The sequence below is a fragment of the Lampetra fluviatilis genome, chromosome 3, assembly GCF_964198595.1.
Source record: "Lampetra fluviatilis chromosome 3, kcLamFluv1.1, whole genome shotgun sequence".
NCBI classification, from domain to species: domain Eukaryota; kingdom Metazoa; phylum Chordata; class Hyperoartia; order Petromyzontiformes; family Petromyzontidae; genus Lampetra; species Lampetra fluviatilis.
In genome coordinates, this window is record NC_136277.1 from 27,560,536 (window position 1) to 27,632,624 (window position 72,089).

Here is a 72,089-nt window from a genome sequence, read left to right on the forward strand (position 1 = left end):
TCTCTGGAACCTTCTGGAGGGACCTGAACTATTGCGTAATCCCCCAGCTCCCACTGGGAGCCTGGGGTGTGTACCTCCGGTTCCCAACCGCCACCTGGAGAAGATTCCAGGCATGTTACTGTCTTTTTTTTGCTGTCTTTTCTTGGATTTTCTGTTTGCACATAGTCACTTTAAGATATTTTCTTGTTCATGTTTTTGTTTTTTTGTTTGTTGCGGTTGCACCCGATTCAAGAGCCGAATGGCTCACAGGGCTATACCTAATAAATGAAACTTGAAACTTGATGTGTTGAATATGATGGCGAACAAGTGGAGTTTCTTTGACTTTTTGAAGCTTTTGAGATACATTTGTTATGTTAGTGTATTATCCGTAATTTTTCCATTAAAAACGATAGTCCCATGTAAGTGTTTATTTTGAAGCACCCTGTATTTGTATTTGAATAACCTTTTCCCCACTGTTGGATACATGATAATGTCTTGCAAGGGAACGGTTGCATTGTCTTGGTTAAACAGTAAAATGTCTTTTGACAAAAGCTCACGAACAGTAGTGGCTTTCTTAAATGGTTAGAGTGTGTGTGTGTGTACTCTCCTCTTACTTTAGGATATTGTATAGTTCCAGAGGTATGTTCGTAAGTCGATTTGTTCGTAAGTCCATCTTTAATCCTGTCGATTCCAAACATGTTGTACGGCATGTACACTAAACACGGGGAATGGCTTTAAAAAATGTACAATCTCCTGTAGATGTAGATGCCACAGGTCATTCATGTCCTGCGAATGTAGATGCCATTGGTTATTCATGTCCTGCGAATGTAGATGCTAATTCCTTATGGTGCCCGTGATTCCTCTCTACTCTCTTTAAAAACTCGGTCCGAACAGGCAACTGGACATACGGACAGGTTTGTTCGTATCTCTGAAAGTTCGTAAGTCGAATGTTCGTAAGTAGAGGAGTTAATGTACTGAAAAGTGGTCATACGTGTATTTGCCTGCGCCGGGTGGTCTGTAAAACTGCTTTACAAAACGTCACTATCTTCTTGGTTCTTTCGGTAAAGTCACGTAGAAGGGAAGAACCAAGAAGATGAATCCCTGCAGTCACGAAAGCTTTAAATCGAAAAACGTCACTATATTTTGTAGTGGGTGTAACCACAATGTGCACGAGTAATTGATTGAAACGTGATTGGTTTCGAAATGTAGACGTGCCTTTCAAGAAACGTGCTTTGTTATTCAAATGAAAATGTCACCAGCTGGCTATTTTAAACACAAGAATGTATCACAAATGCGTCGGTTAAGACGCATTGTGGGTTTCATAAAAGCAACAACAAGCACCTTGCAAATGAAAACATTCCTGAGCTCAGTGGCGTCAGCAATACACCTTTAAAGCCTTTTATGATGCCCGATTATAAACTACAGTACTGTAACGCCTGTGTATGCTCGACTATTATTGACCTGACATTTCACAGCTATGTTTGCACACAGTATGTGATAATATTGACACATTTTCTCCGAGTAAGTTTTCAAAGTAACTTTTCTCTGTGTCCATCGAGATATAGTATTAGTGTATGGGGATGTAAAGCAGCGAGGCAATAGTTAGCACACTGCTCTTTGAACGCTGCAACCTGAGTGCTATTATATTACCGGCGAAGGAAAACATGAGCAGAACGTGACATCTGCACCGCTCCTGGCACCCCAACAACAACCGCCATTCGCCACTAAGTGTCGGTGACGTCACCACGGCGCTTGTGCCAGGCTACGTGCACGTCATGGCCAAGTGAAGTGTCGAACGCCCGCTGGCAGGAGGTCACGGGACAGACCCAGGTACCACGGGTTGACTGACCGAGATGACTGGCCGATGCACCACCTGTGCCCCCTACTATGCCAATGTTTGTTTTAAACCACGGGAAACTATCCTGGCCCCCCCCACACACACAACCACCACACAACCACCACACACTTCACTAACCCGCACTGACTAGCCTCCAGCAGCGTGGTGAAGTATGGTGAAATAAACTCCAGGAGTGACACGATACGCGCGAAGCCTTCGTCCAGCGGTGTGTTGCCAAAGGACTGTAATTTACTTTCGTGATAATGATATCAATGTTGTTGTACCCACTGGAATTATTTATAGCAGCAAGTCAAAACGAATTCAACTATCTCGTACTCGGATTAAACAGCCTATGACAAAATAACCTGGAATGTGCCCGATCTCGTCATATCTCAGACACGGGGCAGGGTTGGCATCGAATCCACTCCCTTCTTCATACCTTCCCCCGCACCTCCGATTAGCCCGGTTGGCTACATACGGTGCGAAATAAATTCGACAAACATACATACAGGCGAGGTAGTTAACATTTCGCCACCATGGCGCCCAATAAGTATGTGTATCGGTCCTTCCGATGATCTTACTTTTTGGGCTAGGAGGTTCAGACCAATCACATTAAATGCTGCTTGCTGATCCGCTTTGCTTATTGATGTCAATACATACGTGCGCCTAACCATCAAACATCCCAACTCTATCGGCAACATTGATTATACTGAGATCGGTTTTCCCAAAGGGAATTCGCTATATACTTCTCAAGAGCACTCATACATGCTAAAACTCTCTCGATTAGTCCTCATCAGACCCCTTGAGGCAATTGATGTTAGCAAGGACCTATTGAAGTCACCACCGTACCCGGGGTCTTTGTATCCGCAGTGGCATTCCAGGCCGTGTTCACCCAGGGCCGGTTGAGCTAAATTGCGAGCCACTTGTGTTAGCTGTGGTCGAGAATCGAACGCAGGTCACCAGGTTCAAAACGCCGTGCGCTAACCACGAACGCGATACGCGCAAGGTCAGCATCAACGCACGAATCCATTCAGTATCGTCGGGTTGCGTATGTGCAGGTGCATCCACTGATTTGCCTGAATAACTCACTCCGCTCCCACTCACTGCATCCATGCCCCACCCACCCACCCGTTCTTTAATCCACGTTCATTGCTTAGCTCATCCCTCCCCACTGCCCACCAACCATTTTCTTACGACCGTTGGCCACTTTAACGAAGCCCGTGATAAAAAAAAGAACCTCCTACCGTGCAAAAGCAAATAACGCCACTCGCACGCTCTGGCCGTCCCGCCTCTCCGGCAGATAGGGCAGTGCGAGTGATAACGCCGCTGCTGCTGCTGCTGTTGTTGTTGAGACTCTGCCAGTATTGGCGGCCAGTGCCAGGCATTGGGATGCGCTCACCTCCCGGGAATCTTGCCTGGCTGGCTGCACGATTCAGATAGCTGCGGCTCATTTAATTGAGCCGAACGCTTTGACAACCGCGTGATTTGTACGTGGAGAATTTGCGGAGCCCGTTGCTTTGTTCCGTTGCAATCTTCGAGAGTGCGTTGGCAATCAATATTTTAATGGGGTTGTATTTACATAATCGCGTGAGTTAAGACTATCGTAAGGTTTGAGTAGGCTATTATTAGCCTAATATACGCATAAGTTAACATAGCATCATTAACTCGATATATTCTGCGCACCGACACGCAGTGCATGCACCCTGAGCTAGAACGATATAAAAACACACGCCCATTAAACCCACGATTATTTAGTAACTGACTCAATGCTCTCACATATGTGCCACTATCACTGTGCAGTCAAAAACAAGGGCAGATGAGCATTCGGGTGGTAACCATCATCATTAACATCCGTGGGAGATCGGTAGGAATTCCACATTCCGATTGGGCAGGTAATCCTACCAGAAGAATTAAGCTCTTGACACAAAACAGAGTCGCGTTCACTGTGTGGACTCTGGAGGTATCAATTTTGACAACCCAGACCGGGATTTTAATTCCTCATCTGGCAATTGCGAGTTGAGGCCCTCTGCCATCACAATGGCACCCCCTGAAAATACGATTATATGCATTAAGTTGTCTGGAGGGAGCGGTGGCGCCGTGGTTAGAGCACTGCACTCTGATCCCGGCCAGTCATCGTGGCTTGGCTTCGCGAACGAAGATCTAGGAAGGACATCCACGTCTTCTGCAAGCACGCTGGTGGCTGACAAGCAGGTCCTGCCACAACGGCAGCAAGTATAGGTACCCGGCCAGTACAACTTTTTAAAACGCAATAGTGTATGATAATTCGTTTACAACATAGCAATACCCCACCACCATGTAATCAACGCATCCTGTGGTATGATTGCTGGATTATGAAGAGGCGGCCGCGTCTAATCCAGCACGTTGGATGAGCGTTTAGTGTTTTATTTGCAGAGATGGAGCTATCGTGCGCATAGTGGTCGCACGAGGGGAGTTTAAGTTCCACATTAATCAGTACAGCAAGTAGTTTTTAGAGAGCTATATGAAGTGATGTCTGTGAATTATCTCCCTTCACCTGCAAGCTACTACAGTTTCCCGTACCTCCAATTAGCACGGTTGGCTATGTGCGGTGCAAAAGAAGTCCAACATACAGTACATACCCCCGTTAAAAACACAAAACAACAGACCCAGTAATGAGGAAATTGGCCAATGGTCCCAAGTAGGACCCCTCTTGGAAAGGTCTTGAGACTCACTGAGGTTTATTTTTTCGGTGTGAATAAAATCTAAAAATTATTACATTCGTTTGCGTATTGAAAGTGAATTCTCGTATTTTTTAAATGCTTCAGAGCGAATTCACTGATTCTTCTCAAGTCTCTTTTTCGAGGATGATACAAGCGATAACACAGGTCATCAGCTTTATAGTACCTTTGTACCACCGCTCCACCCTCTGACTTATGCACGTTTATCTTATGCACGTTGATTTTAGCAGCACTTGTCGGTTTAAGCCTTGTCATATAAGCGTTGTAATTGCTGCGTATGTGCATGAACACATCCCCCTTTATGTGTCAACCCATTGCTGGCTTGGTGACCCAGGTCGCTGTTGGAAAACGAGACTCTCCTGGTGGCTCGAGTTGTCACCCGGTGAAACAGAGCAAACATTGAACTTCAACTTGGACGAGAGCCTCCCACCCCACGCCGTATGTCAGATGTTAACTACCTCGCCTGGTATACAGGAGGTCGTGGCTTCAATCCCGATACTGACGCCTGCTGTGTATTTGGAGTTTGCGTGTTCTCCCCGTGGTGGTGTGGATTTTTATCCGGGTCCTCCGGTGTCTCCTTCCTCATTTAGAAACATGCGTTTGGAGTATTTGGCTGCTATACATTTCCACGTGATAAGCCACTTCGTTGAGCTATCATTTGTGGCCAGGTCGTTAACCTGAAAAAGAGCTCTATAGCTCAGTGGGCCTTACCTGGTCAAATAAAAGATAGTTTTAGTTTCTTATGGTCACACTTCACCACATCGGTCATTGCTGGGCGGTTGAAGGTGAAGGAGAGCATAGACGTGGCAGAATACAAGTAGAGTACAATAAATAATGTCTCTGCACTGCCTTCTGCTATCCACAACATATTCCACACATACTCTTTTTGGTTCTTTCGATAAAGTCACGTAGGTATAAAAAAAAAATCACGACGTTTCGGGCACAACACAAGCGTCCGTCATCAGGTGGGAAAGCCATATTCTCCGAATGATACGGCTATGAACTTTAAATGGTACGGTCAATAATTTTCCAAATTCTTAAATCCTCACATGGAAGTCCCGATAATACTGCAATGGCACCATCACCTCCAGGGGGTGGCGGTACCTACCCTCGTACTAGACCCGTCGTCGCTCCCACACACACAGATTTGCAACGAATTGACATACACATTTACGTAGCCTGCTTCACACCCGTAGTGGTAGTTTGGCTTCTGAGATTGTCAATATGTGGCCAATATATATAGAGAGACAGAGAGCCTATCAACAAATAACATTGAATGCGTCCGATCTTTTCAGGTTCCAGAAGCCAAGCAGCCCTGGATGCTGGATAGTATTTGTATGGGCGACCACCACGCATGACCGGTGTTCTAGGCTGTAGACTACTGGGCTGCATGCTGGATAGCTGTGCAGAAAAATCTACTGCTGCACTGCACTTTCTATGCGTCCACGTATGTGCTCCCTGCCCTCTTAACAGGCTGCAATGACCAGCGTCCCACGACCGACAGACCCGGCGCAGAGATGCCCTCATCCAGCAGTGGATTGACACAATTACCGTGCATGTGCATCAACATACAACTGGCAACGCGGTCGTTGGTCAACTTAACCAGCTTCATGGCTCGAGTTGTGAGCAAAGCGGTGCGATAAAATCTGTGGAAGACGACAAAAATACATCACAACGGAATACTAGTGCAGGCCCGGACACCAAAGCCTTAAGTTTCAAACAAGGCACACACCAAAAAAACACGTGTTTAACAGCATGCACGCGGCCGATGTGGATTTTGCAAAAAAACCATCAGCATTCCCTAGAAGACGTTCAGTGTGTTTCTCTTATCTTAGGTCACCGTCAAAATATGTTTTGAGGAACTTTGACCGACGGAGAGCATTTCTACTGGAATGCACTCCTTCAGGAAACGTTCACTGGTTTTTGATCATGCAAAGAGGCTCAGTGGAGTGGGTTGTTTCCACACAATGTTTTTGGCGTGTTGCTTGAAGCTTACGATGTTCCGGCCTGCACGATTATTCTGTTGCGATGATGATGGTGGGTTTTTCATCGTCAATGACAGATTTTATAATCGTTGGCAAATAGTCAAGATAATCGGCCTCTTAAAGTGGAAGTGGGGTCTCCAAGTAAATGTTCTCTGCAGCAGTGGCTATATTGTGCTGATGCGTCGTAATAAGTATGACACCGGTTCACAGTTTCCTATCACTATATCACTGCTACTGTCAGTCGATCACGTTTGCTCAAATGTATTTGACCTCGGACAAGAGGATAACAATGCACTTCCAGAGAAAATGCTGTTGGATTTTGCTCATGCGCAGAGGCTGTGCTTTAAAAAAAAAGTTGAGTGTTGTTTGAAATGCAGTGTGACTTGCATCTTTAAACTCTCATTACCATCAATAATAGGATTAGATTATGTTGCTTGTGCACACATTTAATAATCACGCAACAACTAATACGGGGCGATCCATTTGTAGATACCCTACCGATGTCTATGACCCTCTTCGCTTCTCAACAGGTGAGTGAATATTGTGAAAGTTGATGGCTCAATGTCTTACCGGCTGTTAAAATATCTAATGATTGCATTGCTATCGCTGGGAGACATGTAGAGGCATTGAAATAAAACTCGCTTTTTTCTATTTAATTTCTCCCCTTCCGTTTTAATGGGGCATCCATAAATTGATCACATTTTAAATTGAATTTTGTGAGCGCTTGAGGTCCATGTGAACGCCAGCTCACGTCATAATAACAAGAATTTAGACGGGCAAGGGCCTCCTACGCTTGTTTACACACCAGTGTGACCGGGTCTTTGAACTTGTACAGAAAACAGTGAACAAATAATGTCCGTTCACAATTTGCAGGCCTTTGTTAATCCACTGCTTAATGAAGGTTCGTTCACAGAGGTTGCTTGACCATGCCTCATTTATCATCACGCTGCTCAGTGCAGGCTGGTGAAGTGGCGGGCGGGGTTGGGAGGGGAGGGGGGGAGGGGCACACACAAATGTCGCGTTCAGATATCGCTCGCCACTGATGTTAGCTGTACCCAGGAATCGAACTTAGGTCGCTTGGTCCGTAGCCACGTGTTTGTTTTTTTAACTGCTGCACCACCGCTCAACCCGTATAGTGCAGAGGGGTGTATTACGTGCATGCTTTAACAAGTAAAAATAAGCAATAGTAAAAAAACAACTTTTAAAAACACGCTTTTATGAAATGTACTAGTAATGGAAGAACTCCACGACTCCAGGAAGTGGCCCCGAAGCTTGCCATAACAAAATGGACCGTGGCCAATTACAGCCAACGGCAGTTGACCGTGGACAATTAGACCCAAGCCGAAACATAACATATTAAAAATAATGTTTAAAAAAATATGTTTTTATGATGGAATATAGTATTGTCATAAGTATGACATAAGTATACCAAGTTTGCAGTCGATACCACATTGGGAAGTGGGTTAAAATTGAGTGACAAGATTTGAGGATACAACGACAACAACAACAGACAGAGTGAGTTAAATAAAAGCGTGTAATAATAAAAAGGCAAATACCACAAGTGGATAAACTCCGATATCACTCGCCACTGATTATCGTTGGCCGTGACCGAGAATCGGAATCAATTCGCCCCATTCGAAGCACAGTGGGCTAACCATCGCGCCACCGCTCATCGCCTATACCGTATTCCGCATAATTATACATATAATCAGTGGAAACGTATTTACACAGTCAGCGTAATGAATTAAGCGGACAATATTGTGTTATTATATATTCGTAACTTTTATTCGTCACGACGACGCTGATGATGGTGTTAAGCCAGCGTAGGTCTTTCGAGGTGAAAGACTCAAGAAACGAACCATGAACTCGCATCTCGCAAACACAGTTCTGTACAGTTGGAGTGTAGCGAAATAATAAAAAAAACATCTATTACTACCCTACGTATGAATACGTATTTGAGCCTGCCTGTAACGTGGATACATAAAAAAAATACTGCACGGACGTCGTGTACCGCGATCGCATTACAGTCATACGCCACGTTATTCAAAAATAGACCCACGGCTGTCAAAGGAATGATGCATGAATGATCGCCAACTCAAAAGGAGCATTAGTGCTACTTAATTTAGCGTCTAACTCGGACGCTTAAGGCATAAGGAGAGAGTCCTTGCCTTTAAGATGTGTCAGTTCGTCAGCATTGAATCGAGCATGCCTGACTGCTGATAAGGGATTCATATTCTTGGTTCTTTCGGTAAAGTCACGTAGAAGGGAAATAATAAAATAAAATAATAAAATAATAAAATTTCTCACGACGTTTCGACTGTAACACAAGCAATCATCATCAGGTGTGAAATCCACAGCACTTTTTTCAATTATTTCTTGCTGTGAATTTCACACCTGATGACGATTGCTTGTGTTGCAGTCGAAACGTCGTGAGAATTTTTAATGTTTTATATTTGTATTATTTTATTATTTCCCTTCTACGTGACTTTACCGAAAGAACCAAGAACATGTGATTATTGTAAAGACCAGAGTGTACTTTTTTCCGGGTGCTGAGAATACACTGAAACTACATTTCAGCTTAATGACCGACCACCAATAGGAAAACTAAAAACTTGTTTAATCAGGCGTGAGTTAATATGTGCTTACTTATAATTATGTGTACAGATAAGCACACACACACGCAGCCCAGGGATATGTAGCTTCGAGAAAATTAATTTGGAGGTTGTGCTAAATCATTTTACGACACATTCGCACGATTTATACGCATATTTAATGCTGATTACTGTAAATCTGGATTTACGCTTATCTCATTTCGTGTACGTCGGCAATTATAATCTCCGTCGGCTTCTGTGAGGCGTAACATGATGCTGCGTTTTACATCCCAATAATTGTGCTTTTCATGCCACGCATTTCAAATACATTCACCGGCGTAATCAAAGCATTATTTCAATTTACACCGTCCCTCGACACACACACACAGAAAAACAAAACTGTATTTCCACAACTGCATCTTTATCGTGTGTCCACAACACACACAAAAGCACAACCCTTTATCCTGTAACTATAATTAATAGGGGGGTAAGGGAGGTGTTGTTAATCCAGAAGTCTTGAGACCGTTTGATTTTTCAGGAGAGACCTTCGTTGGGATGTTTAGCCAATGCCCGGGTACTAGGTATCCGGAGAACCCCCATCACACTTATGAGGCAATGACGCTGAGAGGTCTGCACAGATTGATGCAACCCGTTTGCTGTGCTGCCATCTCGTGGCCACCTCTTGGGCCCAGTGGGGTTAGGAGTTTCACGTATTTTGTGAGAGCCACCAAATGTTGCAACTCGCTGTGTGCCCGTCATCCACCCAGTAACACTAAATTACAACGTGAGGGTTTAAAAAGGAAAAAAATTATTGTGACTGAGAGGATCTCGACATTTGGAACGACAGATATTCTACGGGATATTGTGGGGTTCAACGAGTGAGTTTTAAAGAAGGTTTGGTCGACGGGGGTAGATCGTGGGTTAATGCGACTAACATCAAATACATTTTCGTATTTTGTGTAATTCTGACTGGAGTCATCTCCAGCTAACCAAGACTGCCTTATCATTGACTACAATTCACTTTTTTTCTTTTACATTATTTTTGTTTATACATAATACTGCTAAAGCAGCATTCGCATAGGTTGTCTGTAAGCTAAACACTAAGTCATCAAGATTACAATTGTTGAAATAAAGAAAACAATGTTTGTGTTTAAGTGTTTACGCTAAAATGTAATACTTTGACAAAAACTTTCTTAACCATATACTACGCAACTATAGACCCACGAAATGGTGAAATAACACCGGAACTAAACGGGTTTTGAGAATGTTAAAGATAATAAAATTGTGGAATAGAGAGCGGGTGACAGAATACGAAAATAAAAAAAAATCAAGACGAAGAGGATGAAGCGATGAGAAGATGACAATTGTACCGAAGACAAATATGACATTGTGAAGAAGAACAGCGGGAGATTAGACAACGAAGACGAACGGGGAAGGTGAGAATTGTGTATCTGCAGGCGCGATATTAAAACCATGCAGAGGAGAGAGAAGCGTTGAGAAACAAAAATTATAATGACGACAAACATGACACAGTGGCAGGGTGGCGGAGTGGCGGGGTGGGCGGGTAAGCCGGCAGGAGAGAGGCAGTGAAGATGAACAGGAACGGGAGCAATTGTATCTGCAAGGCAGATTGTCAGTAGAGACGGTGCGATGCCGCTTTAGACCCGGCCTCCGATACGAAACGGTCGGCAAAAGTTGCCACCGCCGCTGTTAGCCGACGTTGGAAAATACCGAGCAGAGCACCTCTGATCCACCGCTGTCCATGGTGCTGACCTGAACGGTCGAGCGCGCCGCGAGAACTCAGCCGATAATAACTCCGCCCGCCCCGCACCCACCCCGCCTACCCTCCCTCCCCCTTCAATCAACGTGCGCTCGCAAACACTTGCAGGGCCATCATTATCATTGCCGTGTAAAGAGCAGCGCCGCGAGCTCCAGCGTAGCAGCTCAACGCACGTGCGGGTTGGGCAGCTTTGCTTCTGCGTACCTCGCGTCGCTGGGATACATTCGCACCCGTATATTTATTTTATGCAAGAAGCCCAAGAAGAAGAGGAGGAGGAAGGGGAGGAAAAAGTGCTGCACTGTAGTTGCCGCAACGTCCCTCCCTATTACATCCCCCGGCGACTGACCAGGGAGTGCGCCATGCACGCTCGCCTCCCAGTGCGCGCCCGTCCAGCCAGCGAGCGGGCTCTAGCGGCCAGAGAACCTTGCGCTATTCCTCTCGCTCCGTGTGTCCGTCTCGGTGGGAGCTCTTAAGAAGCGGCTGGGTGATGTCGCGGTGCGTCGCCACCTCGGCCCCCCGCGCTACTCCGAGATGGGCAACAAGCAAACCATTTTTACAGAAGAGCAGCTGGACGCCTACCAGGTGAGAGGAAGGAGTGAGGCTCGTGGCGGTGGAGGGGTGGGGTGGGGGGGGGGTTCCGCAGATTTTTGGTGATGTCGCTTGAAGTAGCGGTGAGAGAAGCGCTGCGTTAACGTCGCACGGCAACTTAGGAGAGAGTCGCGCCGAGTTTTGTTTTGCGTGGCGACGCCGCGTTGGCGGTGAGGATGTGCACGGCCGTGCAAATGTTAACTTGGTTGCTCTGATTGAACGTTCAAACTTGCAGGTAAATTGTGGCTTATGAGAATGGAGTTGTGAAATGATGAAATGCAGTTTCGGAGAGATGCGTTACGGCGTTTCCAAATGTTTGGTTTAAAACTTGGTTCAAAATGTTACAGTGCCTGTGTGTGTGTATAATGCGGCTGAGGTTGTTATTTATTGATGAGGATGTATTTTGTGAATTAACATTCCGATCATATGAAGTGGTCTCCACTGCTATGCTGGTCGCCACCATAGAGTGTACAAGCATTTTAAGCTGTTGGCTCATGGCTGCAAAACAGAGATGACCACAGTCCAACGCTCGTTTTAATAAGAGGGAACATTTTAGACGATATCCATTTCAGTTTGTTGGGGGGTTTTTTTGGAATACGGGGACGGACATTCGTTGAACTTATGAATTTGAAAGTGACGGTCATGTAGTAGTCGTCAATCGTAACCCGCACGAGCGAGCGTAGTGAAGCATGATCGAATAGCTCCCCACTTGGCATGGTAATTCAGCAGTCGATTGGCAATGGGCATTCATTTAATTGCATATATGATATCGCTTCAAACGGAACTCGCGTTTGTCACCGCATCATCAGGAACAATGTAAGAGGAGGTGCAATTATCCGTTCACGTTGATGGCAAAAAAGCGCATTCATTATTGAACGTTTATCTTTGTGCTCAAACTCAAACCGCGTACATTGTCTATTGGACCGTATACGGCCAGTTCGTACTACGCCGGTCTCTCCGCCTTCAAGCCAGGTAGTACGGACTGTAGCACAGTACTCTTTCTACAATTCCAGACAGCATGACCCCAATTATCAGTTTGTAATTCATAGTTCTGTGTAGATATAATGAGCCTATGACCAAATTGCCTGGAACGCGCCGCTTCCTATAGATGTGGCCAGGTTGCCATAGGCGGCCTTGGGGCTATGCTACGTGGTTATCAGCAGAGGGCAGTGCAGAAAACTAAATGCCTGTACTGTACTTCTATGGTACCCTACCTATTCTCCCCGCCTTCACCAACCCAGACTGACCTGCGTGGTGAAGTATAGTCATATAACCTCCACTATCCGCATGGCATGAGGGTGTTCTCATTTTGCACTGGATTGTAAAAAACATAAAAGCCCGTATTTGTACATCTTGATCAGCCCACGTGCGCACACACAATATTATAAACCCCGTGGCATCTTTCAACGTTTTTTTTTCTACATCCCAGTATAACAATGTATCATTTAAATCAATTTGCCAATCCACTGCTGGATGAAGGCCTTCCCATGTCGCTCCGATTAGCACGGATGGCTACGTGCGGTGCGAAATACATTGAACATGCATACATGGGGAGTTTACGATCATACGTCACGCCGGTCAGCACGTGCTGGTGAAGGGGTCGTGTGCCCTGAACCAGCTCAGAATGTCACTCGCCACTGATGCTAGCCGTGGCCAGGTCTCGAACTCATGTCACTGGATTCACAGCAGCGCATCACGCTTCCAAAACCCATTCCTAAAACCATTCCTCATCGATTTCAACGGTCGAATCATTTTCTTGGTTCTTTCGGTAAAGTCACGTAGAAGGGAAGTAATAAAATAATAAAAATAAAACAATAAAATAATTCTCACACTTGGGGGCCCTTTACCGAAAGAACCAAGAAGATGAATCCCTGCAGTCACGAAAGCTTTAAATCGAAATTTTAGGTCGAATCATTGTTTCACCTCCACCAATTATCACCACGCCCAGAGCAAAATTTGCAACCGTGGGAGATTCGATGTTTAAAATAAATTTCCATTTACACCCGAAAATGTGAGGACCATTAGAGCAGACACGGCACACTTAGGGGACTTTGTGGGTGACCTGAAGTTAGGGGGGGCGGAGCGGGGGGGGCGGATCGGGGGGGCACCGTCACGCCCAGCGCTCTGTCCCCCCGGGAGGGTTGGCGATGGGGGGGGGGCAAGACGAAGGCTCTGGTGGACCGCCCTCACCCTACCCGGCGCTGGTGCTGGCTCAGCAGGGCAGATGGAGTGAGCCATCACACACACTGCCAGCCCAAAGCAGGAGTTATTTGTCCGTGACGTGGCGAGCTCCGTGGGGCGTAACCTTCACTTGGAAATTGGCAGCGTTTTCTTTTCAAAGGCCCCATTTGAAGAGTGGAACGTTCTCCCACTTTGGGCAATTATGTTTCAGGCGGTGGATAGTTTATGTGCAAGTGGGTTCGTCAACCTGTCTGTACGGACCTTTCAGTGTTATCCCCTTGTCTGCACATGTACGGCCCTTTAAACTCGTAGTGGATTTTTGAACTGGTCTGTGGGAACTTTTCACTGTTATTCCCTTGTCTGTGCATCTACAGCCCTTTGATTTCGTAGTGGGTTCGTGAACCGGCGTGGACCTTTCAGCGTTATGCCCTTGTATGTTCATGTACAGTTCTTTTTTAAATCTGGTTGAAGCCTACATCACGCAGGCCATCTGTAATCTGTACACTACCACACTGGTCAATGCGAGTTGGTGAAGGTGAGATGCATAAACGCTGCGGCAGAGTACGACACAACATTGGATTCTGCTGCACTGCTCGCTGCTGGCAACACATATCCCCTGTGTGGGAGGCGTTTTTCAAATTTCCTTCCTCATGCAAAAACACCCTTGAAAAGGAATTACACAATCATTGACAGTGCATGATTCTCCGAAAACAAGAGTATTGAGACTCATGACACGATGCCAGGGTTTTCTGTTTTTATGAGAATCGATCATACGAAAACCGCGTTGCCAGATAATTCACGCGTTTTATTTTATCAGGTAAGGCCCACTTTAGGCAATTATTGTTGTTTAGCAGCTCAGCACCACCACTCAATGTGTGCATAACTCACAATTAGAATAAAAATCTCGTATAGGTTAGTTGTTTTGTTTTTCTTTAATATCAAACCTATTTTGAATAAATAAAAACAATGGAGAAATAACATGATGAATCACCCCCCCCGCCCCCCCATTGCCAATGTCTCTTTGTACACAGTGGTTAGATATTTAAATATTTGCAACATATATTTTCCAACCATTAACACTCATCTTTTTACTGCATTTACACTGAGGCAATTTTCTGATGCACGTAATTCAACACTCATCACTTAACCCATTTCAATTTATTTATAGGAAATTGTATCTTTTTTAAGTGCAGTGGTTATGCATTTTTAAAAAACGTAAACTTCTCTGCCAATAAACTGTCGCGTCATCCGGTGAATAATTTTCCCATGTGACGTTCACACAAAAGACAATTTTTGTTACAAGCAGGACCATGTTGTCACTCACGTTCTCCAACCCAGTGTGTGTAGGTCTTCCTCGCCAAACTACCATGACGTAAATTCTAGATTTGAAGCTTTCGTGACTGCAAGGATTCATATTCTTAGGTTTTTTCGGTAAAGTCACGTAGGCAAAACATTAAAATTAATAAAAGTAAAATAAAATAAAAATCACGACGTTTCGGAGGCAACACAAGCTTCCGTCTTCAGGTGAAACCGTCACAGCCACGACAGCTGTATCAAGTAAATGAGAGTGGTAGCTCTTGCAATCTCTCATTTACTTGATACAGCTGTCGTGGCTGTGACGGTTCCATCTGAAGACGGAAGCTTGTGTTGCCTCCGAAACGTCGTGATTTTTACCATGACGTAGTTTTGGTCCAGTGACACACGAGGCCGGAGACAGTGTCCCAACTGCCACTTTATCGCTAAACCCAAAACGACTTTGCTTGATGTCCTCCCACTCATTTTCGTTCCGCTGGCAAAATATTTCAAGGAGTTTGCTTTATTTCTGATTGTGTTATTTTTAAGGGTCATCACTTCCCTGACGGGTCAACGCTGTGTGCGTGTAGGGAGTGGGGAGCAGCAGTGTAATGGTTAGTGCGCTGCGCTACGAACACGGCGACCCGAGTTCTGTTCTCGCTCGCTAACACCAGTGACGATTATCTGAACCGGTCCTGGGCCTCCCCTAGGTCGACTCAGCATCAAATGAGTACCTGGTGCGGTGTCTAAACATCGCCACTGGGAGACAAAGGCGGCCGGGCGTGATGATGGCCACCCACCCCCTCGTGTGCCGTGCCGGCTTTCATAGGTGCTCGTTAACAGCACTTGCCCCAACAGTCTAATAAGGCTATACGAGGAATCTTTGTCTTTGTAGGGACTATGAAGTGCAATGGTTAGCATGCTGCTTAAAGAATTCGACGACCCGAGTTCGATTCCCGCTAACGACCAATATCAGTGATGAATATCTGAACCACTCCTGGGCCTCCCCTAGGTCGATTCAGCATTGAATTAGCATCCGGTGCGGAGTGTAAACATCAACACTTGAGAGACAGTGGTGGCCGGGCGTGGGGCTGACCACCCAGGCGTGCTGCGCCGGCTTTCATAGGTGCTCGCTAACAGCACTTGCCCCAACGGTCTGTTAAAGCCTAGATGGGGGATCTTTGTATTTGCATGTGTGTCCGTGTGCACGTTTGTTTGTGGTTACACGTGTGTGTGTGCGCGCGCGCGCACGGTTGTGCGTGCGTGCTTGTGCGTGGAACGGGAATAATTTATCATCGATTCATTTATTGGGCGAGGGCCGAGGCTAAAGTTGGCCCGTGATTTGCAGTCACGTGATTCCTTTTTTTATGGCATTACAGGCCATCGGACAGCTCGATTTGAGAAGGCTCTGGTGCCCCCCCCCCCCCCCCGTTGAATGGTTAAAGCTTCGTCCGATTGGTGAATCGCTCGTTCGACACCGTCCCCTCCGCAAAACAGAGCGTGGTGCTGCTACTCGTAGAATTCAAACGTAGAGCCAGAAGAGGCTGGTCACCTCGTTGTCATTGACAACAGTACATTGCTGGATGTGTCCAGGAGGCTGGGTGGTAGATGGCCCACTGACCCTGGACATTGCTCACGTGAAGCAATTTCTCCACCAAGCGTTTTTTTTGTTGTGCAGCGGAAAGAAGTGGACGCACGGGCCAAGTTTGCATGAGCAGTCTCTCCATCAAAATATGGTCTCCTTGTAAATAGTCCATTAGCAAAATAAGAGAGCGCTTCCTCGATTTTAAAATAAATGTGTTCATTTAAAAAAAACAAATAAATAGTTCATCAACATACCTCCTAAAAATTTCACATAAAGCAGTTACTCTGGCATGATTTATTCTCATGTGTCTTTCCAAAGCCAATAAAATCACCCGACGTGGTTTATGGCTCTGTTTACTTCTACATGCATGTTTTATTTTTATTTCATTTTTAAAACAAGTGAAGGGTGCGTATAATTACTGGTGCTGTGAAAATACCTAATCTACTGTCACAGTAAGGACATCGGCAACTCATTTGAGCATTTAAAGGGTCCCTATGATGAAAACCAGCATTCAATCAGGGTAGGCACTTAAAATGTAGGTTTTCGTAGCCAATTCAATGATCCACATTTGCCTTTTGGGTTAGGCGACATGGTGGTTGTATGCCAAATGTCGATAATTTTGGCATAAAACTACCACATGGAGTAAACCCAAATGCAAATGTGGATCAAGGTAGGCACTGGACACTGTGTAGCTTTATGCAGGTGAATTATCGAAAGGACCACTTCATTACAACATATTTATGTTGAAATCTGCTTCCACACAGGTCTCTCTCTCGACACCGTATCACAAAACAAAACCGTCAAGTGACATTCGCACAAATAAACTATGTTTCGAAATAGTGTTGCATGTGTGTATGTATGTGTGTGTGCACCTGCTGGGTCTGCCCCGTGACCTCCTGCCAGCGGGCGTTCGACACTTCACGTGGCCTCAAGGTGCACTTGACCTGGCACAAGCGTCGTGGTGACGTCACCGCCACTTAGTGGCGAATGGCGGTTGTTGTTGTTGTGTGTGTGTTGAAATTCTTTCGCACCGTACGTAGCCAACCGTGCTAATCGGAGTTTCGATGACGCGTCACACGTCGCTCATCCAAAAATATCTCTTTATGTTTTTCAGGACTGCAGCTACTTTACGAGAAAAGAAATTCTCCGGTGAGTTAAAAAATAAGAATGCCTTTTGTGCATCATTCAGATGACCGCTTCCCACCGCCGGCCGCATGCCCGTTGAGGACCTTCGGGGGTGAAAACAACACTAACGTGGAGACGTTAAAGCGTAGAACCCTGAGCCGCTTTCGTATCGGCCGCCGCCACAAGCCAAATCTGCAGCTGCAGCGCAGAGAAGCAGCACCATTATTCTGTCCTAAATGCGTGAGACTCATTACACAGATAACGGTGCTGATGGGATGTGGTAACTTAGAACCAATTGGATTTTTCACCCGTGAAAGTAATTTTTGTTTGCCTGTCATAACATAATCACTGCGCTGTGATTTGTGCGTCGCATTCTACCCGAGCGCCATCCATTTCTCCCCGACGCCAGCACATGGGGCATTTGTGAAAGTCGAAACTGATCTGCCAGCTGATACTCGGCGGACCTCTTATCCCATAATGGCACTGTCCTGAATTCTTCCCGAAAAATTGGGCTCGCCAGACGGTAAAAGATTTTTGTTGAAAGTTCGTCATTAGGTTCGAGACATGTTTCGGCGTGCACGTGCGCGTGTGTGTGAGAGAGAATAGTGAGGCTGCCGACATCTTTTCAGAGCAAAGGCAATTTTTAACAAACAAAAACATGCTACGCGCATTGCCAGTGCCCTTCGAATTTCTGGGCTGCCTTTAATCCACTGTTGAGTTGTAAGTCACGCCCGATGAATGCGTCACTGACAGTTAGTGCTCAGAACTCGGGCATGGGTTGAAATGGGCCGGGTGTCTGCAAATACCGATAACAGCAGCTGCACCCGTGGAATGAAGTGTGGCAGAGACAGAGGAGTGGTGGTGGTGGTGGTGGGGATGAGGAGGGGAAAAACACCCTGAGAAAAATAGGCACAAATTTATAATTGGCCCATTCGTATCCACCGTCGGCCTCCCCGAGCCGGCTTGCAACTGAGAAATGCGGATGTCAGCAAGAAGGGGAGAGAGGAGAGGAGATGAAGGTGGCAGTTTGTTACAGTTAAACTACAGATGCTCAAGACGTGGCTTTTAAAAGCCCGTGTGTGAGCAGATAGCGAGATAATCATCGCACTAGGTAGCACTGCTTCAAGGGTTATGCTTTACGTTCGATGCCATGCCAGTCAATTTGGAGAGAAAAAATGTACGCATAATGAGACGAATTGTTTGTTTTAATCTGTTCGTTAAATTATTAACACACATCTTTGTATGTGTGTGCTTTGTACCGTACTCTATTCGTGGGAATCTATATTATATTCGTGGGAATTACCCAATTTAGCAATGGCAATTCATTGGTGTCTTTGGAGCCATGCTGAATACTGCAAGGGAACAGGATAATGAGAATAATGCATTGATCGTCAATGAAAGGACACAAAGTTAACTGAATTCAGAGATGAACAGATTCGTGGGAATCTGTTGAAAGTAACCAATTGTATATAATTAAAATATATATTCTGTAGTTCACCTATGTAAAATTGACACACTTTTGACGCGATGTAGACGATCGCGTCAAAAGTGTGGCACTGCTGAAATAACTATTGACGTTTGCTCCACAAACAATGTCACAAGTCACGGGGGTGCCAAGGCTGTCACGGTAATGGCTCTGAATGACGGACACGGACAGGCGGAAGAATGAATGCTGGGTGCAAACCTCATGATGTAGGGAACCGCGCTGGGCTGAAGCCACAACCTTGGCTCAAAGTACTCTTAGGTTTTTTCGGTAAAGTCACGTAGGTAAAAACAAATTAAAAATTAATATTACTTTTATTATTACTTTCATTAATTTTAATTTTATTATTATTAATTAATCATATTACTTGTATTAATTTTACTTTTATTATTTTTTTCCTACGTGACTTTACCGAAAAAACCTAAGAGTATGAATCCTTGCAGTCACGAAAGCTTCAAATCTAGAACTTGGCTCACAGGCCAGAGGGTTTTACACTGAGTGGCCACAACATTTGTTGTTACACTTCCATTCATCCCGGCTGGGGGTGGGTCGCGCCGCTGTTGTTTGGCACCGCTGGTATCGCAACAAAGTCCAGTACCAACGGTGGACGCTGAAGTAGCGAACGGAGCAGTCGACGACTCAGCCAGCTCCCCCCTCCTTGGTGCACCCTGTAACAGGACATCATGAATCCCCGACAGAATGAATGACACATTATGTTAATATACAGTCAGCCAATGGTCGTCAATGTGGGGATGAACAGTCAAAAATGTTACCAATGGGCTTTATCGGAGCATTGATCGAGCTTTGGATCGCTTTGCTGCTGAAACATCCGTATCGTTTCCGACTATTCACGGTCCCAGCATTCCTTATTTGGACAAGAACATATCCCAAAAATGCGTATTTGGGAAAAAAAAAAGTCACGCCCAATACAATCCCTCCATATATGGGGCCGAAAAAAATAACAATGAATAAATCATTCTGTCGGGGGATTCATGCTGTCCACTTACAGCGCCTACCCTCCCCCACCCCCGAACTGTGTCAGTGGTGTGCACTCGTCCCCCTCACCGCACCCATCACTCTCTCCGGCCCAATGCCGTAGGGGGCGTTGCTTGGACGTGGGTCAGAGACCCCAGCAGAAAGTCTTCCCGTACTTCAGGGCAGAAGGATGTTTGGCCTTGAGATGTAAATAGAGCTGTATGTCACTTGCGCACACACACACACACACACCACTCCTCCATCTCCCCCAAGCATGTCGCCTCCCGTGTCTCGCATCTCTGTTAGGCTCATATCGCCCTCGGCTACCCCCCCCCGCACCACAAGCCCCCCCCCCCCGGCCCTCTTCTGTACTTCACAGCGATGAGTGTTAAAATTTAGCTTCCATGCAGTCTGCTTGTCTGGCATCCGGTCAACAAACTCACATGGAGCAGAAATCAGTTTTAATAATCTCGCGTCAGATGGTCGTACTCACGGTGCTAGTGAAGCCGACCGGGGATGAACACAAATAGGCAATTAAACCACATTTGCAATGTTCTTCAAAGTTATGCAATGCCTATGTGAGTGCATAAAATGCGTTCGTATGCTCTTGCTCTTACGGAAATAACCGGATTCAGAATTGCCAATTTAGCGGTCTCTGTGGAGCCACACTGACCATTGCAAGGGAACAGGATAATGAGAATAATTTATTGCTCGTAAATGAAAGCACACAAAGTTAACTGAATTCAGAGATAACTACAACGACGTCCTGTGTGGCCCATTGTTGTCTCACGATCTTAGGTAAATCAACGGACCATTAGTTCTCGTTTTATTTTTCTTTGGATTTTCTTGTATAACCCAACGAGGAAAAGAGTACTTACGAACGAATTGGCCAAGCGTGCCCCTGGAGTGACCCTCGGGAAGAACAAAAAAACCCCCACTGTATTTGGTTTTCATTCTAGCTCTTCTCCATACTGCTCTGAGATTCTTTGATAACAATACCGAAGTGTAAGTGTGCATATATAATGTCGTGTAAATCGCAGCCTTTAGTGGTCATAACAGTGGCAGGACACTGTGATTAGTATTCGTTCAGAAAGAACGGCATGAATGTGAAAGACAAATTATTTTGTACCGACACGACTTTGAATTACTTAATCAGTTACAATGTGTACTTATTCATCCTATCTTCACCGCTATGTCCATTCGCACCACTGAATTTTAAATCTCCCTTTAGGTCACCGTCTCAAGGAAATAAAAATCACGGGATGATATACAACATCGGAACCAAATGTGCCAGGTCTGAGTGAAAGTTTATACACCGAGCAGAGCTCAGCAAAATATTAGGTTTAATATATGGCAATAATAATAATAGCTGCTCAAGCCCTTTGCCAATGCTCTGCTGGACGAGGGCCTCTCCCATACTGTTTCAAGCACGGGGCTTGTGTGACCACGCTTCATCATACTGGTTAGCGTGGGGGTTGGCGAAGGGGGAGCAAGGGCCGGTTGAGATACGACACTGATGTTAGCCGTGCAGCAGCATCAAACTCAGTTCACTGGGTTCACAGCCCGACATCCTAACCACTACGCCAACTGCTATACCCCAGTTTAAAGAGTTTCCTCTTTTCACAGAATGCTCACCTCACATTCAGAAAGTCACGAATTCAAATCGCAGTGGGAAGGCGGTGGGAGTTTGGTTGACTCAGCCCATCATTATTGAGGGGTCGCTAAGATAGAAACCATTTTGTGAAACGTCAAAAGTGGTTTCCGCCGTCATAATGTGCAACATTAACTCCTGGAATGTGGAGCTGATCTCAATGCTCCATCTCTGCCGTGATCGTCCTGCACAGTGTGTTCCCTATTATTTTGGCTGCCATTCTGTCACCAGTCTCATCCATTGGATATCATCCGTTCTAGCCACGTGCCCTACCCTTTAGCCCACTCTAGTTGCTAAACAGTCTACGCGATGCCTCTAATTTGTGTGTTGTTCTGTGGTTTATATGTTCCTCATTCTGTCTCTCGGTTCAATTCCTAGGATGCATTTCTACACGATTCTTTTGTAAAAGAATATATTTTTCGTACCGATTTCTCCATCTGTGTTTTAGATCCAAGCGTCACAGCGCATAACATGTACCAATTGAACACTTTATTTTTTAACATCGGCACCTCCGATTAGCACGGTTGGCTACGTACGGTGTGAAAGAAGTTCAGCATATGTTGCGTTTCCTTTTCAAACGTAACTTTGCAAAACGTCTCACGCGCCTCTGTATTTTATAATTTTCTTAAACAATTGCCCTACATATACATATTTTATTGTGTTTCACGGTTATGTCCCTCTAATATTGGCTTCCTTTGGTTGAGCAAGCTTGTTTTGTTTGTACATGCATTTGGTCTTGCTCGTCTTTATCTTTAGCCCTAAATACAGTCGTATCTGTTAAGCCCTTAACTCCTTTCTCACAACTTCTTGGTTCTTTCGGTAAAGTCACGTAGAAGGGAAGTAATAAAATAATAAAAATAAAACATAATAAAACAATTCTCACGACGTTTCGTGACTTTACCGAAATAACCAAGAAGATGAATCCCTGCAGTCACGAAAGCTTTAAATCCTTTCTCACAAGTCATTTCCATTGGTAGTATTATAATGACTGTCATCAGTGGATCTGGGATAGTCAATACTTTCACCATTTATCTTCACATCTTTATTCCTACGATCCAATTTTTGGAAAAATATCTTCTCGGTCACTGTGAATAACCTTGTTTAGAGTGGGGTCCCTTTGCTCGGCTCCCCCTGCTGATTTGCATTTTTATTTATTTATGCAATCTTACCGGAGCTGTTCCATCTTTACAAATAGTTTTGCTAATTTCCATATTATTTCCGAAGGCCTTGGACTGTGCGGGCTTGAATGACGACATCAATTATCCACTGAATCGAATTCTTTGTCGTGGCCTAGAAATGCTGGGCATAATGGTACGTTAAATTCATTTGTCTTTTTTAGTACATGATTAAGCCTATGTAGTATAGATGTGGTCAATGTTAAAAGGAAACAAACCTTTACTGATTCCAGCTTGCGATTGTTGGTTGGTTAGCCTCTAAACTGACGACTATTTAGTTTTCTGTGTTGTTCTAAAATTCTTCTTCTTGGTTCTTTCGGTAAAGTCACGTAGAAGGGAAGTAATAAAATAATAAAAATAAAACATAATAAAATAATTCTCACGACGTTTCGGCCACAATGCAAGCAGCCGTCCTCTGAGGACGGCTGCTCACCTGAGGACGGCTGCTTGCGTTGTGGCCGAAACGTCGTGAGAATTATTTTATTATGTTTTATTTTTATTATTTTATTACTTCCCTTCTACGTGACTTTACCGAAAGAACCAAGAAGATGAATCCCTGCAGTCACGAAAGCTTTAAATCGAAATGTTCTAAAATTGTTTATAATGTGTGCGTGTGTGTGTGTGTGATAAGATGATACTGGTCTGTAATTGTTCAGATCGGATTCGACTCTCAATTACAACACAGGAAGTGATCGCAGGCTGTTGCGATGTAAGTTAGGCTTGCATCACAAAATTAACACAGTTAATTTCAGGCAAGAACAAGACGATTAACATTAGCATCAACATTTTAGATCAGGAGGTGGGAGATTTGACACTAGTTCTAAGCAACGAATTTAAATCCCTAGAGAAGAAAATTATTCACTGGATATTAGCACTTTAAATTATTGGATAATTAAAATTTGAAATGGAAACTCCACTTAAAGTGCGGCTCAAAATATACAAATCCGATGACAGGTTATCTTAAACCCACAAATGAGCATGTGGACGAAGATTAGAGCTACAAAACCGAGTGAAAATGTAAAACCAACAGAAAACGTAGTACTGAAATCATAATACCATAAATTACTAATGTATTTATATATACACGCATTAATGACATATACCATTGCTGTAGTTGACAAAGGACTATTTATTATCATTAATTTTCTTCTTCTTATTATTATTATTATTATTTGCTGGATAAGCTCAAAAGTAACCTTTGTTGACCTCACGTAGCTGCACAGTCACTTGCCTAATTAACGAAGGGCAGAGCACAACAGCCCGTTTGTTAATTATAACCTCGCGAAGGAGATGCGGAGAGGGGGGGTGGGGGGAGGTGATGGAAGCATATGCCACGCACACCGGGCATAGCCCCCCGTGCCTCCCTCCTGTGCCAGGTCACTAAATCATAAAGCCTGTCAGCACTGCCGCTTCTGTGTTTAGCTTAATGGCAAACCGCAGTCACCTGGCTCGTAGTTCATTAGCTGTGATCGGCGCAAGCCATTCAACATTCAAGTAGAGGCAAGAGAGGATACACGGAAACCAACGTGTCAGCCGCCCGTTATCGGTGGGATTGTGGTTTTCCTTTCCTTGCCGTTGCCACGAGGTTACGCGAACTATGGCATTGACGGGACAATCGTCTCGGCCTGTGTGGCAATACAACCTCATGGGTTTAAAACGGGTAACGGTGCAGCCCTGCTCATGCAGGTGCCCGCAAATAGGGTTGTAATGAGCCTCTAAGGGGTATTTGGTCTACTCTTCCACGCCGGCCAGACCGTCTTGGGGGAAGTGCATGCACTTCATCCCACTGCACGCAACGTGCCGATCGTCGAGCCGAGTGGACAGAGACAAGGGGCTGTTTAAGAAACCCACCCATTGTTTTAACCGCCGCGCTATGAGATGGAATCGAACCAGTGACCCTCTCTGTATTGCAAGTCCAGTGAGCTAGCCATAACACCGCAGCAGCTCAGGCGTACATGTACTAGTGTAGTGGGTTCCACGGAGACACACACGTGAACTTGGAGGCAACACGCTTATTCTCACACCCCAACAGGGTAACTACATAAACGTAACAACGGGTTAACTCGACCACAACGGGGTAACTACATGAGCGGGTCAGTCGGCTAACACACTGCCTGACCCACGATGCCGAGCGTGACGACCGAAGACCGAGGATCGAAGAGACGAAACACGACGGGTTCCATTGCAGCAGACAGCCCGGGTCGGACCTCGGGAACTCCCTTTTATGCCCCTCAGCGTGGCCTGACTCCGCCTCGGCGACGCCCCCCTTCTAGAACTCACTAGAAGACTCTGGGCCTTACATCACATGTCCCTTCGGTCACCTTTGGCCCACATTCTTACGCTGTCCTGGTCACGTGCCCTCTCGGGTTTAACCAGACTGCCACGTCCTCAACTGCCCTCTCTTTGTCACCAGGACCATGCCCCCTAGGGCCCCCTTCCATGCCATGCCTACTCTGGTGCCAGAGAGAGGCTCTAACACGCACAATTGCACTCTTCTCTCAGTAGCTGGCGCGAAAGGCCGTAGTGACTCCATTTACGTCACTACATATGTGAAGTATTGGAAAATGACGGCAGGAAACTCCTTGACGGGAACACACTTCTTTTATTAAATCTTGACTTGTAACAATACAACGCGTGGCCTCTCTTCTTCACACCGCACTTCTCTTGACTCAGGATTCTGTGCTGCCGGCTCTCTGTGCCTCGTGTAGACTCCGCGCCTCGGCTACACTCCTCTCTCGCCTCGTGTAGACTCTGCGCCTCTGCTACACTCTCCTCTCTCGCCTCGTGTAGACTTTGCCTCTCTCTCGCTGGCTACACCGTATGCATACTCGGCTCGTGCAGACCGTTCTCTCTCGCTGGCTACACCGTATGCATACTCGGCTCGTGCAGACCGTTCTCTCTCGCTGGCTACACCGTATGCATACTCGGCTCGTGCAGACCGTTCTCTCTCGCTGGCTACACCGTATGCATACTCGGCTCGTGCAGACCGTTCTATCTCGCTGGCTACACACTATACATTACTCAGCTCGTGTAGACCTTTCTATCTCGCTGGCTACACACTATACATTGCTCAGCTCGTGTAGACCTTTCTATCTCGCTGGCTACACACTATACATTACTCAGCTCGTGTAGACCTTTCTATCTCGCTGGCTACACACTATACATTACTCAGCTCGTGTAGACCTTTCTATCTCGCTGGCTACACACTATACATTACTCAGCTCGTGTAGACCGTTCTATCTCGCTGGCTACACACTATACCTTACTCTCTTCTACTCTCCATTACTCTCCTCTCCGGGCTCTATCTCTACACCTTCGTCTTCATTCTTAGATGGTTCCACTTCTGCCCCTTGCTCCTCTGTGCATCACCTTATATACCCCTTCTTCCCGGGAGACGGAGCGGATGCGGACCTCAACGTCGGCACCGCTCCTCCGTTACCCAATCCCCACGCGCTATCCCCACGATCCGGTTCCGCTCAGCGCGTGTTTCCACTCTCCGACCAATCACACCGCGCTGCTACCCGATCACTCCCTCTGGGCGCGTCACCGGCACACAGCCAATCAGCAGCACTACCCCCACCCGCGCACTGACGCCTGCTCCTCCCCGTCAGCGCGCGTCACCACACACACACCCGTACATACGCGCTGGCACACGACATATACACCCAGCGCGTATCACCACTACATATGTATGCGTGCATATTGTGGGGAGCAGTGGAGTAGCGGTTAGCGCTGCGCTACGAACCCGGCGACCCGAGTTCAATTCCCGCTCACGGCTAACACCAGTGACGATTATCTGAACTGGTCCTGGGCCTCCCCTAGGTCGAATCAGCCTCAAATGAGTACCTGGTGCGGTGTGTAAACATCGCCACGAGGGAGAGAAAGGCGGCCGGGATAGTGCTGGTCACCCACCCCCGTCGTGTACCGTGCCGGCCTTCATAGGTGCTACTCGCTAACAGCACTTGCCCCAACAGTCTGTTAAATTCTATATGGATGCCGGGTCTTTGTGTTTGTTCTATAAAATGAATCAGAAATCTTTCGTCCACTTGAATTAGTTTTAGTTTTGATTCATATAACAAACACAAACTAAAACATGAGCAAATTTCCCACCACATTTTTGGAAGACCCAAATACATAAACAACTGTTACGTTAAACATGCGGTTAAGGATGTCATTGCTGCTGGGTTAACTACAGCTATGTATGTATGATGGACTTCTTTCGCACCGTACGTAGCCAACCGTGCTAATCAGAGGTGTTAAGGACGGACAAGAAACTAAACACAAAAAGTCGTTCTAAAGAAATGAGTTTTCAATCTATATTTAAGAGTGCATAGCTCCAGGCTTCAAATCAAGATTGCATAGCTCCAGTGGCTTCCTAATATTGGAAGGAAGAGCGTTCCAGACGGTTGCAGAAGCGCATCTGAAAGCGCACGATGTTTGATGACGAGCCAAAAGCAGCTGCGAGGATGATCGGAGTTCGCGAGATGGTTTATGCTCCTTGACGAGATTAACAAGGTATTGTTGGTTCATTTGTGGCAATCACTTTGTGTACAATGATCTTGGGTTGAGCTTGGCACCCAATTAATGGGCTTCACAAATTGAGCTACATATGCACACAATTGTCATTAACTTGGTTAAGATTCTATGTGGTTGAGCTGTGTACCTCAGATTATGGGCACTTGGTCACTGGGATAATGGGCTTCATGGTTGAGATGGGAGCCTGAGACACGGGTGCCTTGCCGCCATATCTTAGCACAGAGTAGAAACTTAAAAAAAAACGCGTTTTTTCAATCTCGATCTTTAAGTTTTCTACTCTATTGTGCAAAGTCCTCTTGGCCATAATAGAGGTGTTTTGGGTTAGATCGCGTAAATATATAAATGTGTCGTTAAAACCCGCCACCACCCGACACAACTAACTAGTAAGGGTTGTCACGTAAACAGAACATGCCAATTTATTCATATATTAACGCGATCTAACCCGAAAACCTCTATTATGGATGATATTGGTCGCGAAAGCCTACGTGTTAAAAAGCCTCCTGGGCACATTGCTCACCTGATCCCATCAGATATTGGAAACCCAGCCAGGCTGAGCGTAGGCCGTGCTTTTGTGAGCAACCACCATGCATAGCAGGCATTAATAGGTTTCAGCGGTTTAAAGCTTTCGTGACTGCAGGGATTAATCTTCTTGGTTCTTTCGGTAAAGTCACGTAGAATGGAAATAATAAAATAATAAAATAATAAAAATAAAACATAATAAAATAATTCTCACGACGTTCTGTCGAGAAGACAAAGTCACATAGAATGGGAAAAATAAAATAATAAAAATAAAACATAATAAAATAATTCTCACGACGTTCTGTCGAGAAGACTTTGACTTTGTCTTCTCGACAGAACGTCGTGAGAATTATTTTATTATGTTTTATTTTTATTATTTTATTATTTCCATTCTACGTGACTTTACCGAAAGAACCAAGAAGATGTTTCAGCGGGGCACATGCGGTGGACAACGTCCAATGTTGTACTGTACTAAGCTCCGAAGTCTGTGTCTCCCCACCTTCACCAACCCGTATTGTCCAGCGTAGTGAAGTATGGCCCAATGACCCCCCCCGACCCATCCCCCCACGACCCGTACGATGCGCGGAGGCCTTCATCCAGCAGCGGGCCGACAAAAAGGGCCGTGCGCGTGACGCTTTGTCAATTGCGATGCTTTACTGCTCTCGCCATGGACAAGGAAGCTGGGGGAAGGTTGGGAGGGGGGGCGACGTACGCATCGGTTGATGGTCTCACCTGTTGCGCTCAGATGTCGAGCTGCAGGTGGTGTATGTGTGGTGGGGTGCGGTGGGAGATGGGGGAGGGGGTGATGGGAGAAGTTTTGGAGAATACTGATACATTTTATCTTTTTTTCTACTGCTGAATTGTCCACCGTTACTTGGTTGTTGTTGTTGTTGTCGTCAGTCTATAACTTCCCACTGCTGGCCACGTGAGCCCTTTCCGATTTTCTTCCATTGTGTTTTTTCCTTTCCTCGTGTCCGCGAATGGCATCCGAGCTCTGTGACGTCGTCTCTCGCCGCCGCTGCCATCCCCTCTGCTTCCCTTCCCTCCCCACAGTCTCCACTGCATCTTCAATGTGTCCCCACGTCTCTCGTCACTTGTTCACGCGACGCGTCCCTGCCGGTTCCCACCATGATTGATTTTGCTCTAACGGCAGCATCGATTAGTTCGTGCTGCAATCCATTGATGGCGTTTCTCCGCTACTCAACATGCATTCCCTTTATGATGTCGTTTTGACCTTTAGGTGCACCTGTACCTGCACGCCTTTGTGATCTCCCTGGTAAAAAAATTGACTTTTCATCTCTATGGGTCCTCGTGTGGTTTTAAATAGAGGATATTGATTGACTGATTGATTATTACTACCCTTTTTTATTTGGCCAATAAAGAGGCACACTACATGTCTAGGTCACATTAATTGCACGGATATATAAGACGGACGTCTTCTTTATTGCGTGAACGCACACGTGTGATCTTGAATACAGGGGGCATGCATGCTGGCTTCATACCGAAGAGCGATGTCAATCGTCAAAGGCAAACTCGATGATGATTGGTTCAGACCTGCGAGACCATACCCATTGACATCCTAAACAAATATTGATTTGAAATTGTATGACAAATGTCCTGCGAACCTTTCAACTCACCGCTTAAGTTATAGGTTTAATTACTGCTTGTGGTGTGTGCATGGATTTTTCCATATTTTGGTGACAACGCTGCAGGTGTATTTATGAGAACTGTCCAGCAAGGTACATCTGCCTTTAAAACAGCCGGAGCAAGACCGCTTCATTAGTGCTTCCCCAACACGCTCGTATCCCCGGCGCCGTTCTAATCAGCGCCCTGGTTCATTTGGCACAGAGCAAGGGATGAGTTGTGGTGAATAGTGGTGCCCCTTTTTTTTGTTGGTTTTGTTTTATGGGCCCGGTGCAAGTAGTCAAGTCGGAAGTTTACAAATGACAAGAAGATGTCAGCGTTTTCTTCGGAGCAGGCCGAGAGCGGATCACTATCATTTACTGCCTCGAACGTGTTGCCGCTTTATGAGTTTAAACGTGGTCGCGTTACAATGGTCTGGGTATCAACTCATTGTGCGCTGTTGTGGGGCATTATGGGTAATAAGATAAATAGACAGGGACTGCTGTTCATCTCCCCACATAAACATTTTAAAAAGAAAATTGAGTTCAACAGGACCATGGGCCGTCTGAACCTTGGTTAGTCACCATAGTTGGTTTAGCAAATTGTGGACCAATTTCAACATTCTTGGTCGTGTACATGGAGTGCTTTTACCAACAGCACCTGCAACCCAATTTCATTTGTATAATAAGCATGATGCTTCAGATGAGACCCAAAAGTTAGAAACTGGTCTGCAGTTTGATTGCTTTTGGACAAATTATCACAAAGGTCCAGAAAGTCCATACGCTGATGGAGGAAACACGATTCAATTTAGTTGTGGAGAAATTATGGAATTTGATGTACATACTTATATATTTACAATTATCAACATGCAAAGCATTATTGACACTATTGACACACCATGCACAAGGACGCGAACCAACTGTGTTCGGATAATGTCTTGACACCCAGCACAACCGACTCATCGAAACTCTCAGGCGACAGCAACAGCAACACGTTTACATAACGCCGTAGTCCACCGCCTTAACCCCAGCGACCCCACGTGTCGACAATCACAGAACACCGCTGCGACAAAACAGGCTCAGAGCCCCGCGGCGGTATAGAGCGATTACGGAACACCGCACGGATAGGGCAATTTACACGATCGACTTTTTTTTTGCTGTTGCCGCGCTCACGCACCACGGATGTTCCTTTGTTGCATTAGCCAGGGAAAGCGGCTTAATGGGATGACCGGTGTCGCATAGCAAATAAACTCAAACCATGTCACTGCCTGGACTTTTGGGGAGCCTTGATGCTTGCAGGGAACGTAGAGACGCCGTCATCCTTTCTCTCTGGCTCACGAGCAGACACCCTTCTCTTTTGAAGGATGACAGACGAATAAAGAAATATTCCCATAATATAAGGTTTTTTTGGGGGTTAGATCGCGTAAATATAAATGTGTTGTTAAACCTGCCACCACTGGACACGGACAATTAGTAAGGTTTGTCACGAAAACAGAACATGCCAATTCGTTACGAGTACAGCAGCGTGTTGGATATGCTCTTCAACACACCGGTGTACTGTACTGGTAACAAATTAGCATGTTCTGATTACGTGACAAACCCCTTACTAATAGGGCTGTGACTGGTGGTGGAGGGTTTAACGACACATTTTATTTACGCCATCTAACCCGAAAAACCCTGTATTATGGATGATATTGGTCGCGAAAGCTTCCGTGTTAAACGAATATTCCCCTCCCATTTTTCCATCGGCAAAGTAAAGCGGGTCCGCAGCTCGGCACGTCGTGAATATTATTAGCGTGTGTCAACCCCCCCCCAACCGTGATGCATTCCGCTGACATGCTTCAAAGTGCCAGCGAGGCCCACCGACAACGCCTCGCGATAATTCACAACCCATTGAGGTCGTGCCACGTACTTAAAGACAGCTAATGGTCTTAATTCCCCACTGTTATGGAGGCGCCAAGTGTTTACTGTTGATACCCTTTTTTTTGCGCAAGTTTAAGCGGCTGGCTAGAATGAAAGCCGATATGTTGTGGTTTCACGCTTCAACACACCGGTGGGCTAAAGCAGTGAACTATTTGTCTTTTGTCAACGTGACACTTTTTTTTTACTGATTGGCCGTGTCGGGTGGTGGAGGGTTACGACACATTTATAAATAACGCGATCTAAACCCAAAAACGTTGATTATGAAGGACATTTAGTTGGCGGAGTGGGGAGGGAGGGATTGCACGTAGGGCGTCAACATTGAAGTTTCCGTTTTCTTTCTCCCATTACTGGACACGGGCACCATTAATTGGCCATTATAAGTGATGAGTATTTAAGGAGTCTCGGTATTTCTACACGTGACTTTTTAAGTGCCGATTCTAAAGCGTTCAACCTTGAGCGGCGCACGCGGGTCTAATGTCACCACCGTGATTCAGTGAAACGCTATCTCGGAATGTTAATTAGTGTAATCACAGCTGAAATGGTCACCGCCATTAAGGAGCGGTCACTTGCAAGCGCACAATCGCTCCAAGCGCCACTGTTAATTCTTGTGTTGGAGACGAGGCTGTTGGGGAAGAGGCTGTTAGGAGAGGGGGACACACAAAAAAAACATTCGAAATCCACGTCAAGTATCAAATGACACGTAATATCACATCAGACGCAATCACATTGTATGGCATTGCCAACCAATCGTGTCATCGCCAGGCCACTATGGAATGGCGACGGCGTCAGGAAGTCTTTGTCCGCAGTCGATGGATCATTGCTGATGATGATGATGATGGCAAATGGAATACAGAGGGCACTTGCGACCGTCTTCGTGCCAGAACGTTCATATATTTTACATCATGTACCCCGAATGTTTATTTTTCCACTTGCAAAACATATGCGTAGCTAAGGATAGACGTTTTAAAATGTTTGCATCAGAATAACTAAGAGGTTGAAGTTATGTCTCATCATCACCATCAGCTATAATACATTAATCGCTGGAATCTATCCTGCCCAATCCGCCTCCACAATCTCCCGTGAGATGGCGAGATGTTAACTACCTCACCTGTTATACAGGAGGTTGTGGGTTCAATCCCGACCTTGACGCCTGTATATTTGGAGTTCGCATGTTCTCCCCGTGGTCGCGTGGATTTTTCTTCGGGTTCTCCGGTTTTTCCCTCCACATTTAGAAACATATATTTGGAGTATTTGGCTGCTATACATTTCCACGTGATAAGCCACTTTCGTTGAGCTATCATTTGTGATAGCCAGATCGCTTCTGAAAAAGAGCTATATAGCTCAGTGGCGCCTTACCTGGTAAAATAAAAAAAATGTTTAAGTAGGTGAGCCTGGGCAGGACACATCATGGCTAGAAGGGATGACATTCAAAGGAGTAGAGACTGGTGATAGAATGGCAGCCAGAGGAGTGAACCTGCCTGAGAGAATCCCTGCAGAGAGCAGTTTGTATGGATTGTGGCATCGTATGGGGCACATGTATAATCGTGGGGAAGCCTTCACCCAGCAGTGGATAGAACATGAGTGATGAAGATGGTATCATAATCATAAGATGTATTCATACTGGAGGAATCCGATGAACTTTACAGTACAGCTATTTTTCACAGATGTCCAGGAGGTACGACCTAAGTGCAAATAAAATATGAGTAAGCTGCTGCAACTTTTTATTTGTTATACTATATATATAAACAAATGGAAAAAAGAGTTTACACACATTTTAATCCGATAAGGGACTGTTAGATTTTTGAAATCTCACCGATGAAACACCGAAACTAAAACCTATTTTAAATATCACTGACAAGGTGATTCGTTCACCACCAATATCCACTCGTCCGGATTTAATACATTTTTGTGGCGTTTCAAGCGACGACCAAAATAAAACCTCGCCGTGCAACTGCTGCTCGCAACAACGGAGAAACCCGAACCTTCTTCATCAACAGCGACAACGCTGGCCAACTTTGTGACAATAAAAGCCCCCCCCCCTCGCCCGCCGCCCCTTACATTCGTGACGTTCTCCCTGCGTGTACATTGTACCCGTGCCGTCGCGTAAACTGTCTTCTCCGCATGCTCATGCCGCGTCGTTCCCGCGTCCAACGGGAAACGGTCCTCGTCCGTCTCTGCGCACATCTCTGCACCCTCCACCCCGCCAGGAGTCTGCGTTCCCATGCCAATTCTCCTGCTCCAAAACCCAGTCCCCGAAGGAGCTTCGGCACTCCGCCCCCCTGGGCACGGTGGGCAGAGTCCCGTTGCTCGGGCTTGACTCGAGCCCACTCCCCTGCGATCATGTGCGACAGCGCGTGTTTCGTGCTGTTTGTCGTTGGGGCTTTCAGACCCGGACCCTACTGGACATCCGTGAACAAAGACATCCATAGCCCATCGGATTTCTCCAGGATGAAGAGTCACGTGCGTGTGGCCTCGTACGCTTTGTACAACTTCCCTGCCGTTCCGGCTAATCGCCTGGTGATGCTGGTTGTTGTAATCACCAGCGAAACGTCACGGTACTGGAATTGTAAATGTTGTAGTGGGTTTACTCTCCAATGCATCGGTGTGCTGCAGTAGTAACTAAATGGCACGTTTTCATTACGTGACAACCTTTACTAATTGGCTGTGTCGGGAAGTGGCGGGTTTAACGACACGTTTATATTTACGCGTTCTAACCCAAAACAAAATCTTTATTATGGATTCTCTACCCTGTTTCTTTGCTGGGAAGTTGAAAGAGCAAAAAGTAATTTACATCATCTTAAACTTAAACTACTCTAACTTAATCCACGCCCACATTAAACATTTAACTTTGATTTCTGCGAACAAATTCTTATCAGTCACCTTCACGATAATTGACACATTCGTACGATCGTTTCCTGCAAACAGGACAAGTGAAAAAGGTCAACACTGCCATATATCAAACTATTGCTTCGGTTTTAAAACACTCTCATACGAAGCTCCTCCACCTACAAACCGTGACCTTCTCTCAACCTTTGTCTCCTGACTTGGCCTCTGCCTTAGCCAGTGTAACAATAGCTTTGCCAGTGTAGCGAAGCACAATCCTTGTGCATCACAAAATTGCGATGCTATGTGATAAAGGGAGATGGCACCGCAACGAGGAACTGCAGGGATTGAGACTTGCCGACTCGCGGTGCTGATTATGAACATCATCAGCACCACCCCGCTCCTACTCCTCGTGGATGTCACGTGGAGTATGGTCGGCTGGCAGCTGCGGAGGCTGCCAGTCTGGGGCACACTTGCGACATGGACACGCTATATATATCCTCGTGTCTCTACACACCTCATGCATTTTCCCTTCCCTTGACTTAATTGCAGCCTGGAAACGACCCTCACGATCGATTGTGTCATTCACTTAAGCATGGTCGAGTCCTCTACGAGAACCAACTCCGCATTTAAGTTTCGCCATTGTGGTATTTTTGTAAAAGCGTACCCGTAATCCACCCCTGCACCGTACGGGTGGAGCGGTGGTGCAGTGGTCAAAAAACTTTTGTTGCGAACCAGGCGACCTAAGTTTGACTCCTGGGTGGTGAGTAATATCTAACGCGATTCTTGGGGCCCCCTCCATCCCTCCATCCCTCCCGTCATCGAAGCAGTTCTGTTCCTGCGCACCTTCCTCGAGTATGGTCAACCACGTGGCGTGCAGGAGGGCTTCATCTGGCAGTGGCTTCAAAACGTTCATGTAAATAAAATAAAAACGATTAGTCATCATATATTATTATTTATAACCGCACATACCATGCAGCACATCTCGATGTGTGGCAGCTTGAGATAATTACTCGGCAAGGAAGTGATCGCAAACCAAATTTTAATTGCTTAACGTGTATCGGCCGAGAAATGAAACACATCCACGAAGTCAGCCATTGGGCAAAAGCAGCGGTGAAGTCAGTTCACATGCAGGAGCCGTGCTCGCGAGACGTGACGGGGGCTTTCGGCAGGCCTTCATCCAGCAGTGGATTGACCATGGCTGACAACGATTTTAATGACGATGAACCAACTTTCGATTTAAAGCTTTCGTGACTGCAGGGATTCATCTTCTTGGTTCTTTGGGTAAAGTCACGTAGAAGGAAAATAATAAAATAATAAAAATAAAACATAATAATTCTCACGACGTTTCGGCCACAACGCAAGCAGCCGTCCTCATTCTTCACCTGAGGACGGCTGCTTGCGTTGTGGCCGAAACGTCGTGAGAATTATTTTATTATGTTTAATATTTGTATTATTTTAATATTTTCCTTCTACGTGACTTTACCGAAAGAACCAAGAAGATGAACCAACTGTTCTCGCGTTGCCGCTGCTCCTGCCTTGACGAGCATGCGGCGAAGGGGGCTGGGGAGCCGGACAGAGCCGCTTGTGTCGCAAAGACTGATGGAGGTGACGTCACGACGAGATGATCACGGTCAGTCTCGCTGACACGCCGCAACAGCCATTCCCCCCCCACCTCTTGCTCTGCCCATCCGTCATCGGAATTATCCACGAGGCAGCCGCGAGCGGCTCTGATTATGAAATGCAGGGTGACATCCTGTCCATGCAACTCGCCTGCCATTAAATCTTGCCTCCTCTGATCTCCAGCTTTGGCCTCCTCGATGCTTGCCCTTTGCCAACATCTGTACATGTTTAAGAATGTATTCGGATGATCTATATTACTTTTGCTTTGATATACAATCTTTCTCCACGCGCACTAACACACACATACCAAGAACTTTTAATACAGATGTTAACAGACTGTTGGGGCAAGTGCTGTGAGCATGCACAGTGCAATGCAATAAGGGGTGGTGAAGCCAGGATCAGATCCGACCACATTTGCCCCCACGGTGGTGGTGATTACACAGCAAACTAGTTATTCGTTTAAGGCTGACAAAGGTGAAAGGTCAACAAAAGTTCAGATATTACTCGCTACTGATGTTAAACGTGGTCGCGATTCGAACTCAAGTTACTGCGCAATGCGCTAACCACTGCGCCACCGCTCCCTACACACATACACAGATGCATGTCAAAGTACAAGAACTGGCTTTGATCCGTGACCATATGCAACATCACTGGCATTTGGTATAAGAACCTGATTATCGGAGCATTAGAGCGACAGGTTGAAATATCGACCAAAGCGAGCTATTGTGATCGTGTAAATTGAAATAGCCTGAGCGAGCCATGATGTTATTGACTGCATTTTCCTGAAAGTTATAGAGCTGATCACCAATTGCTGCATTCTTGCGCAATATCAATGGATGTTTATTCCACTGCATTGCTATAATGCGAATCTGTGTATCATTGAATGGTCATAAAAAACATGTGATAAAGTACCTGATCACGCATTGGAATTTATATATCTGTAAGTGGTATGAGAGAATACATTCTTGAATTGAATTGCGGCCCATAATAGTGGAAATTCATGTAATCGTTCGGGATGGGGGCAGTGGTGAATTGTTAAACCCCTAGTATAATATATGCAGTTCTCGTGCATTTTTTTAGCATTGTACACATAAATGCCAAACCCTACCGATATCATCAGCAGGTTGTCAATCTTTAAACCCATTTACTGCAATCTTATCATGGTTCCATCTACCACCTTTACCATGAATTGAACCCGAACCCTCTGTACTGTGGGTGCAGCAACCGCTGCATGGCAGATGCAGCCTTCTATGCACGGCGTTATTTTCTTCGCAGCACAGTCAACAGAAAAGAACCCATTTCATTTCTCCGACGCGTTGTCTTCAAGTCGAATCAACGTGAAACGGATCGCAGACGACATGCGCGTGTGTACGTGCGTTGCCAATCACAGCGTGACAACCGGCACTGGCCGATAGAGCAGAGCCCGAGTGGTTTTTGCAGCCACTTTAGTCGCCGCCGCCGCCGCCGCCGGCGCTTGTGAGTAGACTTTGAGCGCCGTATAAATAAAGCGGAGAGCTGGAGCCGCCCGATTACCGGAGCCGGGGAGGATGATCGCAAAAGGCGGCAATCCCTCACTGGGGCTGTCACTTACCCGAGGATCGACGGGAGGAAAAGATTGTTGACGCCGTCATGTGTTGAAATGCAGCGGGATGCGGGCATGATTAAACCATCAACTACAGCGCACAAGGGGAGGCAGAAAGATACATCGTATGTCAGCAAACAAAAATGCTCGAGCAAAAGAAGAAAAAAAATTTTGCTCGACAAAACGGACCGGGCGAATCCGTCTTGCCGAGAGCAGAGTCGGCTTCCACGTGCGTGCGTGCGTGCGTGCGATGGATGGCGGCTCGGCATCTCGTGATGGCCCAACACCGTGGCACTAATCACCGTGTGCTTTTGCAATGGGCCGTGCAGCAGCTGTGCAGAATTAAGGTGCCTTGTCCCCGAGCCTCCTTGCGCGTTGGACCTATGGGGTTTGAATTTGTAGCCACGATTCGTTAGGAGAAGAAATGAAATGAATGCCGCAGCAAGTATTTTTCAAGTGTGTGAGCGCACAGCGGAATCCGTGCAGCTTGCGTGAGAGCTTCAGGTACGGTGCCAGGCGCGTTTCCTCCGTGATGAAAAGCACCTGGGTCAGCATTGTCCAGCGGTTCCATTCACTTGCCAAAGTTTGCCCAACGTTGGCCCAGTGAACGTTGGCACGACTTGGAACCCTTCCCATTATAAATGCGGCCCCAAAAAAAATCTGGGAGCGTTTTTTGGTTGTCATTGTTAGAAAATGATATGGCTGCACCAATGTTCATATGTCCTCTTGCAGGAATGTTTAAGCGGCATGTAAGGCTTTTGTAAAAACAAAAAAAAAACAGTATGAAAGTTACACACCATTGGGTAACATACTCTTATATAAGCGCACAAATGTATCTATCCGTGATGAACGCTGCACTTTCCGTCGTTTTCATGGCTGTGGTGTTTCCATCCTGCCTTCCGATGTTAGTAGTTATTTTCGACTCTCTGGTTTTCCATTAACAGGTGAAATGTCTTTACATTAACAGGTTCAATGTCTTTACATTAACAGGTTCAATGTCTCACTAACACAGCCACCGTTGCTCGTTCTCCTCGATGTGGCGGTGGCTCTGCGATCTTACATTGACATGCAAATTTATCACATTAACATCACTAGCCCCGCCCACTTCGCTGATGACCCTTGGGCAACACCAATTTCAAACCTTTAAAACATCCTGCCTCAGCAGCTTTCCTGCTATATTTTTTTTTCTCCTGATGACGATTGCTTGCGTTGGCGATCGAAACGTCGTCGTTTTTTGTTATTGTTTTGTTATTTTCTTTGAACCTATCTACGTGACTTTACCGAAAGACCCAAGAATACGAATTCCTGCAGTCACGAAAGCTTTAATTCAACAATTCAAAGATGTTTCGTTTTAAAACTTCAAAACGGAGCATCGAGTGAATGCGTCGTTGGTGTGCAATTTTTTTTGTGACTTTCCTGGCCGAAGGCCGTAAATGGTTGTTCGGGGATTCCGCATGCCACAGGCACCCCCGGACAACCCCGAGTTCATCATCATCATCATTAGCCATGGTCTATCAACTGCTGGATGAAGGCCTTCCCAAGCTGCCACCACTTCTTACGTTCCTGCGATGACATCGTCCACCAAGCGCGAATATAATTATTTGAACATAATTTATTGAAATGGCATCCCATAATATTGTCAAGTTCCGATTTAAAGCTTTCATGACTGCAGGGATTCATCTTCTTGGTTATTTCGGTAAAGTCACGTAGAATGAAAATAATAAAATAATAAAAATCTAAATTAAACATAATAAAATAGTATAATAAAGTAATAGAATAGAATAATATACGAATTTTTTATTTATTATATATGTTATTATGTTTTATTTATATTATTTTTTTATTTCCATTCTACGTGACTTTACCGAAAGAACCAAGAAGATGATTGTCAAGATGATTGATCAGAGGGTGCTTGTAATGAATGTTTGAATGATTTGCACTCAACTATGGGTGTGGGGACACCTTAGGTGAAAACATATGTTACGTGTATCACCTGATGCAGTCAAGAAACAAAGTTGTTGACCTGTTGTCATGAACAATCGTGTCCATTCAGCGAGTTCTGAGCCATTGGTGGAACTCCACCGTCCTCGTGGTAGAAGCCAGTCTCGCCAGAGGACAACAACTGTTGACATCTGTTGACTTCCCGCAAAGTCGTACGTTAATTTTTGCCACTTTGTCTTACGTCCACAAAGGGTTTACTAATCTATGCAATCTTGACTTAAAGCTTTCGTGACTGCAGGAATTCATACTCTTTGGGTCTTTCGGTAAAGTCACGTAGCAGCTCTCTCGCTATATGTCTGCCTAAGCAGTTCGCCTGCTGTATTTTTTCACCTGAAGACGATTGCTTGTGTTGTGATCGAAACGTCGAGATTTATTTATTCATTATTTTCTATCTACGTGACTTTAACGAAAGACCCAAGGACAATATAATCTATCCAACTAAAAACATATTACAATAGCCAATAGGCTTTCTCGACCAAAATTCAGCAAAATGTGCTGAAACAAGGAAACCCATGAGCGGACAGGTCTCATGAGCACCGCAGGTTCGGCTGATGGAATAACAAATATGACCTTTTCGTGGAAAGACAAATGGACGTACATTTATTTATATCTCCGCGATTACAGTGCCTCTTTAATGTCCTTTAAACGTCACACTTTTCCCCAAAATCTCATGATCAAATGGCAACTCGCCTCATCCACCCGTTTCACGTCGTGAATATTTAACGCCACGTTTTGCGGCGTGCCCGCTCTCCCGCTCGCACCTGTACAGACCAGAGGTCGCAACCGGGTACCCGAAACCCGTACCCTACCCGATACCCGGCTACCCGTACCCGGCCAGGTACGGGTACGGGTACCCATTTGCGACCCTGGTGCGGCCGGGTACGGGTAAGGAATCAAAACCCGTTTGCGACCTCTGGTACAGACACACAAAGGGTACGCGGAAGCCCCAGACACACTGGAAACCGACAACATCCGCCAACTGCTTCTGGGAACTCTCGTGACTCGGTGTTACTGGCACACAGGGGGCGGATGCCACAGATTTTTATGATCGCGGCCGTCCAGCCCCATTTGCAATGAATGCGTTATATACGCGCGGTTTACTGCGCTGGAGAGTGCAACCCCGGCGCTTCGCTATTCAGCAGCCAAATAGCCGGTGTGGGACACATCTCCAGGGTACCGTTGAAGCCAACACAAGTCTGACGGCCCAGTAATGTAAAACAGTTAGTTAAGCGGCACGGCACAGCAGAGAGACAGGCAAGTGCTAATCTCCAATCCAGGGTAGCCGCCCGTAGCAGACGTGGACAGCATGGACCGTTGCCGAGATTCGCTACATTACCATTGCATTCAGCTGCCGTGTCCAGTGCTTCATCCAGCAGTGGATTGACCATGGCTGATGCTAATAACGATGATGACGTTGGTGAAACGTCAGGCATGCTATGGCTGCTCAGTTCGTTTTTTGTGTGTTTCTTGTTCATGGCGATCCCGTGCTGTGTTTTGATCGAGTGGAGAAAGGCGGTGGAACGATAAAAGTTCTATTTTACTATTCACTACATTTTTCAGCAGGTAAGGCCCACTCAGCTATATAGCCCATGATGGCGTATCATGTGGAAATTTATAGCAGCCAAATACTCTCAACGCATATTTCTAAATGTGGAGGAATAAACCAGAGGACCCGGAGAAAAATCCACGCAATCACGGGGAGAGAGACACCGCAAACTCCAAATGTACAGCAGGCGTCAGTGTCTGGATCGAGCCCACGACCTCCTGTATTCCAGGAGAGGTAGTTAACATCTCGTCAGCACGGCACCCTCTCCAGCAAACATAAAATAATGTGTCCAGGCATGGAAGACACGCAAGGGAAGCATACGCAGTGCCAGATTGCACGTTACATCGGGACAGCATGACGCCTCAATCTCACGCCAAATTGTCCGGATGGTCGCCCATTCTCCCGGGCCCCCTTTGCAGAAAAATCGGCATTCCGCTGGCAAACGACGGAGGATTAAAAGGGATACGGTTCCTTAATGATGAGCAATGACGTGGCGTCAAGATAAGGGAGGATTGGGCAGAGCTCTAATCAAATGTATTAGTGGGTATATTGCAAAAAGAAAACAACCTGGTTTAGCTAATAACCCACTTTGAGCCATTTCTACCATACTAAGGATCCACATCCGTTCATCAATCCACCGCTGGATGAAAGTCTTCCCACGCTAAATCGTGCTTCATCACCCTGGTTGGTGCGGGCTAACGAAGATGAGGAGCACATAACCGCTTCTGGTACCACTCGACACTGAACTTAGCGGTGGCTGTGAATAAAACTCAGGTCACCGGGTTCATAGTGCAGTGTGATAACCACGTGGCCTTCGCTCCACCCCATTTACACTGTCATCAACTTAAAACCAACACCTTTGACTTACTTCGAAACATTCACTAAATTGGCCTGTCTGGAGAAAACCTTTCCCCACGCGGTGAGCCTACAAACATCACTACTAATCAGCCAAACGGTTACTTCACGGCATTTCTACCAATATTGTTCTTTCCAGCAACACAGGTGTGACAACAAATGAACATCGGCAACTACATGTGCCCGCGTATTTGTTTTTTATGACCACAGCCGTGTGGTAATGACAGTCGATGTTTCACGACTGGCGCGTAGATCATCGGCTTACTGGGATCTCAAACACAGCAGCGTCTCATCTTCACACCATTTTGCAGTTCAGAGTTATCGACGTCCACGTGCCCCACGTGATTGTTCAATGGCACCCCCCCCTCTTCTCTAGCCCCCCCCCCCCCAGAAGTAAATATTTCTGGAATGAGAACATAGATATATTTGAAACAATTACCGAGCTTTGTAGAGAGTGATGGTGCTGGCTCATTTGGGGCCCTAAGCAAAATATGTTTTGGTGGCCTTCCCCTTTCAATGTATTCAATCCTAGCGAGACAACGGTATATATATACACGAGATATAGATATAGTGAGATTATAAATACGTAGACAGACATGTGATGAGATGCAGCGAGATGAGAGAATGAAGGGAAGAAACATGCAGGCAAGATATCAATGAGAGAGATTCATTGTCTCTTTCCATTAATTAGCTTGCTATTTTCATTAGGATTTGAAATAGAGCTGATTATTTAATTTGTGCACCTTTATTTTTTCATTAATCCAGAGCCCCTTGGTGCCCGAGTTTTTTTTTTAACACTGCTACCGCTTTGTAGGATTCACACCTGCTAGAAATATATCAGGGCTCCTCTGTCGGCCCTAGTGGAGCCAACTAGGGTCCCTCTCCCCCCATCTACAACAAGCCCTGGCCCCAAATCTCACGACGATTCTCTCGCGACCAAACTACTTTGAATGCTCCTGATGTGGTCAGGTCTTGGAAGCTAACCAGGCTTGAGCCTGGTTAGTGCTTGTATGAGAGGCTGCATGAGAATACCAGATGCTGTATGCTTGGGGCTGCGGAGTGGACAGATAATTTTCAGTTCGGCGATGGATTCTTGAATCTATCTGTGCAGAGCTTTTAGTGTCAATTCTTGGTGTGCGTGGTGGGGAGTTTCCTCAGGTCCGTTTCCTACTCACAACTAAAATTGGCCAAACATCTCAACGCATTACCTGACCCTCTTGAAAAGAGTCCTGAGGCACTTATGGATAAGTAAAGCTTATCATCGTTATTATTAATCGGACGTACGGCTTTGATTGATGTCTGTGATATGCAGAGTTGTGGCGACGCGCTGGGTAATCCAGCACCGATACTGGCAGCCCGCATATGTCAGCGATGCTGCTCGGCGATTTACAGCGAGGTCCTGATCAGTGTCTGAACAGTCTCTGCACCATGGTGTCACCAGCTTGGCACACGGTGTGCGTGTGCGAGATGACACGAAAATGGACAGTGTTGAACAGCCGTCCATAAATATCAGCGATTGATCGGGTCAATAAAGCCGCGCTATCGCATGCTAAATGAGCGCACACATACCGCTCCACAAGGGCCCACAAATACGGCGCTCAGCCCAATAGAGTTCAACAGCCGTGGGGTCAAGCCTAAATATTTCATGGAGGGATTTATTTGGAATCTGACACAGCGCCTGTTGTTTGGGATGGTTTTGGATGAGATACATCGATCGTGCTTCCATTAGGGAATGAATGTTAGCCTCTCCCACGTGAGAAAATGCAGAGGGCGTTTATTTTTTAACATGGAAGACCTGCTGTTGTGGTAGTGGGGAATTTTTCAGTTGTGCCCAATGGACAATTAAGCCATTCCCATGTCCAAGCATAGGAATGGCTAGCACCACGCTCATCCGCCTTTGCCTCCCGAGTGGCGATGTTAACACACCGCACCAGGTTCTCATTCGAAACTGAGTCGACCTTAGGGACAGTCCGCAACTGGTTCAGATAATTATCGTCACCGGTGTTGACCATGAGCGGGAGTTCAAGTTTCAAGTTAATTTATTAGGTATAGCCCTGTGAGCCATTCGGCTCTTGAATCGGGTGCAACCGCAACAAACAAAAAACAAAAACATGAACAAAAAACATCTTAAAGTGATTATGTGACTAAGTGCAAACAGAAAATCCAAGAAAAGACAGCAAAATATTGCAGAAAAAAAAATCACCGTACACCAACACTGTGTGCAAAAATCCCAGTGGGATGCAAGTCAAACAACAACAACAACAACAACCACAAGACAACTTATGAGTGGGAGTTGAACTCGGGTAGCCGGGTTCGTGGCGCAGCACGCTAACCACTGCGCCACCGTTCCTCACACACGTGCGCGCACACACACACACGCGAGAGCGGATCTCCGTGAAACGCATACACACGTGCATCTACGCAACGCACGCACGCTCACACACGGGGAATGGATCCACAGACGCACACAGTGGGCCCAGAATCAGAATCGTGACGGCTGGCCTCTTATTATCCTGTTATATAACGTCAGCCTTATCCCAGGCCATTACAAATACCCCCATTTAAAATTCCATTATTTCTCAATTATGGTTGTGTTGAGTGATATCTCTCCCCTGCGATCGAAAAGGATTTGCTGAGCAATGGATGTGCATTATAAAATATATATTTTAAAAATGTACGGCCTATTTTACTCTTGGATGGGATTTTACAAGGCTGCTCTTTTACGAGCCATATTAAAACTGGATATCCAAGCTCAGTTTGCTTTGAGCACCAGAGATACTAAAAACGTTACACTGTGTTTTCAAACACATTATCCAAAAATATTAACCTGAGATGGTCATCCGTGGCATGGCACCTCTCTCATTTTGCTTGGCTCGTGCAAAATCAGATCAAGGAACTCTGTCAGTGTGCTAATTACGCTCCCGTATGAGAAGTCGAGAGAATAAGCGGCAGCGTCGCAACGGCCGTTAAGGAACGTCACGGAGATTGTGCTTATCACTTGTGAAGGTATGAAGAGTAAATCCAGCAGCGTTATTTATGGGAGCATTGCTCATAAAAGGCATTGCCACCGTGGGTCGTCGGTTGTGGGTTTCAGAAGAACTTTTGCGTTATGGGATAAATGGGAAAAGTATATAAATAAATAAGCCGTGCTAAGGATTTTCCATTTTATTGTTTATACTAGTGGTGCTATTGGTGCTCACTTCCGCAGTATTTATATCCTAGGAAGGGCATTTTCCATTACCTTGTCCACATAATAGAAATTGATTTTTTTTGCCCAAAACAGAAAAGCAACGTGCCCGGCACAGAAGGCTTACTTAGCCGACAGAATGTTATTGCCAACGGATCAATTCATCTCCCCATGTATGACATCGAAATGTTTTCTTATTTAACAATCGCAGGGGGGGGGGGGAAGTGGGGAGAAACACACGTTTGTGCGGTTATAATTCGTACGTGCCGAAAGGCCGCGGGCAAGCAGTTGATGATGATGTTCCACGAGGTAGTTTTCTGCCTAATTCATATTCACCGCGGCTGTCCGGGGTGCGTGCAGCGAACGGAAGATTAAAACAGGAAGTCAGAAACGAAAGGGACGGTAAATTAATACTTTGGGGAGTTTTTTTTGGGGCACGGAGGTGAGTTATGGGTCATTTAAAACGGCAACGTTTATTAAAATTTTACTCGCGTCATTTATGCACGTTCAATTTGGAATTAACGTCCATTGTCTCTGTTTCCCACGTTCTGATAACCTGTCTCAACTCAAGTGATGTATTGACCCTCACCTCTTACGCCTCCAACGGTGCTGTCTGTTGCTGGCCACGTGGCATTTTGGACCTTTGCGCCCTGTGTACAGCAAGCGTGATTTACACGCACATTTTTGTAAATATTACCCTTTGACTTCCGGTTGTCCGGCGCCGTTTCGTTGGGTTTACAGGAGAAGGCGACACACGCATCTCGTCCAGAGGCAACAAGCACAACTGGCTTCCCTTAACTTAACCATAGCCCACGCCTTTGAGTGCAGTTTGCCGAGTCGGGCATATAGGTAAGAGTAGGCGGTGAGCGGGGTGTACGTACGTCTGCATGCATGTTGAACTTCTTTCGTACCGTACGTTCCCAACCGTGCTAATCGGAGGTACGGGCGAAGGACAATAAACTAAATACAACAAGCAGTTCTCAAGAAATTAGTTTTTCAATCTAGATTATTTAAAAGTGCATAGTCCCAGTGGCTTCCTCATATCGGAAGGAGGAGCGTTCCAGACGGCCGCAGAAGTGCATCTGACAGCGCGCGATGCGGTGACCGTGTGCAGGGTGACAAGCAATCTAGACCCAACGTCCTTCCAGTAAGCAGCCGCAGTGCTTGGCTCACAAGCGGGCGGGCGGGCAAGCATTGCTTTCTTGGTTTCCTGCCAGCGTGAACAGAAGCGCCACTGTCGCAGTCTTTGATTCATGGTCGCCCGTAAAGCCTTGAACTATAAGTAAGCTGTTCAGGCTGACTGAACATGTACCGGGGCTCGGAAATGGGCTGGCATGGCTGCAGAGGAAGCTGCCAAATCAAACACGCAGGCTAAATTGCCAAAAAGGCCCGTTTTGAAGATTGACGAGTCATCATTTCTTTTGAGACCTGAAGGCGATGCCTTAAGGTGATTTCTAGTTTATACACCAAAAAAAATAAGGATTTAACTACATGGTATAATTTCCATTGCGTTCCTGTGATTAGTGCCCTAACTAACAGCTGGTGTTAAAAGCACCTCTGCCGCACACATTTTCAACACGGACAGGATGAGCTCTAAAAAAAAAGACGTTTATTGCTCAAATTATCTTTCAATCGTGTATGGGACCTTTACAGCCAGATCACATCCCAGTGGTGCTTTTATACAAATCGAAGAACAGCTACCCTAAATTTCGATTTAAAGCTTTCGTGACTGCAGGGATTCATCTTCTTGGTTCTTTCGGTAAAGTCACGTGACTTTACCGAAAGAACCAAGAAGAATAAAACAACTACCCTGTTGCAGCGTGGATGTGGCGATGAAGCAAAAAAAACTAAATGTTTCCGTTGTCTTCTCGCCACCACAGGCTTCACGGCAGATTCATGGAGCTGGTTCCGCACCTCGTCTCGAAGGATTCCTCCGGTTATTGCGACATCACCATCCCCTCCCAGCTGATTGGAACCATGCCCGAGCTGAAGGTACAAAGGCTCCTGCATCACGGCTCGAGTGTCGCTCCGTGACCAGTGCAGCCACAGGGGCCGCGTGGGTGACGAACATCTCGACAAATGTACCCCCAATATCTGAACGACGTAGGCGACTGTGGGGGTGGCATTCCTGACGAACATCTCCATGACGTAGGTGTTCCTAGGGTGGCATTACTGCTCAACATCTCCGCAATGTAGGTGGTCCTAGGGTGGCATTACTGCTCAACATCTCCGCAATGTAGGTGTTCCTAGGGTGGCATTACTGCTCAACATCTCCGCAATGTAGGTGTTCCTAGGGTGGCATTACTGCTCAACATCTCCGCAATGTAGGTGGTCCTAGGGTGGCATTACTGCTCAACATCTCCGCAATGTAGGTGTTCCTAGGGTGGCATTACTGCTCAACATCTCCGCAATGTAGGTGTTCCTAGGGTGGCATTACTGCTCAACATCTCCGCAATGTAGGTGTTCCTAGGGTGGCATTACTGCTCAACATCTCCGCAATGTAGGTGTTCCTAGGGTGGCATTACTGCTCAACATCTCCGCAATGTAGGTGGTCCTAGGGTGGCATTACTGCTCAACATCTCCGCAATGTAGGTGGTCCTAGGGTGGCATTACTGCTCAACATCTCCGCAATGTAGGTGGTCCTAGGGTGGCATTACTGCTCAACATCTCCGCAATGTAGGTGGTCCTAGGGTGGCATTACTGCTCAACATCTCCGCAATGTAGGTGGTCCTAGGGTGGCATTACTGCTCAACATCTCCGCAATGTAGGTGGTCCTAGGGTGGCATTACTGCTCAACATCTCCGCAATGTAGGTGGTCCTAGGGTGGCATTACTGCTCAACATCTCCGCAATGTAGGTGGTCCTAGGGTGGCATTACTGCTCAACATCTCCGCAATGTAGGTGGTCCTAGGGTGGCATTAGTGATGAACATTTCAACTGTGTAGATGACTCGAGGGTGGCAAGAGTGAACTAGGTTTCATTTGACCAGGTAAGGCCGACTGAGCTATGTCGCTCTTAATTCTAGATTTTAAGTTTTCGTGACTGCAAAGATTCATACTCTTTGGTTTTATTCACTACAGTAATTTTGCTGTGGCGGTTCCACCTGAAGACGGAGGCTTGTGTTGCTTCCGAAACGTCGTGATTTAATTTATTTGAATTTTCTACCTACGTGACTTTACCAAAAAAAACAAAGAGTATGTCGCTCTTTTTCAGAAGCGACCTGGCCACAAATGATAGCCCCTCGAAGTACTCTAAACGCATGTTCATAAAGGTGGAGGGAAAAACCGGAGGACACGGAGAAAAATATATGCGACCGCGGAGAGAGAGACACGCAAACTCCAAATATACAGCAGGCGTCATGGTCGGGATCGAACCCACGACCTCCTGTATACCAGGCGAAGGAGTTAACATCTCACCACCGCGGTGCCCCTAACATCTCCATCATGTCACTGGTTCAAGGGTGACATTACTGGTTACTTCTTTACAATGTATGTGTATTGAGGGCAGCATTAGTGTCCAACGTATCCATCATGTGCCCAATATGTTCACTGTGTAGATAAACATCTCCATTATGTATGTGGCTGTGGGGTGGTATTAGTGGCAATGTAGGTGACTCTTGTGTAGCATTCAATGTCATTATGGCCAATGCTGTTGACGCCACCGCTTTTTTCGCCTGCACTTGTTATCCTTTGCCAAATCCCGCAGCTGCGTGATAGTTGACACGCGACCTCCAAGATCTGCCCTGACCGTATCCCACCATCTGGTCTTATGTCTTCCCTTTTGGTTACCGCACTCATGGAGACCGTTCCTTTAGCACCCAGAATCTCCACGATGTGGCCGATCTCTCAACAATTTGGACAGTTCGAGGGCGACATGACCCACGCACAGCTCCGCACCATTAGAATTGTCACAATTCGGTTTCACGATGCCAATAAAAAATCGATTATTTTTCTTCTTCACAGTCGTCAATTTAGCGGCCACCAACGTCTGAAGGAGTCGCATTATCACATTGCATGCCACATGCACGACTTGAAACACGTTGATCCTTACACATAACCAATTAAACACGTAAACTGTGAGGTTAAAAATTCATCCATAATAGAGATTTTTTTTCGGGTTAGATCGCATAAATATATAAATGTGTGGTTAAACCAGCCACCACCCGACACAGCCAACTAGTAAGTTAGTTGTAATTACTGGCGAAACGTCGTACTCAGATTGTAAATGTTGTGGCTTGGCTCTCCACCACACCGGTGTGCTATACTCGTGACGAATTGGCACGTTCTGTTTATGTGACAACCCTTACTAGTTGGCTGTGTCGGGTGGTGGCGGGTTTAACGACACATTTATATATTTACGCGATCTAACCTAAAAAAAAACTCCATTATGGATGATATTGGTCGTGAAATCCTGCTACGTATTAAACTTAAACATTTAGATTGATCGACGAATAGATTCCTTGTGGCCCCTAACGCCAAGACACCACACTCACACGAATTCATGACAGAGCCCTATGGATGATGACTAAAGCCCCCTTGCTGTAGTGTAGCGGTTAGCGCGCTGCGCTATGAACCTGGCGACCCGGGTTCGATTCCCGCTCACGGCTAACACCAGTGACGATTATCTGAACCGGTCCTGGGCCTCCCCTAGGTCGACTCAGCATTAAATGAGTACCTGGTGCAGTGTGTAAACATTGCCACTGGGGAGACAAAGGCGGTCGGGCGTGGTGCTGGCCACCCACCCCCTCGTGTACCGTTCTGGCCTTCATAGGTGCTCGCTAACAGCACTTGCCCCTACAGTCTGTTAAGGCTATACGGGGGATCTTTGTCTTTGTATGTTACACGCTGTAGCCAGTGCTTAACTTCTCGTTCGACATTTCCCGGAACGCTGCTTGGCTGGCCTGGAGCACTGATTACCGGCATAAGGCACTTGCACTCGAGTACGACCATATGCCTTTTCTAACAACAATCCCATATCATTGTACTCCTATATCCCTATAGTGCTAGGAACAGTTTTATATCTATAAAAACAAATATTATGATGATGATGAAAACAAAATTAGGTAAGACGAATGTGGGTGCGGCATAAATAATTCCCGCAGAGGCGTTCACGGACTGTTCCCGTTTAAGTTTTTCAGTTTCATTATCATTTATTAGGTCCAGCCCTGTGAGCCATGCGGCTCTTGACTCGGGTGCAACCGCAACAAACAAAACATGAACAAGGAACATCTTAAAATGACTAAACGCAACAGAAAAATCCTGCGAAAAAAATTCCAGAAAAAGCACCGTAGATCAACGCTGTGTGCAAAAATCCCAGTGGGATGCAAGTCAAACAATAACAACCATAAGACAATTTAGATTAAAGTTATCAGTCTAACTCTGTACGACAACAAACAAATATGGCTAAACCAAAACGTTTTCGAAATCACCAAAATAAAGCGATACAAACAATGTAACAGTGATCATAGCAGCTGTGATTCAAATTTAACAACAAACTATATACATAACAATGTACGACCAAACTTTGCAGCCATAGCTGGCAGCATGAGTCACTCCATAACAGCAGGAGTATCAGTAGGAGTATTACAAATGTTTAAATGCACCTTTGTATCTTGGCGGTCGTAGCACAGTTTAATGCCGTTGGTGTAAAATGAAATTGATACGCGCCAATTACTATGTTTGTCTGGTTGGCACCACTGCGCTCAGGAAAACCCTTTCCGGCAGAGAATACTGGAGGTGTTCTCGGAAGACGGCCAAGGAAACATGTCCTTCAGCGATTTCGTGGACATGTTCTCCGCCTTCAGTGAAACGGCCCCGAGGGAGCTCAAAGTTTACTACGCTTTCAAAATTTACGGTGAGTCTCGCTCGCGTCGGCAACACGGAAAACGTGCACGTGTGCCTTCGGCGCCCGGCTTGGTTACGGCAAAACGATGCTGAGAAGTGCAACGGGTGACAAAAGGCAGGCAAGAAACCAGCGGGATTTCTCGCCCGTCATCGGCATTCGGAAATCGGCGGTGAAAAAATATTCGACCGGCCGGAAAGAGAAAAATTAACCCGTAAAAACAATGTTTTTCACTATAAATCCTATAAATCCTTTATATGCGTGGCGGTTCTCTGGCTTGAGATGGCTGCCACCTATGGGTCAGATGATGTCTGCCAGCATTAAGCAATTGGTAATTAAATATTTTTAAAAAATTCCCTAAACAGTGTAAAATTTTGTTATGATTTTTTTCACGAAAATGTATTGTCACGCACAACGAGTCTGTGTGGAAAATGTCAGCTCGATTGGATCACGGGAAGTGGGTTCAAAAAACGACCGAAAGATTTGCACAGTCGCAAGCAAGCAAGCAAGCACGCAAGCAAGCACGCAAGCAAGCAAGCAAGCGAACTTAATATAAAGGATTTAAAAAAAGAATGTGCATCCTTATGTAATGCTTCGTTCGATTTCTTTATGAGGGAAAGAAATGCCACCCAACACAGGGCAGACGAACGCAAAGCGTATAATTCACGTCGGCATTTGTGAAGCACGGCACGTTTTTCATCTCGGCACGCGAGGTTTTTTTTTTACGACTGCTGTTTGCTCACAAATGTATTTGTTTGCAATTCTTTTTATACATATAACTTGTAGGTGATATAAAGTGACAACTTTTTGGTATATTTGAGAATGCAGCACGTTTGATGAAAATCATCTTTTCTTAAATGGTAAACGAGTATAGGATTTGAATTCGAGCGAGCAGAAATGATTTCGGTGTTCCCTCGATGAGAAACTTGACTCTCCGTGCGGTAGTAAAAGTGTGTACCTTGAGTGGACGGTTCAAACAACGGCCTTCAGATTGTTAAAATTTAACAACCTGGAGTTTATCGCGCTATATATTTTTTTTAAATTTGCCACAAAAAAAATCCCAGTTAAATTTGCCCAAGGAAAATGGCATCGTAACAAATACTGCTCCGGATTTCGGTAAAAGTGTTAAATAATACTTCTTTAGGCCATATCGCTGCTTGAAACGTGGCCTCTTTAACCTCACGCAATATTCGTCAGAGCCTAACTCGTTGGCATTTTCTCTCAAACGGGCATTTGAAATGCTTCGCAATTTCGTCTCCTTAGGCAACCGGCCACGGCAGCATGATTCTAATCGCACCTTTAAAAAAAATAAACATAGGCACCTCCCTTTTATCTGCGTGATATACTCTACATGCTCTGTTTTATTTTCGTCTGTACAGCATCTTAAGATACAGACAGTTGCATTTCAATGCTATATAAATCCCAATTTTATTGCATCGTATTGGAACAAAATGTAGCCAGGGAGACTGCTGGCATAGCGTCGCAAAAAACACCCGACTCGCAATCACGTGTGTGCACACGGGCATTTTACACAGCTTTAATATGCTTATTTCAAAGTAATTAAAATTCTCCGCTGCCTCATTGGGTTGCTAACAGTTCACTCAGGAGAAGGTCCTGAATTTGTTTCGGGTGATATTGTTTATTTTCATTCGGGCCACCCCTAAAAATTCCAAACGCGTGCATTCAACGATTATCGTGATTACACATCGAGTGCTGTTGTAGAAAGACATTTATATTCTGTGTTCAATCACCTGAATTAGCCACATCCGGCATTTGAATTAGCCACATAAGTGATAAATACAACTGTGTGGGACCACTTGGCTCAATCTTTCAGAGTTAAATTAACGACCAGAAGTCGATTGCGGAGAGGTTCCAGACACGTGTCATGCCTTCCCACAGCTGAAACTCGAATGTGGCACCTCTAGGTATTTCATATTGCGGATGTTTATATTAGGACCACAACCGTCAGGTCTGCACTCAACTGCCATTACAGTCATCATCATCAGCAGCAGCAGTAGCAGTAGCCAATCCACTGCTGGATGAAGACCTTCCAAGCAACCGCAATCACTCGTGATCCTGCGATACAATAATCCACCTGGCACCGGCACACGTGCCCATTCCATCTGCGGCATTAAAATACAGTTCTAAAACACCCTTACAGACATAACCAATATATCGGCTGTGTTTCAGGAAATTACCCTTTGATGTATGTTTCTGGCAACGGTGATATTTGCAATGTCATCGTTCAATGTTGCCCCCCCTCCCCCCTAAGTGTTATTGTAATTGAGTAGAATTCAGGCCAGACGAGCAGAAAAGTGGAAAATGCAAAACGATGAACGATGCGATGAAGCATTCAATTCGAGTCATGCTCGTGTCTATCCAATTTACTAACCAACTGCGCAGCAAAATGTGTCTGGGCGGCACTGACTCACAATCCGAGGACCGCGAGTTGAATTTTCGGTTTGGTGTCAACTCGGACCATTTATTCTCACAGGTCTGATGAAATTATTAATACGTTTGCATGACGTCAACACTCATTGTTCAACAGAAAAAAAAACTGTTCTTTGTCATGTAATTATTACTACTATAGTGAGCCAAGAATGTCTGTTTGTGTGTGTCCCGCGCGTGACGTCACTCCACATGCCGCACCTCCCTCATTAATATTCATGAGCGGGTGAATTTTTACACTCACGCAGAAGGTCGAGCGGAAAGACATTTTTTTCGCAAATTCGCTTTAAGTTTGACGTTTTTTTATTGAAAGTTAATCTAATAAATAATTATACGCAGCAACAAAGTAGATATGGTGTCTTTATTGATTTCTTCAGCAGTTGAGACAAAAGGTAAGTCTATTTTATGCTTCTACATTATGGTAAAATAGACATTTATCGGTAATTTTCCAGATATTGTATCGAATTCCAATTTATTTCAACCGCAGCGACTGAAAGCAGAAGTGAATAAAGTATCAGAGCAGTGAATTTGAACAAATTGAAGGTCAGTTATATACAGTGCTACAGTGAAATTCAGTGAAGTGTTTTATGACTTTGTTTTGTGCCAGATTCACTGCCATTAATACAGTGCTACAGTGAAATGCAGTGAAGTGTTTCATGAGGTACTTTCGTGCAAGATTCACTGTCATTAAATTGACACAAGATACAATTATACTCTACTCCATTTTTTCGTAAATATGACAGCTTCCGTCCTAGGACGGGCAAAGAAGCTAGTGATTAAAATAATAACAATAGTTATGTCCATTACACATGAATGCCTCATTGAGTCTCAAGACGGTTTTATCAGGAGGGTCCTGAATTTGGGATATATGGATAATTCCATTATTGAGCGTTTGGCACTTGAAATTAAACTTGAGTATCTAGAGGAGGGGTGTATAAGTCTATACATGTTGACAGTTTTCGGCACAGCACGGGAAGACATTCATTATCCTTTGCTACTGTGTATCTTCGGCATTATGCCCCTTCGACAGAGCCGTGTGTGGTGCATTAAAGAGCCACATGCGGCTCGGGAGACGCCAAATTGCCACCGCTGATGTAGGGAACCCCCATAAATACGGGGATATTAAACCTCAAAATTCTGCATATATAGATTCCAGAGATCCAAGAATCCATTCCAACACTGCCACTTTCTGAGCCACCTTGCAGCCCTAAACATACAACACCTGGGTATTCTTATGCAGATTCCCATCCAAGTACAAACCAGGCTCAAGCTTTCTTTTGCTTCCGAGACCTGATAGCATTGGGCAGCTTCAGGGTGATTTTGGTGTGAAAATCACCGTGAAATGTGGGGCCAAATGAATGCGTAGATTGAGGAGAGAGACCCTAGTTGACTCGCATGCAAGTTACCTTCATACCTCATTGGATTCCTTCAATATAAGTAAATATTCTGATTCTGATTCAAAACTGCTTTGCGTCTGAGATATGAACATTGGACTATCCGCGACTGGTTCAGGGCCGGCAGCATTTTTTTAATCCTTTATATTAAGTTCACTTGCTTGCTTGCTTGCGCGCTTACGACCGTGCAAATCTTTCGGTCGTTTTTTAACCCACTTCCCGTGATCCAATCGAGCTGACATTTTCCACACAGACTCGTTGTGCGTGACAATTGATTTTCGTAAAAAAAAAATCAAAAATTTTAGACTTTTTAGGGGAAAAAAATGATATTTAATTACCAATTTCTTAATGGTGGCAGGCAATCATCTGACCCATAGGTGGCAGCCATCTCAAGCCAGAAGACGAGAGGACTCTAGCCGCCACGCATATAAAGGATTTATAGTGAAAAACTTAGTTTTTAAGGGTTAATTTTTGTTGTTGTTGTACGGCCTCTACATCTGTTTGTGCACAAAAACACTGGGACTGAATTCATGTCTCTATTCGTCCGCCGACAAGACTTCAACGACGACAGCTTCATCGGCCGAGGGGACCTGCTGCAGGTGCTGCAGTGTTTGACACGTGACGAGATGAGCCACGAGGAGCTGCTGCTGGTCATCGACAAGGTGCTTGAGGAGGCCGACCTGGACGATGACAGCAAGCTGTCATTCGCCGACTTCGAGCACATGATCTCCCGCGCACCGGACTTCATCAGGTCAGTGACGAGGGGGGGGATGGAGAGGGGAGGGAGGTGGGAGAGCAGAGTTCAAGGGGGTCAGGTCCCCAGGGAAAGGGGGTATGGGGGTAAACCTGAGGTCCTCGTGCACTATTTCTCAAAGATTGAGGCTTCAGAGTGGCTCGCGAGAAATATGGATCTTTTAACAGAATTCTAAATGGCCGAGCTCTTCGCTGACACTCGCGGCTTTGGAAGCGGTTTTCCGACTTAAATGGGTCTGGTTGGACCAGTGTGTGATTTATTTCTGTATTCCACGTGAACAGTAATGAAAGGTGTCTGGATAGAACTCGAATGTCGTATCATTACGTGAATGCTCTGTACGATGAGCTATGCAATTCTATCGCATCGTGGTGAATATTCACTTGCCACCATAGCAGACCACTGGCTGCAGACCCGCAAACTGAGCACAAACAGGAGGTTGACTCACTGAACACGGGAGCAACAACAAAGATCCCCCGTATAGCCGTGGCAGGATGTTGGGGCAAGTGCTGTTCGCGAGCACCTATGAAGGCTGGAACGGTACACGAGGGGGTGGGTGACCAGCACCACGCCCGGCCGCCTTTGTCCCCTAGTGGCGATGTTTACACACCGCACCAGGTACTCATTTGAGGCTGAGTCGACCTAGGGGAGGCCCAGGACCGGTTCAGATAATCATCACTGGTGTTGGTCTTGAGCAGAAATCGAACTTGGGTCGCCGTGTTGGTAGCGCAATGCACTAACCGCTACACTACAAACATATACACACATAGGGATTTTTGTTCTAAAATATTCCAACAACACTTAATTGCAGAAACACAATTACGCACCCACATGAAACATAATTAAACAAATATTCTTGAAGGATATATCAATTGTCGTTAAGCTGTGATTGAGGGAAATAAAAAAAATGGCATCAACTTTAGGGACAACTCTTACTCATTAACTGCTGCGCATATTTACGAAGATTTCTTTACCACTTAAATGAATTGTGCACTGTAACAGTTCGCTTCTCGTGTTGTGCTAGATTTCAGGCTTTGCGAGTAGCTTTTGAATACATTAAGGGGCTGATTAAATTACGGCTGCTGATTAAATTCATAAAGCGTGTTCACGTTTGCCTCCGATGTCCACGAACGATGCGCGATATGCCGAGCAGCGCAGCATCCGCAGCGAAATCCGCTCAGCTGTGGTTTAAAAACACCCACGTAGGATGTCGCCTCATTTCTTATTTAGATCGCTCCCATGAAAGTATTCGTGTAAGCCATTTTGTTGCGAGCGCGCGCCGCGCTTGCAAAGAAGTTATTTTCAAATTTGTGTGCGTGGTATTATCTTGGCAAGAGTCAGTCACTAAAGCACTGCCTTTCGAATTAATCGAATTTCCACGTGAGTGACATTACAGCCACGGAGAAAGCAAAAGTCATAAATACCTTCCCACCTCGCAGTGTCAAATCCCACACTCGATACCACGAGTCGTCTATAGCAGGGGTCCCCAACCCCCGGGCCACGGTCCGTTAACGGTCCGTGGCCTGTTAGGAACCGGGCCGCACAGCAGCAGCAGGTGAGAGCGGTGAGTCCGCACGTGGCCCGTCCCCATTATTTAATTATTTACCACTTCCATCCAGAGGTCGCAAACGGGTTTTGATTCCTTACCCGTACCCGTACCCGGCCGCACCAGGGTCGCAAACGGGTATCCGTACCCGGCCGTACCCGTACCCTACTCGTACCCGGCCGGGTACCTGAATGCGACCTCTGGGATGAAGCCATGTTGCAGGCGCGGCTGGGTTGATTCTAGGAACTTGAATTGTGAGAAGAGACAAGACGTTGGGAAATGAGTGACAAACAGTTACTCACCAGTGACTCACGGCTTACCCGTACCCGTACCCGACCGCATCAGGGTCGCAAACGGGTACCCGTACCCGGCCGGGTACGGGTAGCCGGGTATCGGGTAGGGTACGGGTATCGGGTACCCGGTTGCGACCTCTGCTTCTATCCGCACCTCTTTCCCGCACTGCGCACTTGTCTCAGTCACAGTGTTGGTAAGCCCACAAGCTAAGCCCTAGTAGCCAAAATGAGTAAAAAAACAAACGTCGCTGGAGAGCTTCTTTGAAAAGGGGGAAAGACCCAATGATGACCCCCCCCCCCCCCCCGGTCCGTGAAATTTTTTTTTACACGAAACTGGTCCCTGGTGCCAAAAAGGTTGGGGACCCGCTGGTCTATAGCATGCCATGCCTCCTTACGCGTGGTGCTGTTTGGAAATGTATCCCATGCATATTTAAAACACCAGCTCGATGTGCTCCTTTGCTTAATTAATTTTACGTTGCTCTCTGACGGGTTGTACCGCATGTTGTTCGGCATGATGTCTGAAGTTTCGGGACATGTGCTAAGGAAGCTCGCAGCACATGGTGCGAAACGTCGGACCCGAAAACACATTGGAGACCTGTACAGCACAACTGCAAAAAATTCCTATGCGGTGGTATAATATTTGTGTAATTTTTGTTTTCAACAGCACATTCCACATACGGATCTGACGGCGAGATGTTTATTGACGAGAAAAGAGTGTATCCCAGAAGCCTCCACGGGAGAGGTCGTGCCCCCCACAAGTTCCCCCCAGGTAATTAACCCCCCCGCCCCTGCCGGCTGCTGCCGATGACCTCCGACCTGGATGTGGTGGCATCAGCTGATGACCCCGTGACCTTCTGGGATGGCCCACAGCCTGGGCGGCTCGACTCAGCATCTCGCTTCCACCAGCTCGATTTAAAGAGAGAGAGAGAGAGAAGCTTTAAGTGCTGTCTGAAGCGTAATGCGTGAAGAACTATTACTGTACATTTTTGGGCCTGGTTGACACGTGGCCATTCGTCATGTTCAAAAGCACCACTTGCAAAAAAAAGAAGAACGATGAAAACAATATGGGTCTTTTTTTTGAAAGCATGTTTTTTTCTTTTCTTGGTATGCTGCAAATGTCATGCGAAATGCAAAGGACTACGCGTTACGAACACCGCGCCAGCTTTTAGACCGAGTCACCAAAACGGACATCGTCGTCGCGTCGATTTTTTTATTTTTTACCGGGAGGAGCAACGTTTTGTTTTTCTTTTTCGGAAGTGCCAAAAGCGGGATTGACGAGGTTCACAGATTTAGGCTAATGGGCTCCCCGTCTCTGCCGCAGTGAAATCCCTAATGGAGACTGAATGCCAACGCCATCCGCTGCTGCCGAGCTCGCAATAGACGAACGCTCCTCCAATCAGCCAGAACTGGCAGTCGGGAGAGGGAGAAGAGACCCGTGCAACGGATGAGGCACGGCATGTCGGGCTTTCCTCCGCTTTATTTATCAGCCATTTGCCCAATTGCCATTTCTTCCCCCACCCCCCATCGCCCGATGGTTATTTAATTCTTAATACGGGGCGGGGAGAGAACCTCACCCTGATTTGTTTCCTGAGACAGGGGACACAGTAAAAGGGCTTTGTAAACTAGATGATATGCTTCTGAAGGTTTAAAACTATATATATAATATAAAAACATACAAAAATAAAGACAGGATTGTTTTACCGCAAGTACAACAATACGGTTAATGGGGTTTTTTTTTGTCTCGACTTACGGACGTGAAATCAATTTTATGGAATTTACTCAAATGATTCAACGAATGTGAAACGGTGTGTGTGTGAGAAAGTGGGACATGTAGGGTGCGCCTCTGAAGTTGGCATAGCGATGCCACTGGCGTTGTTAGGCCCGTCCCAAAACAAGGCATTCGAAACCAGAGACAGTTCGTGTCCATTTGCACAATTGTAGCAATGTGCATCGAATATCGGTTGTTGGTATTAAGATTGTTTACTTAAACACACTGTTGAATGAAAAGAAACGTATTTCAATCTCCTAACCTTGAAAGGGGTTTGTTTTTGGTTTACAATGCCACTTTGGTGGATGGTACAGATCAAATGTGTGTAAGTCACGCAGATGGTTGGAAAGTTGATACATTTTTATTTTATTTTAGGATCCATTTGTATCCGTGGTGCCAGATGTGCTAAAATCCAGCAAGATGAAAGCCAGGAGCATGAGAACACACTGTCAGAGGCCCGAGTCAATCACAACCTTTGTTTAAGTGCAGACATTTTACAGGAAGCGTGCAATCACATTTTTCCTTCCGTCGAAGCACAGCCCACGCCGACTCCAGTTCAAGGAGATGCCGGGCTCCACTACAGATATTTAGTGTCACACGACCACGTGCCGACATTTCAACGCACAATTGGCATGCGGCCGCAACGTCCTCCCACCGAACGACCAAACTGAAAGCGCTGCGGCGTTTGAGTCGGAACCGGGCACCGCCCGAGTGCTTGCTGCATTATGTCACATCACCCTCCAGCATCATCAGCCATCATCAGCCTTGGTTAACGAAGGCCTCCCCAAGTCGACGCCACGTCTCATTATCCCGCGACATAACAGAATCCAGCTCGCGCCTGAACTGATTTAGTCGCTCCATCTGCTGGACGTGCTCTTGGACGCTTTTCATTCCTCGGCTTCAGTCATCTCCTCCACAGTGCGATTAATCAACCACCTTCACACTTTACCCAAAATGTGGACAACCTCAAGTGGAATTTCCGTGTGCCCCATCGCTGTTCTTCTCGCACTTCTTGTCGCGGCGCTTGAGCTAATGTTCTTGCTGCTTTAATTACGGCAATTTATGCAATTGCATCGTACTCATTCACTTACATTGTTTTGGAAATTGACAAAATCGCAAAAATGCCGCGTAACAAGTAGACGTTTTTTAAAGACGTAACAAAGGACTCATTTGATGTGATTGCAGCTCCTGCAAAATTGTGATGAACTCGAGAAAGCGGATGGTCATTCATCCAGGGATCGATTTCTACTCAGTTTCTTCCGACAATCATTTCCAACTTTATTTAGCCAGTTATTCCCACGCATAAACATCAATTGCTGGATACTGTAACCTGTGCCAAGACTTCTGCTCAAAGCGCTCGTCGCGACGCAGAGTTGGGATTTTGCACGCGCTGCTTAAAAAGCTTTTGCATTACGCTTCCGTTGAATTTTCCAACCTTTCCATGAGATCCTGTGACATTTCGTACGAATGTAAAAGAGGAAGATGCGTATAGTTTTGTTAATCGTGCGGTCTATCATCGATAAACAAAAATAGTGTGCCTGGAAAGTGCCAATTAGGTCATGGTTTGCTTGAGGATTATTACGGAGAAGGGCTTTAACTGAAAAATAAGCAAAAAAATACTAAACAGATAGAGGTTTTCAATTACTATTGTACCTATTTCCTTCTAAGTGAATCGTTATATTAGATACGTAAGTAAATATGTAGTTACGACAGAATAACACGTAGACGTACACATTTTTACCAAATAAAAAATATATAATCTGCCGAGCAATAAGCAATTATAGAAAGAAACAACTGTAGAACTCTTGAACAAAACACGATTCCCGTTAACCACAGCCGCGCTGCATTTTCTACGAAAGTTCGCTCGAAAGCCTCCACCACCACAACAAGACGACGCTTTCGAGTCCTCTCGCAGCGCGACGAAGCAGGGCGCGAGCCCAAACTCGCCGGCCACTCGTCCGGCTGGCGCTTGCGTCCACCGCGCACCGTTCGTATTAAAACACGGGGAAGAGGGGGGGGTGTGGACACGCGACCCTGCCAACTGGGCCACTCGTTGAGTCTAACGCCGTTTTTTTTTCCCACGGCCACCGAGCAGGCGAAGCCGGCTCCTTATTCGTGAAGCTGGAAAATTGTTGGCCCGGCCAAGCCCAGGTTCCCACAGCAGCGTTAACCTGGGCCGACCCAACACTCAGCCAGCTTTGTAAGTGGACCCAGTAGCTCCCTTTTCAGAAGTGACCTGCATGCTTTTAGTCGCTGCAGAGGATATGCAGCGGGGGGGGGAGGGGGGGGGAGCAGCAGGAAGGGGTCAACCCCCACTGACGCTCGTGACCCGAGAAGCGTCGGCGGCACGTATCGAATCTGTATCACTGTCGATCCTGGGCCACCCGTGCGTCATTCCTGGGCCACCGAGCCCTGCTTGCCGTTGGTCGTGGAATCGCAACAACAGGACCCTGTGCCGATGCCTCGCCGTCCGTTAGCACAAACCCTCTCCGCACGTCTTTCTCACCGCGGTCTTTGGCTGCTTTTGGGTTTTTTTCAACCTCCCTCCGCGGGCGACTTCCATCGCAACCCTGGCCCTGAGCCCCCCCCTCCGCTCCATCACCCGCCCTCTGGTTTGTGGATGCATGCGAGCGTCAACGTGTTTCTTGAAAAGTATTAAAGGGGACGCAATGGCATTAAACTTACACGAGGGACTGTTTTTTTTTTTACGACACGCGAGCGGGTGGCCAAAAACGCACTCGCAATTTCACCGAATTAACGCGCATATTTCATCGAATCTTCGCGTCCCGTCCGTCGAACGATCACGCATTCGTCGCACAGATGGCAGAGGTGTCTGTGTGTAATGACTCTGAGCGAGGGTCATTTTAATATTCCATTCTAAACAGTTTCTTTTTGACCACCCCTCCTCACACGACAGCCAAACGCACGCCCCGTTTTAGAGTTGACTCTGCGTGCCCACTCAATGCCAGCCGACTACGATGTCTCCGTGTCGCTGGGTGGCGAGGGGAGGGCAGCTTCTCTGCTCGTTAGTTTTTGAGGGAATGCTGTTTGCTTGAAACGCATTGGTTATAGACCATGCCGCGCACTTGCCTGGAGCAATCGAGTGGTTTGCAAGCTGTCCTCGGGCATCCAACGTCTCCGCACGTTACATGGAATGGGTGTGCACGGTCAAATTTGTTCTCAGCGTGGTGATATTTATCCGCAGTGTGCATCCTCTTTGGTTCATTAAAACTGTCTCCTGTGCAATTGAGATTTATTTTTTCCCATATGCATATAAATATTAAATTACAGTTGCATGCAGTGCACATTGCATTATAATATGTCAAGGTCGGTACTAGCGTTGAGAAAAAGACTGCGAGACATGCTAAGTCTTGATTTGAAGCTTTCGTGACTGCAGGAATCCATACTCTTTGGTTCTTTCGGTAAAGTCACGTGGGTAGAAATCTGTGTGGGTGGCTTTCCTGTAGACAGAGTGTCCCAACGAGCCGTCAGGTCATTTCTACCTGCGCGACTTTACCGAAAGAACCAAAGAGTATTGACATGCGAAGGTTGGTCAATGTAAAGCGATGGGCCTTCGAGGTCCCTGTAAGGACTGGAGAACCACCGCTATAAAAAAGAAATACCTTTTTTTTTATTTTAAGAAGTTGTTGCGGTGAATTTGCAAGAAAGAAAGAAAACGAGTTCTTATTCACGCGTAACGATGCTGTTGTGTGCAGGTCACTTCCCTTGTCAGATATAATGAATGACGTCTTGCTGGGGTTCAGTGTTCAACTAGAAACAACGATCATTTGTATTTATTGCAGACAAGTTTTGATACGAATTTAGAAAAGTACTGTTGTCAGGCCGCGATATTTTCAGTGTATCTGGGCAGTACCTATTTTTGGAAGAAAAAAATATGCACATGCTTTTGTTTCTGTCTGCATCTTTTTGCTAAAATAAAGACTTTTGGCAATTTTTTGGCCACAATTTATGCACCCTGTTGTTGTCGTCGTCGTCATCGTCGTCGTATCTGACCGTCACTTGCCACGGTCTAAGAAGACAGATCGAATACTTTTCAGCATCACACAGTGATCCACGTGTGCACACGTACAGCCCGCTTGTCAATGTAGTGCTGAACGAGGGCCTCCCTCGTCCGGGTTACTTTGAGCACGCTTCACCACGCTGCTCGGTGGGCGCGTTGGTGAAAGTCGCGGAAGGACGCAACAACAACGCATTTTCTGCACTGCCTTCTACTACCCACAACGCCTACGACCAGTGCCGGATTATCCGAGTAGCAAATTTAGCTACATATGCGACCGGGGCCCCCCACTTTCAAGGGCCCCGCGCTAGATTCTTTCAAGCTATCAATTACGGTTCAGTGACTCTGCACTTGCTCTATTACTATAGTACTATACTGCCTTCAACTTTTATGAACGACTGGGTGTTTAAGGTTAGCGATTTGTCGTATTATCTGGCCGTATAGCAAATGAAAAAATACAATAACTTTACTATGCAAGTAAAAAAGTTGTGTTTTAATATGTATGTGTTTTTTTATCTATTTAGGGCCCCTTTATAACATATGCTACAGGCCCCACACTAGCTTAATCCGACACTGCTTATGACACCTGGCTTATGCATGCTTATGGCCAAATGCAAGCAGTGTCCAGGATTAACCCCGCTTAGCCTCCAAAGTCTGATGTGGATTGGGTGACAGGCACTCATTAACGCTGCATTACAAGGTAAAATATAGAGGATGCTGAGGTCATTGAGAGCAGTTGCACCGCTGAGTAGCTGCATTTTGAATCCGGGCATCCACCTCTGATTGAACCAGCTTCTCAAGAGTAATTAGTGTTCCTCAGCCTGGTCACTAATGACTGCAGTGACCGTATCTGCATTCCGGCTACGAGAATTATTAACAAATATTCACTCCATTGCCACGTGATGCATCTGAAGCGGGACATACAGGAGAGAGTTTACTTTCTTGCAAAGTTTTCTTCAATGGTGGGAACTTAATTGTTCAATTTATATTTTAGCAACCGTCAAAACGTTCTGCTGAGCCTATAACTTTTTGGAGACACATATACAGCGACATCGCTGGCCAGCTGTCTCTCGCGCAAAATTAAGTTTAATATTAACCGAACTGCTAACGCGTTAATAATTACGACGGGAAGTGTGATCTCATACAAAACATATTTCAAGGCAGTTGACGGCTAAGCATTTATAGTTTACGGCGTTGGTCATTACCCTATAAACGAAAGGCCCATCCACGTTCAACAATAATGAACAAATCAAACGGGAACGCAGCAATGCCTGCATCAGCGTCTGGCTGGAGGTAGTAGTAATAGCACGTGGGTTGTAACCTCACGGTACAACTTGAGACCTTCACGATAGTCCTGGTCACACGGCTGAGCGGTAGAGCATTTGCCGCTTGCTGCCATTGGTTCTTTGGTGGATTAAATTCGGCGGGGGTGCACTGACCATGAATGTGCACCTTCAGCTTTCACAGTGATGTTTTTTCAAGAAGAATACAAATACTAATAATAAGTAGAAGAATTAGAACTAAGAATAACGAATAAAGACTAAGAATAAAGAATAAAGAACAATAATAAAGAATAAAAAATAAAAAATAAGAATAAAAAAATTCACCCGTAAAAACAAAGTTTTTCACTATAAATCCTTTATATGCGTGGCGGCTAGAGTCCTCTCGTCCTCTGGCTTGAGATGGCTGCCACCTATGGGTCAGATGATTGCCTGCCACCTTTAAGCAATTGGTAATTAAATATAATTTATTTTTTCCTAAAAAGTGTAACATTTTGGAAAAAAAAAATTCACGAAAATAAATTGTCACGCACAACGAGTCTGTGTGCAAAATGTCAGCTCGATTGGATCACAGGAAGTGGGTTAAAAAACGAGCGAAAGATTTGCACGGTCGTTAGCGCGCAAGCAAGTGAACTTAATATAAAGGATTTAAAAATAAGAAGAATGAAGAAGTGCTGGCGTCGCGGTCCACATTTGCCATATGTGAAAATCTACTTGCAGATTACTTTGCTGAATTAGGTAAAACTATAGAGCAAATTTGCATTGCACCCGACTGGCAGACTACAAAGTCTGCTGTAAGAATAGGGTGAAAATCAAATACATTAATTTATTATAATTTATATGATTATTATTATTTGCAACAAGAGTGCAAATTCAAATGTAACATGTGCTTCATTGGTGCAAATGCATAACTCACAATACGCTGTGAATACATGTTTTTATCATCCTCGCCCAAAGTGTATTTTTAAAATACCATAACCCTCACGTATATTTGAGGGTGAACGATGGCGCAGTGGTGAAGCACACTGCGCTATGAACCTGGCAACCCGTGTTAGATTCCTGGACACGACCTATGTCAGTGACGCGTGATGTCTGGAACTATTCTGGATCCCCCACCACCCCGCCCCCGCATCACCAACCTCCACTGACCAGCACGGTGAAGTATGGTTAAATACCCCCGATGATCGGCATGGCGCGGTGACACCTTCATTCCAGCAGTTCGTTCAGGAAAGGCTCAAGATAAATAGATAACATCTGTTACACGCTCTGTTCTCCCATAATTTGGAACACCTTTACCCGTGAACAAGATTAATACTAACTACATTTCTCTCAGTAGTTATTTTAATTGTATATGTTTATTTAAACCTACAACCATCATGTTCCTTTAGCACCTATTCCATAGATTCATTTGAGAGTGTTTAATTGTGTTGTTTCTGTCAGCTTACCGTTACGTAATGTTTTTATTGGAATTCGATTATTTGCCCTGCCTTCCAGCAATGCCATCTCATAAATGAGGTTTTTATTTTCTGTGATACCTCAATAATCCAAGTGGCAAAAACACCGTAAGCAGATTAATCAACTCCTCCGCACAGCCCAAGCATCGTCATCTGCAAGTTTTATAAGGTCGCAAGCGTTAAAGAATTTGAAGGTCACTGGCTAAAAAAGCCGAACTCTTATTCACTTTGATAACTTTAGTATTAAAATTACATTTGAAATTACATGTAATACTCAAGAATTTATGCAAGGCAAGACAGTTACACTACACACAAAAAAAGTCTAAAGGGTTTCTCAATCGAGGCTGGGGTAAATACTCATTTCCTACTTACAGCCCTGAGCCACTGGTCGAATTTCACATTCCAATGGCTTGAGTGAGTCTATCCATAGAACAATGAACCTTGACCTTTCCACAAAGTTGTCCTCACTTCATGTAACCCGAGAGGAATTAAGGAATGAGTCATCTGCCAGAGTATTTGGCTGCTATAAATTTCCACATGATAAGCCACTTCGTTGAGCTATCATTTGTGGCCAGGTTGCTTGTGTAGTTCAGTGGGCCTTAGCTGGTCAAATAAAAAGTTTAGTTTAGTTCGAAAACTGGAAATTAATCTCACATCATTTTGATTGTAAGCCGCTCGCTACCAGTGCCATTATAATTTACGTGTGGAGTTCAAACGGAAGCTTTATTGACACCGTGGTGAATAGGTTTTAGATTTTAATGTATTATTATCGAGACTTTCTTTCAAGCCGGGCGGTGCGTGGGTTGGCGACCTGGGAAGTACTTCTGCAATCGGCACACCATGTTCTGTATTCCTGTCGCTCCGGCTGTGGCTACAATTCACGTGTCACCTATTCCAGACTACCAACAACCCGGTAATATGTTCCGTGAGAAATATAGCCCTGACAATTTTGCACACGGTAAGAGATGCTACAAATTCTTTATCTGCTCCTGCACTATATTCTAGCCGAGTGTAATGGTTATCACACTGGACTTGTAATCCAGGGGTCGCCCGCGCAATTTGATCTCCTGGCGCGGCAGTTGAAACATTGCTGTCCACCCAGCACCACGGTTAGTCGATCGGCAGGTCGCGCGTGATGGGATAAATTGTGGGTATTCTCACCTCTTTCAAAGCGTCTGGCCAGTAAGCCAAACGAAGCTAAATGACCCTCTAGTGTAGGGGTCAGAAAACCAACATAACAAAAACAGCCATTTTTTTTCTAATTCGGTAAAAAGCTTCATATTTAAAGAGCCGCTGGTGGTCCTTGACGTATAACGTCACAAAAGCAGTCCTTAAATAGCCGCACGTTGTCGACCCCTGCCCTAGAGGGACTTCTCCAGAGCTCCCTCTCGTGGAGGCGTCTCCACCAGCGGTGGTGCAAGCCGGTAATTGCCAGGCAGCACCTTTACGCTTTGCTCCCAGGTGCCCAGTTTCCGCTCCGATCTGCCGGCTGACACGACCTTGGGGACCCGCTTAGGCAGCGTTGTGCGCACACACAGCCAGCGCAGAGGAGTCACTCGCCCTGAAATATTACACAAAGTGATGTCTTTGCCGTTCTATTATAGAGCCTCTCGTTTGACGCATGGTCCTGCCATTAGATTTTTTAAGAATCCTATGGACACAGCACCCTGTGAAATATGTCCTTTTCCCCATTCTCCCGCTTTACAAATGGTCCGCTTCACAGCTTCTCATCAAACTTTTTGACGAAACCTGCTCTTGACATAATGTCACCTTAGGCCACCGGAATGATTTTCTCTTTTTCTCAGATATCACTCAACCATTTTGCGCGTAAATTTGTTTCATTTTTTTACCATTCCTTTTAATGCATTTCCATAGATATGAGGACACGCAAATTTATTTCACCGTTATAATGCCATTGTTTTTCATCCGGTAAGCCAGTTCTGAGTGTCAATAGAATAGCGATGCTCAGGATGGTTCTCCCATAAATATTTTGCTGAATTATTCGAGAGTAGCTTCAATACATTTTCATCAGATATGTCGGATATCATTTACAACTACAAAAATAACGATTGGGGTGCCAATTATTTACCCAGACAAGCCTCGCTGAAACCTCGCTCAAGACTTTGTCATCGGGAGGTTACTGAATTTGGATGTTTTGGCGAAAACCATTTTAGGTTCTACACATTCGTCAATAACACTGCCACTGCCTTAAAATAAAAATATAATCGGCAATGTATTGGGCAATGGCCCTTCTTCATAACACGTGACTTTGTGGCTTCCAGTGGGAGGATACTGGAGTATATCGATGGAAATCCCACGACTCTGGACCACCTCACAGCACCTCCCCATGCCCACCACACTTGGCAAGACCTGATAGTGGTCACCCATCCAAGTGTTGTGTGGTGCAGGACGACTCGTAGACTGAACTCTTAGTAAGGGGCCGTTCATAAATGACGTCACGCACCTAGGGTGGGGGGGGGGTCAGACATTTGTGACGATGTGTGACGAGGGGGGGGGTGAGAAATGTGACGAGGGGGGGGGGGGGTTGAGAAATGTGACGTCACAAAAATGCGCAACTTGAAATAAATATAGAATTGTTATAACAACATTAATTGTTATAACAACACTCCATCAACATCAGAGTGCAGCGCCACATAAAATACGCACTACAATGACAATAGTTTGAAGCAATTTGAAACATGTTTTATTTTCAAAATGGAAATATGGTTTTGAGGGAGGGGGGGCAGAGCTTTGTGACGTCATATTTGAGGGGGGGTCTGACTTTTTGTGACGCCGTGTGACGAGGGGGGGGGGGGTCAAAAATCGTCCCAAATCGCGTGACGTCATTTATGGACGGCCCCATATACTGAATTCTGTCACACCGTCTATGTGCATCTTTATCAGACGTACTTAATAACTGCAGCTTTGAGCCGTTAAACACCAACAAATCAAGAATTGTTTGCTCAGAAGATAGCACGAGCTGATTTCCCTTTGCTGGAGAGGTACGGGCATGAGCTTTATTTACAGTCTCCGGGAGGAAATGAGAAAAATACCCTCGTGACTTTTTAATTAAAAGGCACCTAGACTCACATCAGTAAATTATCCTGCTGTGCACTTTTTGTGTTTCAGCCTAACAAAGCCCCTCTGTGGCTTTTCTCTGCGATAAGACACGTTAAGGTGGTTAAAAGCCTGAGCAGGTTTTGTGTGTATCGACGAAGACATCAAACTTCCTTGATTGATTTGCATATATGTACATCACACCAGGCGCTTTGTTCGGTTGGATCTCCCCCCCCCCACCAGCCCCCACCCCCTGCCCAACAACTGCATCCAACCATACATTTTAACTCCTTTCAATCCAAAGTAGCTTATAAACAAATACAAGCCATTCTTTGTTGCAAAGCCATATCTACGTGGGAATGTTCTCATTTGCCTGCTGGAAATTGATTAGGCATTACAATTTATGATCAACGAGCCAGAAACCAAACCAACCATACATTTTAACTCCTTTCAATCCAAAGTAGCTTATTAAACAAATACAAGCCATTTTTTGTTGCAAAGCAATATCTACGTGGAAATGTTCTCATTTGCCTGCTGGAAATTGATTAGGCATTACAATTTATGATCAACGAGCCAGAAACCAAACCAACCATACATTTTAACTCATTTCAATCCAAAGTAGCTTATTAAACAAATACAAGCCATTTTTTGTTGCAAAGCAATATCTACGTGGAAATGTTCTCATTTGCCTGCTGGAAATTGATTAGGCATTACAATTTATGATCAACGAGCCAGATACCAAATACGTGATCGATAACCGTTTGCGACGATTTGAGGATGACATTTTTTAAAAGCTTAATTGAGACGACGGTGGGGTCGCTCACGTGGTGTGGTGGTTATCCAGACATTGCCGGCTCAATTCCATCTTCTGGCATGGCAGTCGCACCTCCGATTAGCACGGTTGGCTACGTACGGTGCGAAAGATGTTCAACAAACACACGCACATACAGTTGAAACAACGGGCGAGGGTCTTTAATACCACTGGCCTCTGTCCACCCCAGAAGCGTAAATGGATAGAACACAGTCGATCGGCAAATGTTAGGCCACATCTTTTTTATACCATTAAACTCTTTTTTTTTATTTGACCCAATAAGGCCCACTGAGCTATTTTTCAGAAGCGACCTGGCCACAGATGATAGCTAAATGAAGCGGCTTATCACGTGGACATTTAAAGCAGCCAAATACTCTAAACGCATGCTTCTAAATGTGGAGGGGGAAACCAGAGGACACGGATAAAAATCCACGCGACCACGGGGTGAGAGACACCGCAAACTCCAAATGTGCAGGTGTCAGGTTCGGGGTCGAACCCGCGAACCTCCTGCAGACCAGGCGAGGTAGTTAACATCTCGCCACCGTGGCGCCCGAATGTCCTCTGGATGGGCTCTCTAGGAGCTCAATCTAGTGGAGGCCCCTTCTGCCAACAGTAGCGTAGAGCGAGCAATTGCAGGGCTGCACACGTACTCTTACCTTAACATTGAAGTGGCAGAGGCAGCTAACATAAACTCGCCTTGCATTCCTTTTTCATTTTATAAAGCCATCGTAGGAGGAAGGCGGCCGTTATTAATGATGCACGAGCGTACATGACGGTCACAACAGCGGGCCAAACAGGGACGATCCTCTAATTTGGGACGGAGCGAGAGCGTTTGGTACGCGCTCTGTGGTGTCGGACCCAGCGCTGGACAGATTGCCAAGCAGGGACAGATGGATCCGTCTCTTGGCAATAAAAGTCAGTGGCCATCGTTTGGCACTGACTGCGCTCAGTGTCAACAGGCACACTTTAGTCAGGGCACCATTTTCATTGGCAGTCTTAATTAGAAGATAAATGCACGTGTGTGTGTGTGTGTGTCTGTGTGTGGATGTCTGTGTGGTTAGCGCGCTGCGCTACGAACCTGGCGACTCAGGTTCGATTCCCGCTCACGGCCAACACCAGTGACGATTATCTGAACCGGTCCTGGGCCTCCCCTAGGTCGACTCAGCCTCAAATTAGTACCTGGTGCCACTGGGGAGACAAAGGCGGCCGGACGTGGTGCTGGCCACTCACGCCTTCGTGTGCCGTGCCGGCCTTCATAGGTGCTCGCTAACAGCACTTGCCCCAACAGTCTGTTAAGGCTATAGGGGGGATTTTTGTCTTTGTGGTCACGTTCACGATTTACAGTGAGTTGCGTTTTTTTCTAGGAAGTGTGTTAAAAAAAATTAATTGTCAAAATTGTGTTCACCCACACAAGGTGACACACAAGGTGATACAACAAGACCTACACAAGGTGATACGCAAGGTGATACACAATATCTACACAATGTGATACACAATACCTACACACGGTGATACAACAAGACCTACACAAGGTGATACACAATGTGATACACAATACCTACACAAGGTGATACAACAAGACCTACACAAGGTGATACACAATATCTACACAATGTGATACAACAAGACCTACTCAAGGTGATACAACAAGACCTACTCAAGGTGATACACAAGATCTACTCAAGGTGATACAACAAGACCTACACACGGTGATACAACAAGACCTACACAAGGTGATACACAATATCTACACAAGGTGATACAACAAGACCTACTCAAGGTGATACAACGAGACCTACACAAGGTGATACACAATACCTACACAAGGTGATACAACAAGACCTACACAAGGTGATACACCATACCTACACAAGGTGATACAACAAGACCTACACAATGTGATACACAATACCTACACAAGGTGATACAACAAGACCTACACAATGTGATACACAATACCTACACAAGGTGATACAACAAGACCTACACAAGGTGACACAAGGTGATACACAATACCTACATAATGTGATACACAATACATATACAAGGTGATACACAATACCTACACAATGTGATACACAATACATATACAAGGTGATACACAATACCTACACAAGGTGATACAACAAGACCTACACAATGTGATACACAAGATCTACACAATGTGATACACAATACCTACACACGGTGATACAACAAGACCTACACAAGGTGACACACACGGTCAGCTACACACACACACACACACCTACACAATGTGAGCAGGG

General features: G+C 45.7%; 1 protein-coding gene across 1 annotated transcript; it reads left to right on the forward strand.

The window, feature by feature from the left end:
• The first annotated feature begins 11,409 nt into the window (after positions 1 to 11,409).
• LOC144949612 (calcium and integrin-binding family member 2-like) lies at positions 11,410 to 58,120 on the forward strand. The gene is made up of 6 exons (XM_078879582.1): positions 11,410 to 11,471; positions 17,651 to 17,685; positions 47,043 to 47,154; positions 50,867 to 51,014; positions 55,400 to 55,595; positions 58,099 to 58,120. The coding sequence occupies exons 1-6, from the start codon at positions 11,421 to 11,423 to the stop codon at positions 58,118 to 58,120; spliced, it is 564 nt and encodes a 187-aa protein (XP_078735708.1). The 5' UTR covers positions 11,410 to 11,420.
• Positions 58,121 to 72,089: the final 13,969 nt, after the last annotated feature.

Coding starts and splice junctions, on each gene's coding strand:
- LOC144949612 (XM_078879582.1), top strand. CDS start 11,421: ATGGGCAACAAGCAAACCATTTTTACAGAAGAGCAGCTGGACGCCTAC. Junction 17,686..47,042: donor ACGAGAAAAGAAATTCTCCG/GTGAGTTAAAAA, acceptor TCGCCACCACAG/GCTTCACGGCAGATTCATGG. Junction 55,596..58,098: donor CGCGCACCGGACTTCATCAG/GTCAGTGACGAG, acceptor TGTTTTCAACAG/CACATTCCACATACGGATCT.